Source organism: Marmota marmota, unplaced genomic scaffold, assembly GCF_001458135.2.
Source record: "Marmota marmota marmota unplaced genomic scaffold, marMar, whole genome shotgun sequence".
Classification (NCBI taxonomy): Eukaryota; Metazoa; Chordata; class Mammalia; order Rodentia; family Sciuridae; genus Marmota; species Marmota marmota.
This window is the reverse complement of record NW_026000016.1, coordinates 2,070,327-2,136,012: the sequence shown is the minus strand read 5'-3', so window position 1 is coordinate 2,136,012 and position 65,686 is coordinate 2,070,327. Positions and strand designations below refer to the sequence as shown.

The 65,686-nt window shown below is 34.0% G+C and overlaps 1 protein-coding gene across 7 annotated transcripts; it reads right to left on the bottom strand.

Annotated features, from left to right (window-relative positions):
* Positions 1-4,974: 4,974 nt before the first annotated feature.
* Trdmt1 (tRNA aspartic acid methyltransferase 1) lies at positions 4,975-62,803 on the bottom strand. 7 transcript variants are annotated; one of them, XM_048809046.1, is made up of 14 exons: positions 62,475-62,803; positions 60,982-61,089; positions 60,491-60,623; positions 28,029-28,138; positions 24,092-24,168; positions 21,299-21,370; positions 20,617-20,682; positions 19,740-19,809; positions 18,570-18,653; positions 16,948-17,291; positions 15,924-15,989; positions 14,729-14,786; positions 12,976-13,105; positions 4,975-7,759 (listed from the first exon to the last, which is right to left on the bottom strand). In XM_048809046.1, the coding sequence occupies exons 5-14, from the start codon at positions 24,127-24,129 to the stop codon at positions 7,659-7,661; spliced, it is 1,029 nt and encodes a 342-aa protein (XP_048665003.1). In that variant the 5' UTR covers positions 24,130-24,168; positions 28,029-28,138; positions 60,491-60,623; positions 60,982-61,089; positions 62,475-62,803; the 3' UTR covers positions 4,975-7,658. The 7 variants fall into 7 exon arrangements, with proteins under 7 accessions (XP_048665003.1, XP_048665004.1, XP_048665005.1 ...); XM_048809047.1 differs by lacking the exon at positions 62,475-62,803 and adding an exon at positions 59,981-60,178 and having other exon boundaries at positions 60,982-61,148; XM_048809048.1 differs by lacking the exons at positions 60,491-60,623; positions 62,475-62,803 and having other exon boundaries at positions 60,982-61,148.
* Positions 62,804-65,686: the final 2,883 nt, after the last annotated feature.

Here is a 65,686-nt window from a genome sequence, read left to right as displayed (position 1 = left end):
AAGGGGGGAGAGGGGGAGATGGGGAGGGGAGGAGAGGAGAGGAGAGTTGAGTTTAGCTATATATCTGTATCACTTCTCTCTGGCTATTTTTTATTTTACTTATGGAGCTTTGACAAACCTGGGATGTTCTCAGTAATTATGGTTGTTTTTGAATACTCTTTCAGCTCCATGCTTTTTTCTTTTCTAATACTCCAAATAAATGAATGGTAGCTCTCATTCCTGCCTCACAGATCCCTAAGGCTCTGGATTATTTTTAATTCTTTTAATTTTTATTTCTTTATGAGCCTGTTTTCTGTTGTTTGCATTGACAGATCTTTCCTCAAGTTTACAGATTGTCTTCTGTCATTTTTACTCTACTATTGATCCTAAATTGGAAAAAGATATGTGTGAATTAAAGAAGCTGAGTGAATAGGAAACAAGCTCAGAAAAATCCACGCCCAGGCACATCATTAATTTCTGATAATGAAGACTTAATAGACAAAATATCCAGGATACAATCTAAGACCACTTGTCACCAGAGAGGTTTTTCCTTCTGGGTTTTGTTGTTATTTTATTCTTCAGGTATGTAATTGCATTTAATTATTTTTTAAAAGTTGGATATTTATTAATATTTACTTAACAACGTCTGTTAATTGTTAAATATAATTGATCAACATTTTATTGGATTTTCATTAATTTCTATGTTAGGCTGCTTTTCTATTTCTGTGCCAAAAGAACTTGTAATTGCTTGTTGAAGCATTTTTAAGATGGTTGCTTTAAAATCCTTGTTAGAGGATTTTGACATCTGATTCACTTTGGTATTGTCATTAGTTAACTGTTCTTTCTTATTCAAGTTGTGATTTTCCAAGTTCTTGGTATGACAGGTGATTGTTTCCTGGATATCTTGTCCTAGCAGGGACACTCATTAAGTGCTGTTTTAATCTTCTATTTTAGTGGACAGTCACTGTTTAGCATGCGGGTTCTGGCTTACATTTGTGGACTGTGATTCCAATGGCAGTTTAGTTTTTAGAGGCTTTGCCCTATTATTTTGGTTTGCTTGGTTTATCTGGTGCTATGGAGGCTCTCCGTGGTCCTCGATAATGCTACATTAAGAGAAAAGAAGCTATTTCCCAGGCCAAGTCAGGTACCAGGTGCTTCTGGGAGAAGGAAGTCTATGGCTTACAGTGAAAAGACTTTCTGGGTGAGGTGTTTTTGTGGTGGGATACCCCTTGCCAGCATCCTCTGGATGCTCACTCTTTAGCAGGTGAGAGAAGTCTCAGGTCTGGCAGGAAAGTGGAGTGCTACACCTGGGTGTTTGCCAGGGGTTCCTCTGATACATTGTCGTGGTTGATGGAGCCAGACTCTCTTGGTGTTACCTTCAAGATTCAGTTCTATTTAGGTTAAGAATGGGCCTCCATGGTCTGCCTTTTTTGGCTAGGGTATGGGTTGGTAAACACTAAGCCTGTGGTTACCTTCCTTTGTTGGGTGGAACAGCAGGAAAATGTCTTGAAACTATGCTGGTCCCTCAATCTCATGGTCCCTAGCCAGTTTGTTTCTCTTCCCATCTTGCAGAGTTTTTCTGAAGTGCTATTGCATAATTATGCTTACCCAGAGCTTGCAATTTTACTTTAGAGATAAGTCCATGATCTCTTGTCAAGACTAGAAATTAGAATACAGTATTTTAAAAAAAAATGTGTCTGCATCACTTCCCTAAAAGCCAAAAGTCTATCCTAGAATTATTTTTAAAATGTGTCCCAGATTTGAGTAAATTTGACTATTTCTCTGAGTATGGAAGAAATGGTAGTAGTAAACAAATTCAGTAGTTTTCAGGAGAGTGACTTCTAGTCGCCATTTAAATTCCACATTGTGATACCCTCATTAAAATTTTGATACCAATTCCAGTATGGTTACTATATTCATTCATTCAACAAGTATTTAAACTGAGTGCTTACTATGTGCCAAGAACTAATATGGCTAGGAACACAGCAGTGAAAAAAAATGTTAAAAATCTTTGGAAGTTTACATGCTCTAGAACAAAACATTTTTCACTAAAACCAACTGAGATCATAGCAACTCCTCAGCTTATTGTTCATTCATTCATAGAATCAGCTCCCAAGTATCAAATTCAACTTGTATCTCCTACACAAGGAGTATCATATTTCAGTATGTTTTTGGTCATTTTTTATATGTGCAATTTAACTGTATTTGTGTAAGTAAACTAGCTAAGTGAGCAAAGTAACACTATTTTAGTAAAAATGACATCCATCTAGATTAAATTCAGAAGGCTAAAATCTAGTAAATGTCTATACATTTAGCTAAGCACACAAATTTGGCAGCAAATATGTATGTTTTCAGATTTAAAGGTGACATCAGTTTTTCCAAAAATAAGTTACCATCTATCAGAGAAAGTTTTCCTTGGGAAACCTACTTTTGTTGATAAACAGAATGCAGAGTGGGAAAGACCAGGCGAAGATGATCTTGGGTTACAGGGTTTGAATTGGGAGACTGGGAGAGTAGGAGTTACCATAAAGAGAATTAGTAAGTCATGAGTGGAAAAGTGATTTTAGAATATAGGATGTTTAATTTTTCAACATGTTTAATTTGATGTGACTGCAAGCTATCCCAGTTGAAAATGATCCAGCATGAAGATTCTACAATAGGACTTTGAGAAAATTATCAGATCTAGGTCATCTGAGTATCAGCAGGAAAAGGGTAGAAGTTATAAGAAGAGGGAAAAATATCTGAGAAACTGGTTCAGACAGTGAAGGGTAAAGAGATCCAAAAACGGAATCTTCAGGAACATTAAGAGTTCAGCTCCAGCCTCCCTCCACCTTTCTCTTTCCCCTTTCTAGGTGATCTCATCTGATTATAGAGCCAACTTGGCTAAACAACCACGTACACTCATAATTTCAATCTTCCTTGTTATGAATAGACATAGAAATGCAAACAAAATGCAAATACTTAAGGAAACAATGAAAGCATCCTATGTACAAGCAGAGAAATAAAAACAACATAAAGCTATAAGGAACAGATTTATATGGGAAAATTAACTTCCAATTTTTAGTATTTGTGAAAATACTGTGTCTTATTTATAGGAAAAAGGAGATAGATTTTTGGAAGCTTTAGGAATCAACCATGTTGTACATGAGAGTCCTTGAAGTGTTAAACATCATTGAAAAAAGACTCAGAACCTATGGTAAATATAAAATGAATTTATTTTAGAACCTGGGAATCAAGAAGTCGAAAGAGTCTTTTATATGTTTATATTTTTTTTGAGCAAATACATTTAAAAATAAACTCACAAATGAAGACAAATAATGGTGATGTAGTTTAAATCATGGTTGTGTAAGATTTTGAAGACCATAAGAATAAAATGTTCCCAGAGATCTCAAAAAAAAGAAACAGGGGAAAAAATTTTTAATGTAAACTTTTAAAAATTTCAGTAGCAAAGAAACGGAATGACAAGAGGGAAAACGTGCAGACAGGCTGAATGGTGTAGTCTGAACTGGAGAACATATGCGAGATTCTTAACTGCTGTTTCATACAACATGCAGAAGGATACTCCCAAATATAATATCGGTGTGAGTAGACATCTTGGGTGTGACAAATGAGGAAAGAGAACCAGAAAAGACACGTGCCAAAAGTTGACATGATAGCTGTATGCACTACACTTGGACAGGAAACATTGAGAGGAAAAAAATTAACCAGCAGAGAGGTCCAAAGGCTGTATCTAAAAAATTATATAATCTTGAGTTCAACCACAGGCTTTGAGAAAACTGCTGAGTCCATATGACCCTCACTCAGTTTCAAAGTCCAAAGCTAGTAGTCAGTCAGGAGATTAACTGGTGGCTTTCAAATTATCAGCAAAATAATAAGATCAAATTAGAAGTTAAATTCTTAGTTGTTGCTGCTGGGGATGGAACCCAGGGTCCTGAGCATGCTGAACATGTGCTCCATAACTGAGCTCTATGCCCAGCCCAAGTTATACTTCTCTTAAACACCATAACCAACTCAGAAAAGCAAACTTCAACCACTTTGTATATATGGGCTTAAAATAAGTTCCTCATTGTTGACCTGGACTTATTTAAGAACTTCTCTTGACTCTAAATTATAAAGTTATCAAAACAAGGGTAACCAGAGTGACTTTAGTCACTCTGTTTAGTTCGAGATACAGTAACCAGCCCACAGAATGCATCCTTTAGTGCATGCTTAATGTTGTATGAATGTAGTTGCACCTTATTCTGTACTCTTATGGCTAGGATTAAACCAGTTTAATTTGTCCTTAGCTTTATTTGTCTCTCCTCAGAAGTCTGATTTAATAATTTTGGATTAAGTAGGTTGAAATTTAAACCAAAGTCAGAAGACTTTTTTTTTTTTTTTTAAAGAATCCTACTCCCTACCTAGGCACTGAAGTGGCTGCCCTGCCTCTAACACCATCCACCTTTACATTCAACATGCAGTGATGCAGCTCGCAAGGAAACTGAAGAGCTTCTCTACCAAATAAGTTTACCTCTAAAAGATCATTTCAAGGAATATATTAGTCTCATACTTTTAAAAAAGGTACTGGGTAGCTTGTCATTGTTTATAATGTGAACTCCTAGTTTTGCCGCTTTAAAAGACTCCAGAGCAAGTGGCTGATGGTGGTAGGTATTTTCTTACCTTTCAATGCACAGCCCACCCCAGTGAAAGGTGACCTACACCCTCCGTCATTCAACTTTACAGCCTACACTAAGGATGGTCAGGCTCAGACTTCTGAGATGATTACCCATCTCCTCCTCACAATCAATTTCCAATATAAATAATTTTGCTTGTATTAATTTGTGTAACCATCTATAAATCATTTTTGTATTGATTCATTTAACCATGTTTTGTCACTGGTTTTAGGTCCTTAAAAATACTAAAATTATGAGGCAAGATAATAAATACCTTAGAATTACCTAACAAGCTTTTATAAAGACCAGAGTGATGCAAAAAGGAGAATGAAGAAACAGTTCATTGTGAAGAACAGCAAGGGTTTAATTACATATAGTTCTCTTGAAAAATAGAAGCTATTATACCAAACAAATTATAAGAAATATCAGAAAACAGAATTTCCGGTGCAAATTTTATGCATATTTATTACCAATATGTAGCATTCAATGAAATGACTTTTCCAAATTAGTTGTGTGTATATATATATATATATATATATATATATATATATATATACACACACACACACACACACATACACTTTTGTGTATATATGTGTGTGTGTGTATGATTAAATGACACTGGTAAATATATCTTCATTAAGGTGTAAAATTTATGCTTGCTAGTGTATATTTTCAATTATGAGTTAAGGGCAAAATTATCATCTGCCTTTGAATACATACTTCAATACATACTTAAAAATTTCATAAAGCTTATTCTGTCTTCTAGTTCACAAGCAAATGTCTCCACAGACCTTTCATGTGTTTATAGTTGGCACACTGTAACTTAATATGTATTTTAAATAATATTGCTCAATGGGATGTCAGATACTATAATTACATAATTATAATCACTGTATAACTATGGTTAAACTATAAACCATTTTATTGATAAAGAATTTTTCATCGAAGAAAACTACACAAAAGTGTGCCAAAATGATTTTAGATTGTATAATAAAATTTATGAGACTTGCAATAAAGTTTATCTTTAAACACAAATATAAAAAGTCGATAGTGATTGTTGATACATGTGTTGGCTTACAACCTCCCTAAATATATCTATTTATGTGTTCTGAAAATATGGTAATAAAATATAATTTTCTTAAATTGCAGCAAAATACATATAATTTAAAATTTCACCATTGCAACTATTTTTAAGTGTGCAGTTCAGTGGCATTGAGTACCTTTGCACTATTATGAAACGATCACCACCAACCATTTCCTAGAACTTCATTAGCCCTCATGCCGAAACTGTATCTATTAAACACTAACCCCTCATTCTCCCTCCCACTATCCCTGACAACCACCATTCTACTTATAGTCTCTGGGAATCTGACTGTTTTAGGTACCTCATATAAGTGGAATTATAATATTTGTCCTTTTGTGACTGGTTTGTTTCACTTACTAGAATGTCTTAAGGCTCATTCTGTTCACAGCATGTATCATAATCTCATTCTTTTTTAAGGATGAATACTAGTCCATTGTATGTATTTATATACATATACATTTTATTTATCCATCTATCTATTGATGGATGGACACCTAGGCGGCTTCCACCTTTTGGATGCTATTATAATCACAGCATTTGTTCAAGTTCTTGCTTTCACTTCTTCTGGGTATATACCCAGAAATGGAATTTGTAGATCATATGGTAATTCTATCTTTAACTTTTTGAGGAACCTCCACACGGTTTTCCACAGCAGCTCTACTATTTTATGCTTTCACCCGCAATGAACAAGGGTTCAAATTTCTCTATATAGGAATGATTTTTTTGTTTTTGTTTTTGTACTGAGGATTGACCCAGAGGCACTCTACAACTGAGCTATATCCCCACCTCAACCCCCATTACCCCCCGCCTTTTTATCTGAGAAAAGTTCTTCCTCAGTTGTGGAGGCTGGCCTCAAACTTGCAATCCTCCTGCATCAGCCTTCCAAGTAGCACAGGTGTGTGTCACCACACCTGGCTTAGATTATGCTTAAAAAATAAAAAATATGAATTAATATTTTGTGATATAATTTCTGGTCTTGTTTCTTTTCATTTCTCTGTATCACTTGCTTTTATTACTAAAATCAAAACTGCAAGATTTATGATGCAAGATTCAGGCTGATGAGAAACCTGACTTCCAAAAAGTCTCTGGCAAGGAGAAACAACAAAGTTAAAAGTTATAAAAGTTAAATCAGAGGCATGTCACAACAATTAAAAAAAAAAAAATGAGGTGGGGGGAACTAGCACCATATATAATGGGGTCAGAGTAGAATTTCCTCCCTAAATTCCTAATGCTACATTACATTCCTTAGACTGCAGGCAAATTTAACTCACAAGCTGAGAAGGGAGGCAAAAACAAACTCTAATAATAGCAAACTAAAGCGAAGTCCATACTGAGTTTGACCCTTCGGAGAGAGATGAAAGATAAAGATAATTAGATAATAAACACCTAAGTTTGCTAAGGCCTCCTGATGAAGAAGTAATCATGAATTTAATTTTTCTATTATATTCTTCAGACTGCTGTATAAGTTGATTAATGACAATTTGGTTTCAAATATCATAAGTATCTGTTTACAATAAATTAAGAAACATTTAAAGGATGGGATTTAAGTAAAATATCCAAAAGATGGGAATTAAGTAAAACATCCAATATTTCAAACATGCTAGCATTAGAATCACCATTCTAAGTTTAGGAGTAATAATATTGTAAAGATAATAATAACATATTATATATAACATATAATATACATATTATAAAGATATATATTACTTTCAAATGAAAATATATTCTCTATAAAGCAAAACTTATAAAATACAGTAATATAAATTTAAGAAAACAAATTTATTTTTGTGAGAAATTCTAAATTTTGAGATGAATTCTAAAATTTTTAAAGATTAAAATAACTTAGTTAAATTTAATCAACATTACTTCAAAATAGAATTTAAGAATTACAATCTGGGCATGAAAGAATATCATGTTCCTTTTCCAGAGTTATTTCAAAGTTATTTACAAAGGATTTTGATCAGCTTAGCTACTACATGCACATTGAGACTATTTCCAAGTAGACGGTAACACTGTTTCACTGTTATCTTCTCAGGAAATCCTAAAAAAGAGAGATAAAAATTGATCATTTGTAATAGTAATTTCTATAGCTAAAAGGATGCATCCTTTAACAAAGATACAGGGATAATTTCATAACACCATTTCAGTCAACAAGCACATATGATGGTAGTCTCATAAATTGATATCACCTAGTGACACTATAATTGTCTTAGTTTGTGTAAGTACACTATTATGTTTACACAATTATGAAGTTGCCTGAGGATACATTTCTCAGAATGCATCCTCATTGTTCAACAACATATAACTGTAAATCACTAAAGTCTCTGTTAAGTTTTACTGATAAATGAAGAGTCTGGATCCAAAAATATTATGTAGCATTTTATTATACTGTCCACATGATGAGATATTATCATATCCCAGTATATTATATAGCATCAAGTTATGGGTGATGCATACATGCACATATGTACACATAGCTGTTCACAGAAATTGAATTCATAAAAATTCATGTATTAATGAACTTTAGATAAAGTACTGGCTATCATTTTTTTCTAAGTTGTTTCTTTTATCTTGTAACATTTTTATAGAGATAAAATTCACCCTTTTACTGATGAATTTTAGAATTCACCTGTAAAATTTCAGTGGTTTTAGAGTAGTTTATTTTTTAAACATCTCTACTAATTCTAGAACATTTTCATTACTTCAAAAAAGAAAACTCATACCTATTAACGGTCTTTTGCTACTTCCCCTTCATGTCCCCCAACCACTAATTTAATTTCTCTATCTATAGATTTTTCTATTCTGAACACTTCACATAAATGGAACCATAAAATATGTTCTTTTGTGTTAAAACATTCTCTTGCTTGGCATAATGTTTTCCAGGTTCATTCACACCGTTGTGTGTTTCAATACTTACTCCTTTTTATGGATGAGGAAAATTTTATTGCCTGAATATACCACATTTTATTTATCCATTCATTCATTGGCAAGACATTTGGGCTACTGTGAATAATGTTATTATGAACATTGATGTATAAATTTTTGTGTGAAAATGTTTTCAGTTCTCTTGTACATATAACTAGTGGTGAAGCTCTTGAGTCATACAAAAATGCTATGTTTAATGTCTGCAGTACTGTGCTTTCTGAAGCAGGAGACACCATTACATTTCCACCAGCAGCCAATGAGAGTTCCAGTTTCTTCACATCTTTGCCAATACTAGTACCATCTTTTATTTTAGCCATCCTAATGAGTATGATCTGGTTTGATTTGCAATTCCCTAATAATTAAACATATTAAACACCTTTTTCATGTGCTTATTAGCCACTTGTCTATCTTGTTTAAAGAAATGCTTTGCACATTTTTGAGCTGGACTATCTTTTCTTTTTATTGTTAACTTGTAAGTTTCTTTACATATTCTAGCTACAAATTCATCAGTTGTTTTTTCATACATTGTTAACACATACTGATTTTTCTCATGATGGACTTCTATTCACACTCAGGATTCTTGGCATAACAATAAATTAAAGGAAATTTAAATTAGATAATAAAATGAAGGACATAATTAAAAAGCATTAAAAATAGTAAAATTTCATTATATTTGTAAGAATCAGGGGTAGAGTTAGTTATTCTAAAGATGCTTCATTAATTCTTGACATATTAATAGCAATAAAATAAACAGTAATTACTATTAAAAAACCATTATTTGCAATTGATCATGATTATAAATTTCATATCCTAAAGATAATATATCACAGGCAAAGAATGCTAAAGAAAGAAATTAAAGAAAACCTTAGAACATAGAAAAATTTGCCTTTTGGATAGGCAGAATTAATATTGTCAAAATGACCATACTACCAAAAGCACTATACAGATTTAATGCAATTCCAATCAAAACCCCAATCACATTCCTCATAGAAATAGAAAAAACATCCCAAAATTGCCAAAAAAAAAAAAAAAAAAGAAAGAAAGAAAGAAGTAGAAAAACCAGTCATGAAATTCATCTGGAAAAATAAGAGACCCAGGATAGCTAAAGCAACCCCTAGCAAGAAGAGTGAAGCAGGTGTCATCACTATACCAGACCTTAAACTATACTACAAAGCTATAGTAACAAAAACAGCATGGTATGGGCACCAAAATAGACTGGTAGACCAATGGCACAGAATAGAAGACACAGAGACAATCCCACATAATTATATTAGACAAAGGCACCAAAAACATACATTGGAGAAAAGATAGCCTCTTCAAAAAATGATGCTGGGAAAACTGGAAATCTATATGCAACAAAATGAAATTAAACCCCTATCTCTCACCATGCACAAAAGTCAACTCAAAGTGGATCAAGGACCTAGGAATTAAACCAGACACACTGCGCCTAATAGAAAAAAATCGCCATCATGTTGGATTAGGCCCTGACTTCCTTTTAATAAGACTCCTATAATGCAAGAATTAAAATCAAGAATCAATAAATGGGATAGATTCAAACTAAAAAGCTTCTTCTTAACAAAAGAAACAATAAATGAGGTGAATAGAGAGCATACCATACGTTTTGGGTGCAAATTTTTACTCATCTCAAAAACTAGATCAAAGTAGCCAGAGGTACAAGTGTTATCTACAAATAAGCCTTTAGAATATCCCAAGCCTTTAGAATATCTTTTGCCATATTAAGATTACAACAAAGAGGGGAAAAGGTCTGGAAAAAAGTCAAATTCCTAAAAATTGTGTGTGTATGTGTGTATGTATGGGTATGTGTCTGTGTCTCCATGTGTATTTTATGTACAGATGTTAAGTCTAAACTTACAGGAAAAGCTACATAATTGATTAAAAGGTGACCTTTTAAAAACTTAGAAACATTAAAGTAATAATAATCCTTAGAAGAAATGGAAATTAACAAGGTCAAATAGTAGCTTTCATCTAGTTAGAGTCCCTCTCTTCCAAAGTCTGCTACCTCAGGAATGTGTGCTGCCAATCACAAAGAACCAGAACAAAATGTACAGAAGGATCAATGCAAACCTATCACTGCCAGTGGACAAAAAGCTCAAACAGTCACCATTTTTGGACTCAGAGTCAATAAAGTTGGAAACACATGTGAAGGACAGTGTGTCATGGTGCTGCTCAGTGGTAACATAAGGGCAAGCTTCTCTATACAAATATACCACATAAAAGAAGATTCGGCAATTTAAAAGACACTTTTTGCATGAATATTTTATATATATATATATATTTATTTTTAAAGAACTTTGAAAAAAATCTATTTATATACCTAAAATTTTTAAATAGAAAAAATATGAAATAAAGCTACAAAAGTAAATAAATGACTGCCATTTTAAAATAAAAGCAAACAAATTTTATATTGTCCCAGATATTATGTAGGCATTTTAAACACACTAACTCACTTAACTGTCCCAGGAACCCTACGAAATAGGTGCTATAATTACCCTCGTTTTACAAACAAGGAAACTGTAATCTAAGAGAGGGGTTAAAATGAGGCTAGTATTCAAACTCAGTCTGACTCTGGGCTCTGTCTGTATCCCTCACCAAGTTTGAATTTTATCAGAGTGACTACTACACTTCTAGAATAAAAAAAAATACTGTAATAAAATGTAGGTATTCATTTTTATTTGATAGTCAATTGCTTGTCTCTCTTTAGTGGTCTGTAAAATATATCTGATTGTTCAAAAAAATAAAAAAATAGTAACTAGAAAAGCAAATTCAAAATTGGAATTCTTCAGTCCAATTCTCAGGTCTTCATTTGTTCTGTGATATTGTTTCACTCACCTTGTGACATAAACTAAGACAAGGAAAGTATGTTTTTCTTAATAACACTCCCCAGGATATTTGGAACTGAATGTATCAGCAAAAATGACTGACTGACTGACTGAATGAATGAATGACTGAATGAATGAATGAATAAATAAATAAATGCAGGTAGTAGAAAATAAACTTGGTTGCTGTGCTCAGACAACTCACTACATTGCCAGTTTGTTCCCAATGTACAAAGAAGTCTATGTTTAAAACATCATCTGCAAATTCATTATTTAGAATCTGAAACATGATTTATTTTACCCATTATTTATTTCAATAATAGTAGTGTTATTAATATTACAATAATATTAGATTTAACAGTTTCACTTTTCTACATTCAAATTTCTACTCAGAGTTGTCAAACGCACATTTCCTCCTTCTGTAGACCTTGGAAGTTGGTTAGGGAGGTCTATGTTTCTCTCTGCCCATTAGCCAGGTACTGGAGCACACCCACTGCCAGGCCTAAAAAAGCCATCTGAGAGCACTGGCCCACAATGAGATCAGAAAGGGGTTACCACTGCTTTCAGCAAGCAAGAGTATCCGATCTCTTTACAGCAACAATTCCCAGAGATCCTGGACTGCCAATGGAGTTAGAAATCTGGGTTTCTCACTCTATACCCCCATCTTCACTTTTGTCCTTGAGATGCCCTGGTACAGATCTCCTAATCTTTGTAAAGTCTGGCATCTGTGTTCCTTTCTTTCCTTTGGAAAGTTCTTTCCTAGACTACCTCTCCATCTTCCCTGTTCTCCATTAATTAACCCTTGTAGAGAAGGACAAAGACACACAACAGATGAAAATGTATTGTGGAGGAGAATAAATACAAATAAATTCCCCCAAATCCTCAACTAAACTGCCTGTTAATTTCTTCATTCAAAAAGCTAATCATAGGCATTCTTTCATAAGACCTAGTGTACGGTTTACTAAAATTAAACCTCTGCAGTGAAACTCCATATAATGTACAACCACAAGAATGGGATTCTAATTAGAATAAGTTATAGTCTTTGTATGTATAATATGTCAAAATAAACTCTACTGTCATGTATATTTAAAAAAAAAACAATTAAAAAATATGAAAGTTAAGAAAAAACAGACATCTGGAAGCAAGAAGATAAGCTGAAAAGAAGATGCTTTAACAATCATCAGTGGGAGAATAAAAAATTGTTGATTTGCCCATTTTTGCCAATGAACTCTGACCCATTACTAAAATTAAAGGAGAGAGCAAACTGAGTAGGAAGAGAATAGACTGAGAGGCAGATTATTAGGGAAAGGGTAAAGAGGACAGGAAAATGCCCCCAAAGGCACAATCAGGAAAGGAAGTTTCTTGAAACTACCTGTGTGGGCAAGGGCTTACTCATTATTTATATTTATATATATATATATATATATATATATATAAATAAAAATTCTCTAATGAATTTTGAGAATTTCAATAAATGAAAGATGATCCCACATACCAAACTCTGGAGGAAATCCAAGGAGATTTGCTATTTCTTTAGGAGTAAAATATCGCAGCTTAAGCATTGACAACTTTGTTATCTTTTCTTCTTGTGGCAAATTGCTAAGGGATCTGTAGATACTCTCAATCTGTAAGAAAACATCCAAGATAACTGAAAAAGTAGTGTGGAACCATATTTGTTAAGATTTCCAATAGTGAGACAGCTTTAAGAAGATGGACATAAATGGGAAAGAAAGTAGAATGAATCAGACATAACTTTCCTTTGTTCATACATAAATATATAACCAGTGTAACTACACATCATGTATAATCACAAGAATGGGAAGTTAAACTCCATATATATGTGATATGTCAAAATAAATTCTACTGTCATGTATAACTAAAAAGAACAAATTTTAAAAAAGAAAAAAAGAAGGTGGACATATAGTCTGAACTAATACATGGTAGCAAAATGCATGGGCAAAAAAGTGTCTGTGTAATAAAGTAGATAATTGTCTCAACAATGGCAATCTAAACTGTGAAAAAGAAGAAAAGGCTAACATTGATCAGAATACTTTCCAGTATATCTGTAATTTTTGGTATCTTAAAATTAATCATAATATAAATAATCATTGACAATATTACAAAACAGAAATATACTAAAAGATATAAAGGAAACTAGGTCAACCAACAAAGCCAATTTTACAATGTTAACAAGATCATTGAAAATATTTGTTGTTGACCATCAATTTGATCCAATTAAGAAACTTTATTAAAATGGCAAAATGTATTAAATGATTTCTCAAATCCAGACTTTCATTTGCATATGACAGTACTTTTATCCTGAGTAAATTTTATTAATAGTTAAGAGTTTGAATCAGCATAAAAGAAGATAATATGGACTTAAAATTATTTAAAAAATATAAAACTTACTACTAGGCATATATTCAACCGGAACACCATGAAGAGTTTACAACTAAAGAATTTAAAAAGTATATTGCTAAAACAGATTTTGTTTTCCTTAAAAGGAAGTTTTATAGTATGTGCTACAAAAGAGGACTCCAATATTAACATGCCTATGGAAATTTTAGAGCATTCACTAGTGTAGGCTAAATTTCAACTTACTATTTATGGCAAAAAAAGAAATGCAGAATATAAGAAAAACAAAAGTAAGAATAAAAACAAAACCTTCCTTATGCATAAGCACATACATAGCAATAAGACTTATCTTATACCAAAGAAATTATATGAATATATATGTACATAAATGAATAACATATTTATTCCTGGCTGAACATGTAAAGTATTCATTCCCAATTGAACATGTAAAATTGTTTTGACAATCTCAAATTAAGTATTAAATGTAAATTTTTTTTTTTTTAAATGTGTCTGACAACATTACCCAGGCTGGCCTTGATCAAGATTCTCATTCCTCAGCCTCTCAAGTAGCTGGGATTACAAGCAAGTACTACTAATGATGAGCATAATAATAATATTTTTGTTTCAGTGCTGGGTATTGAACCCAGGGCCTTGTGCATGCTAAGCAAGCACTCTACTACTGAGCTATACCACCAGCTGATGTAACATTATTGAAAGTTTTAAAATATTTCAGTTTTAGGGCTGGGGATGTGGCTCAAGTGGTGGCGTGCTTGCCTGGCATGCAGGGGGCGCTGGGTTCGATCCTCAGCATCGCATAAAATAAAGATGTTGTGTCCACCGAAAACTGAAAAATAAATTTAAAAAAAAATTCAGTTTTAAAACATCCATGGTACCTGCACATCCTCTGCAGTCTGTAACACAGATCCTGTCCCTTCTATGTAGCTTCCATAACTGAAAAATTAACATGAATATTATGCAGTACCTAATGCACTTGTTAATGCTTAATTTCTTATTTCTTGAATGATGTAATCTACATGGTTCTGAAATATCTGGAATGATATCACATTCATTACAGATGATATAATATGCTTTGAAAAATTATTAGGTAAAAAAATCACAAGATAACTCTACTTAAAATTTTCAAAACCCAAACATGAAACAGTTTTTTAAGTTGCTTAAACACCATTAAATTATGTATTATTGTCATTTTTTAATTCTCGCATCTATAATGTTCACCACTAGCAACTATGAAGTTTATATTAAAAGACAATTCAATACTGGCATCCTGCCACATTACACCAAATGTTAAATACATGAAAGTAAATTGTGGCCATTTTTTTAAAATGCCTGAACCATTTATCCTTTCATGATGTCCAAGCCCTGCTTTCTAATATCATATAAATACAGTCCCTCTAAGCCTGGGTTTGCCCTTCATTTAACCCAGTATGTCTTTACAATCATTTTCATATAACAATTAGACCATAACCATTAAGCTCTAAAACAAAAAGAAAAAAATTACAAAAAATAAAAAGAATTAGAACATCAAGTAAAAAACATAAAAAGTATAAAATTCTTCAGAAATGAAAGGTATTTGTATTATTTCTTTCTCTAATACCATTATCAAGCTAGCTGTTCAACATATTAACATTATTTTTTGCAAAGAGAAAATTTTAATATATAAATTGAAAAAAAATCACACAAAGGAAAAATAATTTTTTGAAATTGTTTTTTCACATATACTGTGCATATAAATTTGTATTTACATATATTATCTATAATAAAAAAGACATTAAAGTTTCTTTTATACCATCTCAAGAATTTCAAGGTTGCTTTTTATCACAGAATTGATAAGTCTTACTTTATGAGAGTCCTAAACAGAACCTATTGGACTTGGTAATAGACAACAGCTGAGTGAAGTCTTTTACGGTACTGTAAAGTAATAAACCCTTTCCCCTAAAAGTACAAGGGCAGAGTATGATAAAGTTAGAATAAGTTTGCCAGGATTGTACCAGGGGCACAGTGTCTTATACAACGTATCTAGTGAGAAGGTAAGAAGAAAATGCTTGAATTGTCAAATCATACAACTATCTGTCAAATGAGGCTGAGTGGTAGGGATCTTTGGCAAAAAATTTCTGAAAAGGCCTAATGTTCTTTCTAGGTTTAAAAACATTGATGAAAAATGTTTTAAACATTCAAAAGAAGCCCCCTAAATGTTAGTCAGTAACTAATGAGTAAAACAAATAATGATATACCCATACCAGGAAAATAAAAAATACTTTTATGCACTGATGTGAAATAATATCCAATTTATACTGGGCAGTGAAAAAAAGGCATATAATAATGTACTTAAACACATCCTTACAAATAATACCTCAGAAAGGTTACACAGTACATTGATATATTGGTTTGCTTGCAAGAAGGGATACTGAATGGCCAAGAAATAGAAGTAGAAGGGAATCTTAAACAATCTTAGTACCTTGAGAGCCAGGGCTCTGAATCAGTGGTAGAGCATTTGCGTCACATGCTCAAAGACCCTGGGTTCAATTCCCAGCACCGCAAAAAAACAAAAACAAACAAAAAAATTTAGTGACTTTCGAATTTTGAACCATGGAAATATACTACTCCCTCAAAAAACTGAGTAAAATTTAAATTAAAAATTAATTGAATGTGCTTCAGCTGACTCAATTTTATTTATTTAGATTAAAATATAACTTCTTCTTATACAATGATCACAGAGTGGACATAACTCTTAGAAGTTTGACGTGTCATAGAAAGAAAGGTGCTAAAACACTGGAAATTGATGAGCTACAAAAACCATGTTTACACCCTGAGTATTTAAGCTCCTATGAAGGTCATGAAACAAATGGCTTTGTCTCTTCTGAACACTTTTGTGGGTGGTGTACATAATGTTCTGCCAGAAGGAATTTTCACTTGTGTTCTACTGGAACATGAAGCAGGCAATTAGGGGCAAAAATAATAACAATACAAGTAATAATGCTATCAGAAACATTTTATAAAATTCTCCTTGTTTTGAGAAGAACTAAAGGAAATAACAGCTATAAAAACCTGGTTATTTTGAATATAACATGAATAAGGTCTCTTTCAAACTTACCCTTTGGTAAAGCACGTGGACCTTCTGCAAGTGGGCTTAACAATATCTAATAAAAGAGCATATCGCAGCAAAGACTTCGGTGGTAAAATGTACTTATTGGTGTCAATATCATCTTCAAGAAAATCTTTTAACATTTGAACAGAGAGATTACTGTTCTGTTGATGTTTTCTTTTAATTTCTTCTACAGTTTCAAGCTTAAAAAGAATGGCATCTTTTCCAGAACATTCCATACTGCTATCAAAGCAAATATTGGGTTCTGTTTCCTTTATTTTAATTTTATTTTCTGCATCCACTGCACATTTTTGTGGATACTCATAGTCAGTTTTGGGAAACTCCATCAGTACCTGGCATTAAGTAAAAAAAAAAAATAGAAACTGTCAAAAGACTTATTAAAAATAAAAGACAAATTAGTAATGTTCAGTAAACATTATGTAAATACCTCTTTAATGTTTATGGTGTTGTTATTAGAAAGGAACTGTGGCTATCTTGTGTTTGTACCAGTTATTTCAAGTTATTAATCATATAGCTATAGTGTCATCAGGCTACAGATGATTTATTTCATGGAATTACTGTTTTCTGTATTTATTAACAAAACATTCAACAAAGTAATAGGAAGTATATTAAATATGGGTACAGTATAATATTTGAAAAAGTTTAGAAAGCAACATTACATTTCAAAAAATATATATTTTCCATATTCTTTATTTAAAAGGAAAAACTGGAACACAATCATAATCTAAAAGAAAACTAGTGATTAAAAAAAATGCTTTTCACCATGAAAGGTTATTTCTACTTGAGTCCCACAAGAAAAACCTGTTTCTTCAAAACTCATAACCATGTATAAAGTCCCATTTTATAAAAGAAAAATCACTCCAGGCATTTTCAAGGATTAAGTCTTTGATAATATACTTCACACTTTGTTTTTGGAACTGTCCACTATAGAAAGGGAAATATATTAGTAGTATGTCTCAAAGAAAAGAAATAACAAAACTGATTCCCTATTAGTAGGATTTGGCATTTTAATACTTAATAGTGATGGTTACAGAGAGCCAATTGAACCACTGAAACTGTTATCCACCCCCATTTTTTAATCAAAGTACATAAAATTGGCCCCATAATTAGAGTCCTATCTACAGCAATTAATCATTTTATTCTAGCTTGTACTAATTAATACATTATTTTAATTAACTAAGTGAAATAGTACTAGTTTTAAAGAAAATGCAACCATTGTGTTAAAAATTTTTAAGACAGTATATTATATTTTATCAAAAGTAACCAATCTTCATTTGGGGAGAGAAAACGATAAATGCAAATAGTCAATGGTCAGAAGAAAAACTGTAGGCAGAGATGGGGGAATAACAACACCAAGGGTAATTTTTTTCTTTTCACTTTTTTTCCCCCTAATGAAAAAAGAAAATTGAGTGCTTCATTTTGATTTTGTTTAGTTTAAACCAATAAAACTGACATTCAGAGAGGACAAAGATCTTGGAGATGGACATAGGGTATGGTCTATACGTATATACACATTCTATAGGACAGATATAAATCCACACAAAGTAGTTCTTGAAAATAAGTTAGCAGACTGGGATATATTTATAACAAATGAACCATAATAACAATACCTGACCAGGGGCTTGAAAAGGTAATGGCTCTGACTGAAGCTTTGCAATAAGGAAATACCTTAGCCTTGAATTTGGAATACCAAGCTGCAAACAAAGCAGAGCAATTAATTACTATACAAAAAGAAATCTGTACTAACTTTAGCACCTAGTAAAACAACTCATACAGGTATACATCTAGCTTCTGCTAACGCAAACTATGTTACTGATTTTTGGAAAACTTCTTTGTAACAAATTTGAAACTTGTTAAATTCTAGTAATTTCTAAACCCGAACTGCTATTCTGTATCTTTACTAAAATGAAATAATGAGTCTGGTAAGTCATTATTTCTATGAATAATTTTTATTTTATACTTTCTAAGTAAGAAGAAATAGATATTTTTTACACTTATTATGCTAATTCAGTAATCACTTAAAATAAAATCAAATATAGCTATTCTTGGCTATTACTTTATTAATAAAGGAAGATTCATTATTTTAGAAGATAAAAGGGAAAACTAGGAAATAAATTTAGAGATTAAATATATGACCAATCTCTACAGCTTGTTTACCTAATTTTTTAAGTGGGTTTTCTTTTCATTTCTGGACAAAGAACTATATAATACAGAAAAGATTATGAAAAACAAAACAAAAAAATGTCAAACAACAGTGATACCTGCAAAATCAAAATTTGACAAATAGCTTATCTTACAACCAGTTACCTTAATTTCTTAACCATAAATGTTTGTGACTGAATGCTATGTCATAAAAAGTATAATTGGAAAATTATCATATGGTTCATTTCCTTTTCTATTTTGGATTACTTTCAGGCATTATCTAGATAACACACCTAGTTTGTAAATGCCACATTTATATATTTCCAAAATGTGCTATCCTTTATTTTTCAAAAGAATAATACATTGCTTCAGTGATAGAACATTTACCTAGCATGTACAAGGTCCTGGGTTCAATTCCCAGTGCAGGAAAAATAAAATAAAAACATATTCTTTCTGAGCTCCAATACATATCTGTATGTATGTACTACAGTGTTTAGAAAGTAAGATCCCTGTCTGACATAATTTCAGAATTTGCATAAAATATTATAAAGCTATTCTGTTTATTGAATAAAATTTACATTGGGGTAAAAAGCCTTTAAATTATAATTTATATAATGGATTATAATTGTTGTACCTACAGAGGTTGGAGACAACAGAAATTCTTGGTACTGAAAGCCACAATTTTCTATTGTTTTTATCAACATGTCTCTGAAAAGAGAAAAGAAAGAGTAGAATTTTCACCCTTTTCTTGCAAGTGGGGTTCTTATATAAAATAGTGTATAGAAAGCTTCATTGTAAGTGAAAATTGTAACTGCACTCAAGCTGTTTAGAAAGATAATTATCTTAATTTCAGTTCCAGTATCTGAAAATTTATATTTTAATAAAAAGACACAGATAATTCTCTTATAAGTAAAAGATGCCAGATAATGTATCTAAATTGATGAAAAGTTTGAATTGCTAATCTATTGATGATGGATTTTCCATGGGTACTAAAACTATATCTTCCTGGTAGCAGATCAGATGAGAACACTGGTATGATGGACAGCAGGTGAATCAAGGACTCGGACGGATGACTTCTGCCCACCTGGGCTACCATCTGACAAAATCCTGATGCAAGGCTTCTTCTAATGTCTAACTGTAGAGCAGGAAATGCCCATCAACAGGACTAGTTCTTGATAAAAAACACTTCTGTTTCAAAATCAACAGTCACCAATATAAATGACTAATATTGAGAAAAATCATTCCCATGAAATTCAATGCTCATTCTGGAAAAATTCAAACATATCAAAATGGAGGACAATCAGTAGAACAAAACTTTGTAAGTCTCTAGCACAGCCTTCTAGAAAATCCTCTGTAATACCTTTTATATTATTAGTCACAAGCAATACTAATAAATAAAATATTTAGTACATATAAAATGCCAGATTGTATGTGTTTATCTTTGAGTTCTTTATTTCACAATAGTTCCTACTATAAAATACACCAAGATGTAGAAAAGACGAATACATTTTTTACCTGGTAGAAGATACTTCAAAACCTTTAACATTTTCTAAAAGAATATACTTTGGTAATTTTTGTAATCTAAAAAAAAGAAAACAAATGGAATATTAAATATTTAACTACTAAGAATTAAAAAGTAAAGAAAATCATTATTTGTGGGAACTATAAGGTTAAATAATTTTCTGAACTTTTTATAAAAATGTATATGATGGAAACAACTCAATTTTTTTTTTTGGTTTTTCTCCATAAACATGGCATGCTTGATAAAGTTTACACTTTAAATGTTAATTTCCACTGAAGCTCATCTCAAAATATGGGTTTGTGCAAAGCCTTTGCATTATACAATTCAAAGGACTGCCACTCACATGGCATGAGAATGTCTAGGGTTAACACAAATTTCTAGGCCATGGGCAACAGTATTCACTAACAAAAGCATCATTTGCATTACCATTATGAACAGAGGCAATAGAATTAGCTAGTTAAGTTGTAACTCCCTGTCACTCACTGTCATGGCAAGTGTGAAATCAAAAAACATTTGTAGTTATTCTATTAGTCATGGCATAAGACAATAAATGGTATGCATAGTATCTAAAGGGAATATTTATAAACTACTAATTTCTACGAAATGAAACCTACATTCTTCTAGACCCATAGTCTTCAGTATAAGATAAATTTGGACAAGAATGTAAGTTTTTACCTTGGGAGAATATCTAGAATGTATAAGAAGCTATTTGTCCTTGGATCAATCATATCACCCTGTAAGCCAATTCTAAAGGAACAAAGAAAACAAAAAAAAATTATGAAGAATTTTATATAAATATATCAAATCACTTCTAAAAGGTCAAAACTGAGAATTAAAGCTGGTCCTCTCACAGACAAAAAATGATCATTTCTGTTGCTGTCATAAACAAAATGCATTTATTCATTTAATTTAATTAAAAAGAAAAAAGCCTTACAGATCTAATAAACAAATCTAAAATTTATTTTTACAAAGCAATATGTCAAAGTAATTCACACAAAGCAAAGAATAATAATAATAAGTCAATGAGTAATAAAACCAATTATTCTCTTAAAATCACTTTGTTTAGGAAAAATACACATATACAATTGCTGGTGACATCTTGCTCAGTTCCAAAAGAGACAATAAGAATTCAGATAAGCTGTTTGCTTAGGGTGGTAACTTGGAGTTGATGGCACAGTGATAATCATCATTTAAGCAGATTAAATAATAAGATGACTAGACAATCTTGTCCAATGTAAATACAGACTTAAGCTGAAAACTATTCTATAAGCAGGAGTTGCAACATGGTTAAACCAACTAGGGTCAGGACGGGTTATATCAACAGGCATTATCTGGGCTAGCAATTACACTTCATAAAATTCAAAATATGATCAAGGGTCAAGTAGAAAGGAAGACTTGGATTGGGCCTGCAAATTAGGAATAGAGGATCAGGGTTTAAAACCTTGCTACTTATTAGCCTCTTAGTATTAGATAAGTTACTTGACATCACTTAGTTTGTTCATTCCTGAGAGGAGGGCCAAAACCATCAGTGGACTGAAGATTTGCAAAGGGATTAGAGTGGATTTGAACAGATTTCTCAGAAATGTTTGTTTCTTCACATTCTGTCCCTTTCCTCTGTGTTCCAAATGATAACTACAGAATCAGTTACTGCTGCCCTCAGCAGCCAGAGCTGAGCTAATGCAGTCATGGTATGTGGGGTAGCAGGAAAGATACTGGGGGCCCACTGCAGTAATACACGAATGCTTCATTGTGCTGGGGCTGCATTCTGTTCTGTATATCCTACCTAATTCATATATACCTAGAACCACCTTTATATGGAATATCTTCTGCCTTCTCAGGTAAACTCCTCATTGTCTTTCAGATACAGCTCAGACATCACCTCTGTAATAATGTCTAGTATACAAAAATGTTACCTAGTACACAATGAGCCATTTTATGCTCTAGGCTTACTCTCTCAGGGCTTCCAATATTTTTTTAGTATATGATTTACATCACATTATAAGATGATTATTTGCCAGTAATTCACATTAAACTATAAGCTCCCTAAGGACAGGAACTCCAGCATCAAAAACAATGTATGGCATTTAGGTACACAATAAATCCTTGGGGAATTAGTTTCCTAGTGAGCTACTAAAATATAAGAATATTCATTTGAGTCCGAATATTTACTGGATGTTCTTCCACTTAAAAAGTAAACATATTAAAACAGGAATGTATAAAACGATTAATAAACCCCGACTCTGATATTCACTAATTTTGTTGTTGTAGGAAAGTGACTTAACCTTTCTATAGCTCAGTTTCTCACTTATAAAATGTAACAATAATGCCTATCCCATAAGCTTATTAAATGATATGCTCTATGTAATGCACTTAGGTGATTATTACTATTTAAAATAACTTAAATTACTAGTATTAAAAATATTTAAGCAAAGATGAATTAGTCAAGATTTCATTTGAGGACTGTGGTTGTAACTTGGTGGTAGAGCACTTGCCTATCATATGCAAAATCCTGAATTCAATCCCCAGCATGCAAAAAAAGGGGGAAAGATATTTCATTTATACTATAATTCCTTGAAACATATAATCAAATAAATATTATTTAATTCCTTAATGAAATTATAATGTAGCTGTGAAAAATTCACAATATTAAATGCAGATATCAATTTTAAGAAATATAAAATACACAAATGCATGCTAGACTAGCTTTTGAATTTTACATTAAGTAATTATGACTTGACTGTATATTATGATAATTCACTTTCATTAACCAGTATTAGAAAGATATTCTGAATGCTCAATAGTTTAAATAAGTTAAGATTGTTTGGGCCATGTTATGGTTTGGATATAAGGTATCCCCCAAAAGTTCCTGTATTAGTGCAGGGACATTCAGAGATAAAATTATTATGAGAATTGTCACCTCATCAATACAACCTATTTTGAGTAGATTAACTGGGTGTCAAATGGGGTGGCTGGAGGAGGTGTGTCACTGGGGCTATATGTCTTGGAAGGGTACATCTTCCCTGCAGCCTCTTCCCCTTTCTCTGCTTCCTGGCCACTATGTTCTGAGCTGCCACATTCTTTTGCCATGATGCTCTGCCTTACCTCAGGCCTAAAGCAATGAGTTGGCCAACCATGAACTGAACCTCTGAAACTATGAGCCCCAAATAAACTTCTCCTACTCCATGTTGTTCTTGTGGAAAATTTTGGTAACAGTGACAGAATGCTCACTAACATGGGCCAGAAATAAATGTTGCAGGTTAGGCAGATATAAAGCAGTCATGCATATCTACTGTTGATAAAAGCATTTTGATCATCTGACTGTAATAGTCATTTACTTTATGATTAATGCTGAATTATAAATATGAATAGATGAAATAAATTATTTATAAAAAATTTCAAAGCTATGAAATACAGCTGACGGTCTTCCGGAACAGAGAAATTATACAGACTACTATGCATTATACATACCTTGTGAATGGCTGACATGGTGGGCTCATTAAAATCATATTGAAAGATAATTTGTCAAACTCTTCCAGTGTAATGCCCTAAGGAATGCACATTTAGCCAAAAAAAAAAAAAAAAAACCAAACAAACAAAAAAAAAATCAGAAAAACACAGAATGAGGAAGAATGAAAAATGCTAACCAATTCTGACTAAATATATCAAAAATCATAACCGTTTATATAACATAATACTTTTCAAATCAACTCCAGTAAAACTAACTTCCCAAAGCAATCTTATGAGGAAGTAAGGTAGTAAACTAAAGCTGTGAGAAATTAGGTGACCTCTCACAAGGTCCTGAGACATCCAAGACAGAGGTGGAAAAAAAATTTACTTCATCTTAAGTACCTGTTTCCTCTGTGATGTCTCATGTATAACACTGATTTGTTTTCTGAGTTAAACATGGAGAACTTTATTTTACAATTAATGATGATCACTAGCATAGAATCTAAGAAGTTTTTAGGTACCTATCTATCAGTAATAGTTTTTAATTAGCTAATGTGAAAGATACACTGATCAGTGTCCATCCCTAACATGGAAGCCTCTGTTAATATACCACCATATATAAAATGGGCTCATTTTCAGAATCTACAATTATTTCATTGTTTTGCAGCTGTGTGCAGTCAAAACATTTCAAAAGATTATAGATAAGAGTAATTAGAATGATCCTAAATTTGCTCATTTTTTATATATCAGAAGATAAAGAAGCACAAGTCAAGTGTTCGCCAACTCTCATTAAATACTCTTCATATACATCTTTATAAATTTAAAGAGATCAGCCCAGAACCATAACCTTCCTAATTATAACTCACTTCTGAGAAGTTCAAGTACATGGATGAAGCAGGATAATCTTTACACTGAGTTCTTTGAAGAGTTAACTTGGGAATTGTCAGCTGTCTCCATTGTATTCAAGGTCAATAACACATATAGAAGGCAATAAGTGACATGTATCTTGAGGCAGTACTCATTTTTTCCCCTAATTTTATTAGGAGAAATTTAAAACATTTAGAAAAAGAAAATGAATTCTGTCAAATGTTTTCTGATAGTTTTGTTCTTTCCAATTATTACTATGCTGAATAATATTAATAGAATTCCTAATTTTAACCTACCACATTCCCAAAACATAATCCCCTTTGGTCATGTTATATTATTCCTTTAATGAGCTTCTGATCTCTTTGTTCATATTTTATTTAGGACTAAGTTAATATTCATAAGACAATGGTTTTCTTATTTTGCAGCATATCATACTGATTCAATAAAAATTTATTGAGGAGTATTTGTTATCATGTCCTGCCCTACCAACTCTGATGCTATTTTACCCACATATACTCACAACAATTAAACCTTTCTTGAGGATTGTACCAAATATAATTATAAAGTAACTTTCTAAGACTCTAAAATGTTTTTGGCCTTGAAATCCATCTTATCTAATACTAATTTTGAAACACCTTTTATCTTTTATTATCATTTTTCTGTTATGTCTTTGTTCATTTTTTAGATACAATATTTGTTCATATCACAAAGATATAGGGTCGATCAACAGAGTAGGAGGAGGAGAGCAAGGGGGAGGGTGAGAGTTGGAAAGAAGGGAAAGGGGAAGAAATATGGAATGAATTTAACAATATAATGTTACATACACATATAAACATACCAAAAAGAATTTCACTTTATTATGTGTAGAAAATACTAATCAAAAATAAATAAATAAATGAATGAAAGGAAGATCAATATAGGAGAGGAGAAAGAATAAAGGGAGGGAGGAGGGGCGGGAAAGTGAGAAGAAAGGGAATTGAAATCAAATTCCTTGCATGTTTTATTTTGTCAAACTTAACCAAAATATTAAGTATAATTATAAAGGTCTAATAAAAAGCAATGTTCATAAATTAGTTCATCAATATTTCTAGTACCTATTATATGCCAGGCATTGTGCTAGGTCTAGGAATACAACAATGAACACAGCAGAAGAGGCTTCTGCTTAAATAAACTTTGGACACGATTGACTAGTAATTTCCCACTTGCTGTCTAGACAACTTATTGATTTTAGCTTTATCACCAGTTATATTTTAGACTGAGACATTCTATCCTTGGGTAAAAACCTATGTGTGCTCTTTCAGGCCTAACCATAGGCAATTAATTACAAAGGCTTTCCTAGGCAGCCTCCCAGGGAAGACCTGTTTTCCTCACCCCAGAGCTGGCACAGTCAATACTGCATGGCAGTTTCTCAAAGGAGTCACAGTTCTGATCTCTGATAGTTCAGAGCCCTCCTGAACTATCATGCTCTTCACACCTTGCATTCCTAATTCCAGAACTTCCATTTCTAATTCTCTTTGATTGAGACCTTGGGTAGAAATGCCCTACCAAAGAACTCCTTCCAGGGAAAGGGAAAGGAAAAGGAAACCTTGAAGACAGTTCTCCCCAAATTCAGGGCTCAGCACTTTTCTACTCCTCACACTCCTCACTCACTCTCCCCTTAATGCAGGGGCTTCTCATCATTGAGATGGCCTGACATTTACACTGACCCACAGGGACACAGGGAATACAGGGAATAGGCATTTTCTCTAGTTTTGGAGTCTCACTCACACCATAATGTTAAGGAGGCAAAGGCTCAGCTTTCTCTTTCTCAGCTCTGCTGAGTTCCTGACAAAAACATTAAATAATGTCTTAAAATATTGATAGCTTCATTTATCTGCTATAAACATATTTGTTGAGTCTTAGTGCCCCTTCTCACTCCAATTACAGACATTATCATCACGACACTGCAAAGCTTTACAACATTCTTATCCTTTTTCTAATCATCATTTCTTTCTAATGTGGTGGCTTCATGCTTGGATTATCTATTTTGATTCAGCTCTTGCTTAGCTAGAGTAAGTAATAAATCTGTGAATTCTTGGATGTTTTATTTTATAAATTTTTCATCTGCTTCTATAAAATATTTTTGTTCCATTTAATTTACTATCTTCATCAGAAGCACTGATTATATTTATCATGGATCATTTTTGTCTTCAGTAGGTATCATTTACTTTTCAACATTCTGATCTGTCTTCATTTTATTTTGCTTTATTTTTCTCAAGCTCCATTCTTTAAGAGTCTATTTAGAGTATGGTCTACTTTGCTTTTTGCTACTCTGGCAAGACTTTCATTTCTATAATGGTTTTATTTTGCTCCTCTTTCTTTCCAGACCTTTTATACTTTTCAAACCTTATCATTGCTCTTTGCATATATTTATCTGATATCTTAAGATAGGTTTTATTTAGTGATTGAAGATCATGGAGACTTGTTTGAAATTTTCTTCTGCTTCTTACCATCATTTTTCTATTGCATATTCTGCTTGTTTGTTTACATATCTTATTTCCTTTAAAAATAAGTATAGCCTCAAATTGGTTCCTTTCCAATTATTATTCATTTTTTTTTTTTATTAGAGGCCACTTGAATGCAGGAATTTGCTAAAAGATGGGGAGAAGCAGTGGCAGCTTCCATTCAGGTACTTGCTGCCATAGTGTTGTTGGTAAAAAGCCGCTGGACCATTTAACCTTAGAGCAGGCCTCTGTCCCTTATCCACACTCTCACCTTCAGGGTGAGCAGGATGCATACACAGGTTTCAATGGAGCTTTCAGCCTAGTGACTTGGGGTTTTCATGTCTCCTCTCCTGACCAAACATTATGGGGTATATTTTTCTCACTTGCCATTTTTTTCCTTGTTGATTACACATAAGATACACAGTGGTTTGCATGAAATTTTGTGGTCTATCATCTGACAGAATATAATATAGTAATTTCTTTCTCGTAATTTCTTTTAAATTTAGATGACTTACCTTCCAATTAAGCTACCAGAAACCAATATTTGACAGTATTTTTAAGCATGTTTTCCTTGCTATAAACATAATGAAATAAGAATAATAACTCACTTCAATTGTCTTTGCCAGTAACTGTGTGTGAGGAAAATTATACTTGTATACTTCATTAGCAACTGTATTTACATCAACGGCAGCCACCACTTGTGCAGGTATACAGCTTTCTGTAACGATAAATGGAATATCTTAAAAGAAAAGATCTTAATCTCATTTGCTCATCAGAGAAAAGTCAAAACAGCCGAATTTAGTATAGTATATTTCCTTACTTACTCAATTAGTTAGCCAGATTTCAGACCTCAATGGAAAACTAGGAAAGGAGGAACCAGGCATGAAGTAGAATATTTGAGTATGTACTCTGATTCATCTCTGTAACAGCATTCCAATGCTAAAAATAAGATTCAAATTTTAGTCATTACCTCATATTTACTTTCTCTGTCATTAAGATATATGATTATGAGTCAAATAGGAAGTCTTCCTATGTTAAAACAGATCAAAAAAGAAAAGTATAGAATGTTCTAAAAGTCACAATATTTGGAACTTTATATAAATAAATTACCATGTGTTCTTCACCTTCTCACATTAAAACAAAGCTGCTTCATAATACTACTGAAAATGCTTTTAGGTGTTTCTAATAGCTTGGGATATAATTTACATACTACAAAATTTACCTGCTTGAAGTTCTGAGAAGTTTTTACAAGTGAACAATTAATTGGTGTCCAAATGTAAAAGATTCACAGACAAAAACTCATGAAAGACCAGGACAGAATATAAGAACAAGGGACGCAATTAAAAGGCATGTTTTCACTGTCCATCTGTCTTCTGCTGAAGAAAAGCATTTTCAAAATGATTTCGGATACAGAGAATTTTAACATATTCTTTAATGACAGTCAAAATTTGAACTGTGTAATTGTAGCTGCTGCTATATTTTGAAATTATGATCCTTAGCCCTAAAATATGTATAAACCCAATTATGTGCAGATCCTGTCCCAAAACAGGACAAAATGTGAAGAGTTTTAAAAATAAAAGTATTTGAGACAACAAAATCATCACAGAGAACATAACATTATTATAATAACAGATCCAAATAGTTATTTCTTTAATAACCATTTTCTGATAAATGGTTAGCTTAGTTTAGCCCAAACATTAAAAAGTGGAAAAAAATTAAGGTCTAAGGAGCTACCTCACACTGAGGCCTAAAAGAGATGAGGCCATAGAGAAAAACAGGTGGGGTGGGGCATAAATGTCTCCAAATAAGTATTTACCAAGCACTTTCTAGGCTTAAGTCACTTAGGTAGGTATAAAATTCAGCTAGGTATCCTGCTGAAAAGTCTCTGTGCCTTATTTATAGGTCTCTATGCCTTATTTATAGGTCTTTAAAGGTCTCTGTGCCTTATTTATAGGTCACTGGAAACTTTGAGGTCTAGTTTATACCATAGACAGCTGCCTCCAATTGAATTTAAATTCAATAACTAGTTTTCTACCTTAGTTCAAGTTAGTGTTATACATTCTATCTTTTTTAAAGGCATCAGAGAGATCTTAAAACATAAATAAGACTTCTGAACAAAAACATATTAGTATCCAAGAATTAATTTGTAAAATCACAAAATTGTTGTAATTCAGGTCAAGAAATAAGTTACTAATCACTATAAGAGAGCACAGAATTAAGTGAACTTATTGTAGTTTTTTATTGTTTTGCTAACTAAGATTCATTATGATGTAGTCTGCTTGCATTTCCACAATATATGCAGCAAACAGTGATTGCCTAGAGTTGGTTAACATGACTTTCATCTTTTCAGAGACTGAAAATCCAGAGTGTTGTGCTGAATCTATACCATACTCAATAATCAATTTTATGTTCTTGTATTATGTGCCTGGAGGTCATAAAACCTGACAAAAAGCAACTGCCAAATGAATGTTTCATATGGAGTTCCAAAAACTGATGAGCTAAAAATTCTTTCTCAGGAAAGAATGGATTTTTAAAGCCAATAAGCAAGTATACTTTTTCAGTGAATTGATGCACAGATTTTAGACTGTTATAAAATTAGAATCTACTGCATAAGCTAAAAAGTCATTTCCATTAGAAAAAAATGAATATAAGGTTAAGTATTCCTTATTCTACATGTGTGGAACCAAAAATGTTCTGGATTTCAGAATATTTGCATGTGCTTAATAAAACAGCTTGGGGATAATAAGCAAGTCTAAACACAAATGTTTCACTTATGTTTCATATACACCTCATACACAAATTTCATACAGAACGTTTAGTGCATCTGCATTTTGACTGTACAATCACATAGGGTCAGGTGTGGGATTTTCCACTTGTGGTGATATGTTGGTAGTTAAAAAGTTTTGGATTTTGGAGCACTGTGGATTTTGGATTAGAGATGCTCATCCTATAGTACTCAGACATCACTGACATTAATTCAACTTGCCCTTCAGAACAGAACTGTTTTGGAGTATGGGTGTGTTTCTAAGAAAAAAATTAAACTTATAAAAACAGTGGGAAACAGAAAGAAAGTTTATCATTTTGTAAAAATCTAAACTGTGCTCGAAAAATAAGTTATTCTCATATTTTCTAGCATGCAGTTTAAATCTACAGTCTCTGAAAATCTGTGATTTTGAAATGTATTTTAAAATATCAAAGTTGATATAATCCTATACACTATTGTCTACGTGAGTTCTCTCACTTAAATGACTCAAGAGTAGTTATTCTCAAAGGAGAAAGAGAACTAGGAAAAGAGACCCACTAGGATTTTTTGGTAATACAGTAGAAGGAGGGATATACAGTACTGTGATCTATTACTTTGCCCGGATTTTACTCATGACATTTCAGTTATTATTCTGGATTTCATATTTATCAACAGAAGGCATAGGTTAAAAAGAAAAGGTAGGCCATCCTAATTACAGAAACACAAGACACATTATTTTAAAAAGATTGTCAGATTGGATCTATAAGGAAAGGATAAAGATACCATACTTCAATTTAGGAGGACTGAATTTTAAAAGGCAAATTTACATGTAAAGAACAATAATTTTCCTTCTTACTGATTACCATTTCTGGGAAAGCTGCAGGGAAGAACTTCTGGTTGGCAGAGTAAAAAGACACAAATTCATACTCTACCTGGCTTTCCTAATCAACTAGATGAAAAATTTTAATTGTTCATGTGGGAGAAATTTTAAAATATAAATGCAGAATTAATCATTCCACTTTGAAATAAGTAGTCTTTAAAAATTATTTTCCTTTTTTATCATTTATTTTCTGATCTATATCTTGTATAGGTTGAGTAAATATTTAGATTACCCCATTATGATCACATCTAACATAATTAATCAGGTATGTTGACACTGACATCTAGTTGTGAAATGAGAGATCAGTTGAATATATCAAATGTCTATTTATTGTCATCCAAAGTGACAGCTTACTTTGGAATAAAAGCACTAAGTACAAATAGACCTATAAGAATTCTGACTTTAAAATCATTGTCATATTTTTATCACTGTTAGCAAAGTATATTTCTCAGTTCTTAAAAAGGGGTTTGCATTTCAAAATCACTAATAATTATATTTATGAATAAAATAAAAATACTTTAATACATTTTTCAAAGATCTATTTAATTTCCTTAGAAAACCTCCTTAGAAGTTTAGCTAATAGTCAACCAAAAAACAATTATTTGAGGTCAAGACATGTTTTAATTACTAACATCAGACTAAATAAAAGAAACCATCAGCCAGAATGCAGATAGGAAATGTTTGAGATCTGTTAACTGATGATGTCCTTGGTACTGCATCTTACGAAAATGGAAACATTATATTTCAACAAAAGATAGCACAGAGCTGGAGAAATGGTACAGGAAAGAAGATACTAAATAATGTGAAAAAAAAGAAGCACACTGAGGGATTTTACATGGAATGAAAAATAAAGATATTATATCAGATAATATGGTGAAATTCAGGCAAAAGGAGGCAATGAATTTTGAAGAGGATCCTGAGAAAGGAAATTAAGACACGTTTCCAATAAGTGTCTAAGAAAGTCCCCTTTCTTTTCACTCATCCTCCCAACCCCCTACCCCCAACCTGAAGCTTCCTTGGAAAAATACAAAGAGTAAAGACAATTCAATAAGACACTTTTGTCAGAGACCACAGAACACTGCATGACACTGCTATACCTTCTATCCTGAGTATGTAGAAGTCTCAATTTCAAGGGGCATACAGGTTTCTAAAAAGATGTGTTTCTAAATATAGGTATTCAAATTAGAATTAACTCAAAACTCTAGTAGAACAGCTCTATCCAGTAGAACTTTCTATGATGATGGAAATGTTCTGCATCTGCCCTGACCAGCATGGTAGCTGCTACCCACATGTGGACAGAGATGAAGCATTTTCATGTGACCGATGTAACTGAGGAACTGATTCTCTAATTTAATTTCATCTTAATTAACTTAATTGCTACATATGGCTAGTAGGTTCACCACAATTAAAGTCCTGTACAAATCAGCACTCTATAGTGCAAAAGCAGGGAGTCAGAAAAATTCAAGTTCAAATTCTGGATCTGACATTCACCAGTCATGCAGTCTTGGAAAATTTACTTATCCTCTCTAAGTTGCAGTTTCTTCATCAATGAAATGCACATAAAAACAGTTTCCATAAGCCATAAAAAAAGTAAATGAAATAAAGTCTATAAAATACTAGCAATAGGAGATGCTTAGTAATTATTAAAATTTCTGTTCACTGCCTACCTTTTATCCTAAATATTATAAATTAAATAGAAAAATACTAATAATGATTGTTATTTTGTGATTGCTAAAGCAAAGAAATTTGGCCTGTGAGAAAATTTTGAGCTATTACAATTCATCTGAGGAATTAATTTAAGAAGAAGTTTTAAAGATTCAGAGTAACATAAGAAGGAGATATCTTCACAAATGACAACAACTATATGGCTTATCCTCTACTATAAAAAAATTAAGTGAAAACTAAAATGAAATCCCAAGAGATGAGCATTGATGAAGGGAAAAACTTTCCAGACCTTGCTATCAAACCTTGGGATGAAAGAGAGAAATAGAGGGATACGGGATAGAATTGCTTCCTTCCAGGATATTTATTACTTGTTTTGTCTAATATGAAAGAAGATAATCCAAACAAATTCAAAAGATACTTCCCGTCTTTAACACTCTAAGAGCATTTGGAGAAAAGGATAGGTCTTTCACTATTTGCCATTTTTTGACACAGATTTTGGTCTCCTCTCTCTAATTCACTGGTTAGAAGCTGGAAAACTAATGCAAGAGAAATGCTACTTTATGGTTGTTTGTCTAACAATTTGTTTTTTTATTTTTTAATATTTTGTTTTTTGTTGTGGTTGGACACAATACCTATTTTTTATTAATTAATTTTTATGTGGTGCTGAGAATTGAAACCAAGGCCTCACACGTGCTAGGCGAGCACTCTACCGCTGAGCCACAACCCCAGCCCCTAACAATTCGCTTTTTCTAAAAAACACATTTTAAAAACTATGAGGAGATAAAAATAGTAAATCTATAATAATTACATTATGAGAATATAAAGTTTGTTTCCATATTACCTGACAAAGCAGATAAAAACTAATTTATAGTTATTAAAATATAGTAACTGCATAAAGGCTTAAATTTTTCCTTCTAATTATAATCGTCTATTAGAAGACAAACTGATACCACTCCACAAAGTTGTACCACAGGTGAAATACTACTGTCATACTTTTTGATGGCATCAGCCTTCCATGGCCTTGTCTCTCTTGTCCTTTCAAACTACCTAAGCAATATTCATCTATATGCCAAACTCAATACTAAGTACACTGAATATTTTTTAAAAATACTGTGGAAAGTAGATAGCAGGCATCATCTTCTTCCTATTACAGAATTTTAAAACTTCCCAATTTTTCCATAGTGCTCAGTCTCTCTAAATTCTACTTTTGTATTAATGACTCAAAAATATGATTTCTACCACATTATCTCTGCAAAAACTGTTTGCATATACCAACATTAGTACCCCTTCTCTTCAATAACCAACAACAAATTTATTCACTGTGGCAATGTACCAGATAAAAGGACACCATGCCACTCTCTCTGTAACTAGATGTGGCCATGTGACTAAGTTCAGACTAATAACACACACACACACACACACACACACACACACACACACACACACACATATATATATATCGCAGTCTCGCACGTGATTGGGCACCTCCCGAATTGGGTGTGAAGTGCTCTGGCTAAACTGTGTCAGAGCTTTCCCCACCCTCTCCAGGTGCGAGAGCCTGTCTGTGTGGGGGTGTGACTGACCACTGACCCTGAGGCCAATCACTGACCCTGACCTTGGAATGCTGCCCCCCTCGACCTTCATTGGATGGAATTTTCCCCTGAATTTCTTGTTCCCCAATAAAAGGCCACTTCCTGGCGCGCGCTCTCTCTCTCTCTCTCTCTCTCTCTCTCTCTCTCTCTCTCTCTCTCCTGCTAGCCCTGAGTAAGCCTTGCTGCCCTACTGGGTGGTTCGAGGTATGAGCCAGAGAGGTGAGAGCCGACTTGGACCTGGTCATAGAAAAAGGTAATTGAGTCTGTGTGTTTTATTTTGATCTCACTAGTTAACTTTTATGCCACGAACCTCTTTAATGAAACCAGTGTGCTGGTTGCCTGGTGGAAAAAAAAAATTATATATATATATATCACAATTTGGGAGGTCTTCTAAAAAGGAAGAGTGCTTTCTGAACTTTCTACTGTATGTTTAGAAAACAGACATATGGCTGTAGCTCTAGTCACCTTGCAACCATGCAGATGAGGCCCATTCTGTAGTGCTGGTGAAGCAGAAAATTGGAAGGAGCTAATGCCCTACGTGATATAATGGCATCACAACAACAGCCCCTGATTACCACATCTAGGCATATTTTATGTGAGAAAGAAATAAATTTCTACTTTATTTTTTAAGTCATTATTTTGGAAGTTTCCTATTCTGACATTCAAATTTAATCCCAATAGATGCTTCAGTTGTTTAGATGTGGCATATGTGTGTAATAAGAAAAGAACTTCAGATCCACTTTATTTTTAGACTGGGTCAATTTAATTCAACAAATGCCGACTACTGTGTGCAAAGCATTTTTTTTTTTTTTTTTTTTTTTAGAACCTACAGGGATTGATAGGCAGGGGTTAAATTTATAGAGTTCCAGGAGTTTTAAAAGTAAAACAATATTGTTTATCCCTAAAGTACAAGAATTCTTTCACACTTTAGAAACTTCATGAAAGGATACTGTCAAGGTTCAAAGACTTTAAATGGTTATATTTATTTTTAAACTACACATATCAATATGTATAACACTTAATATCAAATTTTAAAATTATAGTATCAATTGCTCTTTTTTCTGAACTCACATCAGTAAATATGTATTGGTTCTTTCCAGGGTTCTTGCTTCGTTGTGATCAAATCCTTCCACTGCTTAACAGTCTTTTGGTAATTCACTACTGTCTTCCTGATAAAATCCAAACTCCTTGGCATGATCTGTACATGACCAGCCTACTTTCTTGACATTGTCCATTGAACCCATGCTCTTCCAGTTCACACACTCCACAAACATACACTGCCCCAGACAATACCAAACTACATACAGTACTCTGTGGGGGCATTACTTCTCAATCCTGGTGCCTATGTATATAGTTTAAAGACCTGTTCCACACTGCTCAACCCCTGGCACTACCTCTTCTGTTCTAGTTCATTCTTATTTGTCCCTCAGAGCAAGCATGAAGTCTTCCAGGGGCCCTTCACTAATGCCACCAGTGCAAAACAGAATCTGGAATATGTTCTTCACATTCTGTAGTTCACATTTTCCCCAGGATGCATCTTCTCAATAGACACCATATACATCTGACAGAGCCCAGGCCATGTCATGCATCTAGGTACTCAACACCAAGATGCTGCCATAACTGGCACACAACAGGCCCTCAATAAATGCGTCTTAGCTGAACATATGCATAAAAATGAGCTCCTGATTACTGCTGGCTACACTGTTATCCCGCTCCTGAGAGTATCACTGGCTTGAAAAGTATTAAGAAAGCCTGTATTTATGTGTTAATGTCTATCTCAAAGTTCACTTTAAAGTAGATGGTTTAATATTTTGGTCAAATTTTCACCTAGGAAGTATCTACAATAAAGTTCCCAGGCTGAACTACAAAATTCCATTTAACTTACAACATCTTAAATATAGCACCAACAGTGTTATTTATTTATTGTCAGGCAGTCAGTAAAAATTCATCAGAGCAGCTATCATGCACTGGGCACTCTACTGAGATACAAGATAAGTGGATAATTATATGTAATACCAGCATCCAGACCCCTTTTTTTCTACCAATAGTCCTAGGTTTTCTTTTAGGGATCTTATCTCATTCACTGTCAAAAGTGATTCAGATGGCCTCAAACTCCCCACACAATAGCTCACAGGAGAGCAGAGATCAAGTTCCTAAGCCAAGTATCCAGACAGATCTCAGAATGGTCATACAATTCAAAACAAGCCAAACAGACACAATAAGAAGGAACACCCAGCTTTTTCTTGTGCAACTAGCAAGAGTGCGCAATCTTTCTTCCTAGCTCTGGAAGGATATAGGTTCAGGGGCAACTACAGCCATATTGATGCAGTAAGCGAAAGTAAAAAGTACTCAGTCCAGGGCTGGGGTTGTGGCTCAATGGTACAGCACTTGCCTCATATGTGTGAGGCACTGGGATCGATTCTCAGCACCACATATAAATAAATGAATAAAATAAGGCCAATCAACAACCCCCCCCCAATTTTTTTTTTAAAAAGTACTCAATCCAGTGGAACAAAATTGAGATAGATAAACTGATTCCTAACTACATGATTTGAGCTTCTGCTCAAGCTCTACACTAAACCAAGCCTACACTGGACTTGGTCATTAAATAAGTACATATTTACAACTATTAAATAAACCAGTTTGGCCTGAGTTTTATAACCTAAAAAACAAACAAACAAACAAAACAACCAACAGTTCTAATAGCATTCAAGTGAAAACACACTGATATATCATTTACTTCTATGTGAAAATACATTTGAATTCCAGCTTGGCAACCAGAGCAATATAAATGAAAGAACTTATGAATAAGTAATTAACCATATATCTGCAAAATAGAAGTACTTCTCTTGATCAATGCTCCCCAAGTGTCTTAAATTGAGGTAAGAGAGGCAGGAATCTTCAATCTCTGCAGCAAAAATTTCACTATGGGTCTACTCAACCACCTATTACTATACACAGATACTAAATGCAGCAACATAAACAGTATCATGAATGTCTTTTAAGGAGCACATAATATTTTCAGGTATACAGTCTTATAGTTTTTAAACCTGGCTATTACACATTTGAAAATGCACACTAATGAAACATCTGGACAAGTATGTAAAAATACAAGACTACATCTGTATGTATATGGGAATAGACATGTTAAAAAATATTTACTGACACAAAATAATGAGACCCATACAATTCACTAATATAAAGCAAGTTACAGAATATCCTGTGGGTAATGATCCAGGTTTTGTAAAGTATGTGTGTATATGATGTATGTACATTAAGTTAGTGAAAAAAACAGCAAAATGCTAACAGAGGCTATCAGTGATAAAATGTGGAGGAAGCAGTAAATTTTTTATTTTTTCCTTTCAACTCTTTCAGATTATTTGATTTTTTTAAAATAACAAAGATATACTATTTTTACAGTACAAAGAACTATTTTTATCTTGGAACAAAAGAATTCAATACTCCTCTTGGTTATGACCCTGAGAAATAACGAAAGTATCAAAATAAGTATCAAAACAGACAAGAAAGGTGTGTATACATTCTAAAAACATGACAATCGGGCAATGCACATAAAGGCATGCACACCAGTAAATAATTATAACTCGCTACATTATTTTATCTCACCAACTCTACAACAATCAAAAGAAAAGATAAGGATTAAGCTACTTTGTAGTAGTGTCTTAAAGATCAGCATGTTGTTAGCATCTGGCCAAAAATGTGATGTTGAAAGCTACCTATTTATATATTTATAGAATTCAAAGGATGGAAGCTATTTAAATAGTTAAGTAATACAAACACACGTGATCCAGCCAAGTACAGATTTGAACAACAAAGATTGTGAATGTGTTTTACATAAATCTGCTGAGTGAATGATCATTCATAAATGTTCCATCACTATAAAATGTTTACAATGTTCTCTACTGATGCTTTCTTATAATTTATAAAATGACAAATGTCTGATATATTCGGAGAAAACTCAACAAAAAATGAGAAGTGACATAAGCATTGTTAACTACTCTGTATCTAGTTAACTGCAAATTTTAAAAAATGATTTGTTGAAAAACATAGTTATTACTCATAGAGAGCCACAAAATTAACCTAAGAAAATTCTCTTTAACTTTGCCCTCTTTGCTTTATAGATATTGCCTCTTGAGAGCTTATAATTTTCACAATTATTGACTTACTTATTTACTATGGGTGTAATGCCTGCTACAAGTAGCCCTTGGGGGGAAAAAAAAAAAAAGGAGCTAAGTCTTCGAATTCTATGCTACGTTACAAGACCAGTGTACTTTAAAGTCTTCCTTCCTCATTTCCCGCTTCCAAGTCTCCTCCTAACTGTATAATTCCATGAGTCTGTTCCCACTAAGCCACATAGTATCATTAGGTATTCCTATTTTATTTAAATGAAGGTTTTCTTTGGCATATCCTTATATGGAGCTATTTATTTTGTGCATGAGTATTCATAAACTCTGAGGAAGATTTAGGATATGGATATATTTTTCTCTGTATTTCCATTCTAGCTCTATCATTTCCAGTTCTGTGACTTAGTCAAGTTGTTTAGACTCCAAGGGTTCAGCATCTTCATCTGTAAGAGATGAATAGTAAAGCATAAGGCTCTGGATTTTCTGAGGGTTAAATGAATTAATACCTATAAAATGTTTTAATTAGTGTCTAATGATAATACTTGATAAATATTTGTTATTGCTATCATCAAAAGTGCAAAAACATTTTAAAGATGCACGAAATGACCACAGGTGATACAAATTCTCACTGCAGATGTGAGCATCAATTAAGGTTAAATATTTCAGTGAATATTTGGCAGTATGTCTCTAAGGCCTTTAAAATTATTTGAATTATCAGCACACATCTTCCAGTATGGTAAGCAAAGTAATGGTCCCCCCAAAATGTCCACATACTAATCACTGAAGCCTATAAAACATGTTACCTTATATGGCAATAGGGACTTTGCAGATGTGTTTAAGATAAGCATCTTGAGATGAGGAGACTATCCAGGATTGATTATGCAGATGGGTCCAATGCAATCAAGACAGAGGTAGGTCAGAATCAGAGAAGGGGAAGCAATGAGGGATGCAGAAGTCTGAGAGAAGGAATTGAAGATGCTACACTTCTGGCTTTGACGATAGGAAAAGGGGTCACAAGTCAAGCGATGAAGGTAGCCTCTAGAAGCTAGAAAAGCTAAGGAAATAAAGTCTGTCCTCAAACCTCCAGAAGGAGCATAGTTCTGCCCAACACCCTGATTTTAAGACTTCTGATCTCCAGAATTGTAAGGTAATAAATTTGTATTGCTTTAAAGCTACTAAGTTTGAGGTAGTTACAGCAGCAATAGGAAATTATTACTTAGTACAATAATTAGAGATGGGAAGAGAAGATTAAATATATAGAATAAATTATGCTTTTTATTTACAATAGTAAAAAATTATAAGTTTACAAACATTTAATGAAAAGGAAAAATAAAGTTAAATAAAGTTAAAAAAAGAAAAGCTTTAATTTATTTTTAAAGTTCATGAAACCATTAGAATAAAAATTTTAAAAATACAATCAAAACCCTCACCATTTTTTATCACTGCATTGGTGTCATGGGTGATTTTTAAAAAACATGTATTCCCTTTTTGTGTAACATAATTACTTCCCCATAGAACATAATTTCTGGAGGAAAAACAAAGATGCTGCATCCCTGATGCACAATACAATAACTGAAACACAAAGCCACTCCATAATTATGTACTAAATAAATAAATGTTTTCAGTATGTTCAGACTTTTCAACAAAGGCATTATTGATATAGTTGTCAAACAATAAATGCAAATAGTGAAACTTTTAAAATTTCAACTTCACTAATAATAAGAAATCAAGGTAACATTTTCACCTAGTAAATTACATAGTTTAAAGTTCTATATAGACATCTTATGGTTATGCACAGACACTACTGAATATAAACTGGTATGTCCTTTTAAAATATTGGCAACATCATCAGGAACCTTTACAATGTTCCCACACTGTCACTTACTCATTCAACAAATATTTACTCAGTATCCACTATGTGACAGGCACTATTATAGGCACCAAAGATAATGCAATTAACAAGTAGAACCAAACAAACAATATAACCCCACATGTATGGAGCTCATATTTTAGAAGAGAAGGCAGTTAGTTAGAAAGATAAAGAAGTATAATATACAGTATAAAGACAGTAGTGAGTACTAAAGAGAAAAAGAAAACAGGAAAGGACATAGGAAGGCAGGGTAGAAGATATATAGATTTTGTATGAATAACAGTACAATATACATCCCTTCAGGCCTTTTTCTATGTTCAAACACATACATATTACATACACACACACAAAGTATGTGTCCAAACAGAAATCAATTGTCCATTGCCCCCTTGAGAATATCCGAAGTTAGATGTATGGCCATTTTCATTACATAAAAATTGTAAGGATATAGCAGAAATAGTCAAATGGCTTCATGTAACATAATTAAAATTTTGCTAAGCAAACATTTTAAATAACAATCAGTATGTTCACTTAGAAATAGTGTCTTCTCAAAATTTAAGAAAGAATTTGATTCTACTTTCTCATATACATCTTTGAAATCAAGGTCTTTTATCATCAATACAGTCACTTTTTAAGTTATCTGACATAGTATAGTTCAAGGGTACATCAATTTCTCTTCAGTAAAAGTTACTTGAGATCAAGTCCTTTTTGAGTTTATGTATGATGTTGTTACTGGAAATTTTATGCCAACCACAAATAACCATTAGCTATTTGTGATCTCCACAAGCATCTATTATACTGCTTTGTCATTTTCAAAAGACTTAAATATAATGATATCTAACACTTATCATTTGTAAGTTATCCCTCTGAAAATTATTAATAAATTTTAAATTTGTCTTTATGAATCAAGACTTATTGAGACTATTTTAAGTGTCCTATCATGTAATAGAAAAATCTATAATAAGTATTAAAATTTTACAACCATCTATACAAAATTCTTCAATTTAGAGGACACACAGGAACTAAAAAATCTGTAAAACATTGAGTTATTTGGATGTTAAATATGCATTTCTGTCTTGTGTGATTTATTTGATGCTATAGTTAAAGGTCATGATGGGAGAGGTGAGGAGAAATTATGGGTTTTGCTTTGGGGTTAGTTTGAACTGTCCGTGAGACCCGTGGAAATATCCAGTAGGCTCCGACTAGTGCATTTTGGACAGAGGAGAAGTAAGGCAGGAGATAAATACTTGTTTATACATAGAGTCAGAGACAGACTATAGAGAAGAGGACCTACAAGATGGAGCAGTGAAGACAGTGGCATTTCATGTATAGGTAGAAGAGACCTTGAGGACGGACACTGAGCTGGAAAGGTTAGAGAGTGAGGTAGAGGACCTAAGAACATTGTACTATGAAAGTAAAGGAAGGGGAGCATTTTAAACAAAGGCGACTATACTGCAAATCAAATGAAGCAAGGATTAAAAAGTTTACATTAGTTGCCATTTCCTAGCTGGTGTCCTATGCAGCAGTCTTCTGAGAGCTTGTAATCAGTGTGCCTTAACGGTCAAATACGTTTATAAACTCTTCACATTTTTCCTTGAGACATTTTCCGGACACATCAAATGTCACAGAGGTATTGAGAAACCCTAAAGTAATAACACTTTCTGATTTTAAACAGCACTTTCCATGTGTAATTGAGCAAGGGCCCCCCCCCAATCCTTTTTTTTTTACATGGTAGAAGGAGTGGGGAAGACTCATTAGCATCTAGAAAATAGTGTTCCTTAGTACATGTCTCAGGAAATATCTGATAAACAACAGGGCATTGATGGAGTTGAGAGGAGGTGCCAGGATCATACGCATTAACTAATAAGTGTTTTGATTCTGCTCACAAATTGGGCTAACTTTGAAGCTTTTTGTAGTTTTTCCATTAGGCAAGATTCACTGTTATTCCCACACTCTCTTTTTTCTCTAAACGTATCCAAAAATTGAATTCTGGTCTCTGTCCTACCTTTAAAACTTCCTCACAATGTATTTGTCCTCGTCCCAATAACAGGTATGTCCATTCTTCTAGTTGTCTCATCTAAGCCTTGGAATCATCCTTGTTTTCCTTTTTCATTCAAATCAGCAAATTCTATAGGCTCTATCTTCAAACTATGTTTATAATAATATTGTTTCTCTCCATTTTCATCTTCGCCACATGACAGAGAAGGCACTCCAATACTAAACTGGTCACAGTTTCACAAGGACATCGCCATACTATAGCATGAAGGACCTGACAGGGCAGGCTGTATGGGACCATCACATCCCACAGCTATTGGGAGGAGATAATGTAAAGTCCTATACAGAGACATTGTTGAATCTAAAATAGCAGTTTCCATATTTCCATATGTATTTGAGCAAGAACACTGCAGGGGAAAGAAAGGAGAGGGACCTATTTGCTGGAGTCTATCCGATTCGGTCTCTCACTGTCAAGTCACCTATTGCATGACATCACCCTTCATCCCTAACCTCCCATTGCACTTCCTGTCTGTTCAAGTTATGTTATGTATTCCCTCCAGAAGGCAGCTGGAGCAGCTAGATCCCACACCTTCACTTCATTTAGGTCCAGATACCAGGGGCAGGCAGAACATTCTGAGGGACTACTGCCAGGCCTCCAACCCCTCACAGCATTAGACAATAACTATGATAAGTTCACTATCCTTCACTAACTAACTGGACTACAGGATAAAAATGTAAGCACCTTTATAAGGTTGTAAATTGCATTACATAATTTGGTACCTTTTAAACTTTGCCTTCTTTCTTAACATTTCTTACTTAGAACATATGTTACACACATACAGTGTGACAGCATCTCAGTATTTACACATTGCCACACAGACCATGTGTGCTTATTCATGTCTCTATGAGTCTGGACAGTGTGACATACCCTTCCCCTCTTGAGTATCTGGAAAACTCCCAATCAACCTTAAAAAGTGTACATGGAAAATTATAACAAGAGTGAAGGAGAAATAATGCACAGATAAGTAAAATAAGTTAAAAGAGGGACATTCAATGGATGTCCTAGATATAGAAAGAGCTCTTAAAAAAGCAATAAGAAAGATTAAATTAATAGCAACATGAACAAGTTACAATTACATACAAATCATAAGCATATGAAAATGGTCAATTTTCTAAGTGACATCACTATGTATTACTACATATTATATATCAGGAACTAATGTGTACAGAACTTTAAGCACATCTTGCTTCACTACACCATATAAAGTTAGGATTATTATCCTAATTTTAACAATGAGGAAACCTAACAATGAAGCCAGTCACAAAACAATGTAGAAAATAGAAAAGAACTAACATTTGCTTGTAATTTATTTGTAATAAAATGTTACATTTTATTTAACTCCTACAGCACATATCCATCTCACAGATAAGGTACTTAGGCTGAGAAAGGTTAAAGAATGTCCCAGGAGTCACACAATTACCATGTGGCAAATCATTCTGATTCCTAAATAATGGCAAGATTTTTTATCACTCAGAGAAACATATGGAGTAATTCAGAAAGCTCTGGAAGGGAGGCCAGGGAAATAAACAGGAAGTAGACATAGGTGAGAACTTTCACATAGCAGAAAAGTAAGCTTTTTAGAGAATCAAGAGGGTAAAACAAAACAGTCTGCTCTCCTCACTGCTGTCTCTTTTACCTGTTCACATTCATTTTTTATCATCATTTATGGTTATAAATAATTCTTTCCCTGACCAATCTATTCCTATGTAATTAAAATTTAGCCTGAACAGTCTTCAACAACTTCAAATATTAAATAGTTTCTTCTAGAGGCAATTTTAAATAATACATATCAACTTTCTATAACTTTAACATATTGAGTCCTTACTACATTCTAAGCACTATTCCAGGGCTTTTTTAAAACATTAATTTATAATCACATAACTCCCCCTTGAGATACATATTATCATGCTCCCATTTTTTAGAAGAAGAAACTGCACTATGTGTAATAGCTAATAAGTGCGGACATACAGGTATCAAAGTCTTCTGACTACAGAACTGTGCTCTTAAACTGGCAGACTTACTAAATTACCTCTGTCACAAAGTATCTTACATAAATACTGTACAAAATTGTTTTCAATTATTTGGCACTATAAATGATTGTCAGAGATCGTTTAAGTACCAGATACTAAAAAGAATGGTAGAATTTGTTAAATAGAAATCCCTAACACCTGAAGGATTCCTAGAAGCATTTGGCAAAGATAAAGTAAAATGTGGAGGTAGAGTTCTTCTCCCATTCCCTCTTGGGAATAAGATATCCACAGGAAACATGGGATCTGATTGGACCTTTCAGTTGTGCCTAGTGCTGCTTAACTATTAGTTCGATATTAGATGACCCATTTGGTTACTAAGCTACATCTTCTAATTCAACATTTATTAGTAATAAAAATAACATGAGTTTAATTTCCTATTTGCCTTAGTCTTATTTCTCAACTTATTCATAACCAAGAAGAGGGGCACTAATTATTGAGACCCCTAAAAAACTTAACACTAGATAGGCCCTAAAATAAATTAAATGTTGTTATCTATTTGTCAGCACTGAGGGAGTAACTATATTTATGAACTACAAATGATAAATATTTTTAAATGGACCAGTTATATTTTGCTTCGCTTTAAATCTGACAAGTAATATAACAGCAACAATGGGAAAATAGACATAAAAAGAAAAAATTTACAATCCCAAAGGCAAATATAATTTAAAATCAAGCAATTCAAACTCCTTAACAAACTATGTTTCAATAATATCATTAGGTGACACACAGATCTACACAGAAAAACACTTCACAACAATGCACTTGCCTGAATCACTTATAAATATACCTAATCACAGAGTGGGTGATGGGAATCTCCAGTATATAAGGCATTAAGAAACAAAGAAAAAAGAGATTTGGAAGTTTAGCAACTAATGAATGGCAAGTGAGAGGCTTAGCACTTTATCATACCATATAAAGGCTGAGCAGTTCTTGCTAAAGATGATATTACATGACTAAAACTCAAAACCAATACCATGGAAAATCTTCAGAAATTATTTGAGGGAGCTGAACTTCTTTGTGTTTTAAGAGTGTTTCCAGTGTTTGACTATATAACTGTCCAGCTAGAGCTTGCCTTTATTAGCCACCTTAAACTGTATCTTACTCTTCTCCTGCCACTAATTTTAAAATGAGAAAACTATAGAATCTTATTTGCATATATTTATAGGTATCCTTGCATTCTCCACTGATATATATTCCATGATACTATTTCTTACACTGTTCTATAAAGAGATATTTTCAAACAAATGATTCTCATTAATCAAGATTTTTTCACTTTTTTTTCCCCATACTGAGGATTGAACCCAGGGTTGCTTTATCACTGAGCTACATCTCCAGCTCCTTTTGTTTTATATTTTGAGACAGGATTTCACTAAGTTTTCAAGGCTAGCATTAAACTTTTGATCATCCTGCCTCAGCCTCCTGAGTCTCTGCATTACAGGAATGCACCACCACACCCAGCTCACTAACCAAAATTTCATAGATTATACGGGTATAATATCTAAGAGTGGCCAGGCATGGTGGCTAATGCCTGTAATCCCAGCAGCTTGGGAGGCTGAGGCAGGAGAATAGCAAGTTCAAAGTCGGCCTCAGCAACTTAGTGAAGCCCTGAGCAACTTAAGTGAGACACTGTCTCTACATAAAATATTTAAAAGGGCTGGGGATGTGGTTCAGTGGTTAAGCACCCCTGGGTTCATTCTTCTATAGAAGGAAGGAAGGGAGGAGGGAGGGAGGGAGGAAGGAAAGATCTAAGAGCATACTAAGTATCCCTATAAATGAGTATTATGTATATAAGAATGTAGTAGATGAGTTATGCTTGTTGCACTCTAGAATCTATGCCTATGTTTGAAAATTTTTCCCCATATGGGTCCTTGCTTCTCAAAACAGAAGACAGAATTCACATTCCCAGCTTTGTGTGGCAGAGGGATCTAGTACCCACAAACCACTTGCAATCCTGTAAGACCTCCCTTTGAAAGTAGCAATGTGAGGAAGTAAATGAGAAAATCCATCTTTTTGGTGAAGAAGATGGTAGAAATATCCACTTTTAAGGACAAAAGTTCATTGGCATTTATGGCATCCAGTCTCCAGAATTGCTGATGCAAAGTGCGATGTAAGTATAGAGCTTTACTAGGGCAATCCCCAGAGTGTGGTTTGAGCAGTGCTCCTGATGATCTAACCTGTTTGTAACGTGTGTGTCCTGTAAATTCTGTGAGCTTCCCAGTGTCCTTTAATTATGTTTCTGCTTATGTTAAACAGACAGTGACTTCTATGGTTTGCTACTAAGAACTGTGTATGATATAAAATAATGATGATGACTATAGTTTTATCAAAATAATGTCAGAATGATTATCTATTCAATAATAAACTTGATAGTCATATAAGGAGAACCTGTCACAGTACAGTACTGTGTAACAGGCTACACAAGAACAGAGAGGAATAGCACATGTGGACATGTAAATACATGGGCATGCAGATATATAATAAAGTAAAATGAAATTTAGAAAATACAAAGCACTATATAGTGACTACAACAATATAACAGCATTTTGCATACACTAATAAGGATGAAATTTTTACTGTTATTAAAATGTTCACTGGGTTAGAAGAAAATCAGTGTTGTTAAAGAAATTAAACATACTCTATTAAGATTCAGTAATATAAGAAAATGTGAATTATATATTTGACAAGGGATTAATATCTAAAATATATAAAGAACTTCTACATACAACTAAAAAAAAAAATACAACATGGGCCAAAGACTTTAGTATATATTTCCCAAAGGAGGATATGCAAATTTCCAATAAGCACATGAAAGAATCCTAACATTTTTAGTTATTAAGAAAATACAAATCAAAATCATAATGAAATATCAATGCATATGCATTATTATGGATAGTATTTAAAAGAATGTAAAACAAATAGATGTCAGGATAAAATGGAACCCTCATGAATTGTTGTTGGAAATGTAAAATTATGCAGCTGCTGTGGAAAAATCTGGTGGTTCCTCAAAGAACTAAAAAGAAGATATGATTTAGCAATTCCATTCTTAGGTTATAACCCAAAAGAACTGAGAGTCAAAGGATTCAAAAGGATACTTATACACCAATATTCCAAGCAGCATTATTCACACAGTTAACGGGTTGAAACAACTCAACTTTCCATCAATCTGATTGAATGGATAAACAAAATTGTATATACCTACAATGGAATATCTTTCAGCTTCTGTTTGGGACCATGAAAAAGTTTTGGAAACTGATAATTGGTAATGGTTGCACAACATTTGAGTCACTTAATACAACTTAATTGTACATTTTAAAAATATTTATAATAATATATTTTGCACTATATATACTTTACCACAATAAAAAAAATCCATTAAAAACATTACCTACAAATCAGCCCAAACTGTTGCTCAATATTATTCCCATTTTGCTGCTTTTTACTATTATTCAAAGTATAGAACAAAGATAGTGGATCAAACCAGAACAATGGCAACACAGCATGTTATAAAGGTCTGAGAGACATAGGTTAAAATACTGGTTTTACCACTAACTAGCATTATTACATACTTAGACCAGGTTGTGACATTTAGAAATCATTAATAAAAGTTAAAGTTAGCTGCCATTGCTATAGTTTTCATTATTATTTATAAATCACTTGGAAGGGAGCAATGTATTTTATTACAGATAAATTTAAAACTTTGGTACATTAAATAAGTGCACATTGGAAGACAAACAAATGCTAGGAAAACATTTGCATCAATAGGATTGAGTAGATATCCTTCATATGTAAACCTCAAACCAAAGTCCTGGAGAGCAAAGAAGTAGGGAGGGCAGGAAGACTACTTTGAATCACAGGGTCACAGAGTAGGCCTCTCTGAAAAGGCCCCGGATTAATTCAGATATGGCAGATGAAAAGAAGATGGAGTGAGAAACTCTGAGGTGAGTCTAGACTCAAAACTCATATCTGGGCTGAGGTTGTGTTTCAGTAGTAGAGTGCTTGCCTACATGTGTGAGGCACTGGGTTTCATCTTCAGCATCACATAAAAATAAATAAATAAAAATAAAGTACTAAAACTCAATATCTGCTCAGAAAATCTATATACTCCATCCATTAAACACTGTCAGTTAAAGCGTCTCATTACCCTTGATACTGCAAAGGGAAACAGGGAAGCTTCAGTTTTGTGGTTGCCTTAGTAAGGTAAGAATAAACATGCATTGCAAGAGGCCTTGGGTTCAATTCCCAGCACCGCAAAAAATAAACAAACATGCAGGTTCGAAGTTTGTCACTCCATATCCCAGTGTCCACCCTACAGTACTTACCACAAAATAGGCACTCAATCAATTTTAAGTGAATATTATCAAAAGTAAATCTAGCACCAAAGAAATTAAACGACTCAAAAGGAAAGAGGTAAGTAGAATGACAATAGTTTGAGAGGCTACAAGGTACCCTACGCTAATAAGCACTTGACACATTTTATCTTTAATCCTCACAATTCCTCTCTGAAAGAACAGTTTCACACTTTTAAAAACCAGGAAACGGGTTCCAAAACATTTAAGAAAGGAACCCAGTGCAACAAAATTTGAACTCTACTTTGAACTCAGATCTCTGGCATCTAAATGTAGGGCTGGAGAAGATTCCACAGACTCACCAGGTTTCCCCTCTGGGTTTCCCCACAGTCCTAGTTAGTATGCGCCAACTTTTACCTTGAATCCTAGCTAGCATCCTGCTCGACCCCGCCCCTCCCACTTGGACTTCCCCCCAAGATAAAAGACCATGCAAGGCGACAGCACGTGTAGAAGTGGGGCAGGCACCAGGGAAAGGGCTCGCCCCTCCCCCGACCTTGGTCGGCTCCATTTTAATTCGACTTAACAGCCTAGCGAAAGCGACCTCACAAACTTGGGTCCCTGGGGGCTCAGGGCCTGCCCTAGCGACCAACGTGGGGCCCTGGAAAAGGGAGTCTCCGCCTGGAGGGGCGGGCGGGGGCGTCGCAGCCGCCGGTTTCCTGGGCAACCAAGCGCCGCCTCAACTCCGTCTCCGCCCCGTCCCGCCTCGGCGCCGAGGCACCAACAAGCGTCCTAGATTCATTCCAGAAAGCATTCGGCCTTTCTCACCTCTCAGTGCGTGGTGCATGCCACCAATGCCACTGTACAGCTCAAGAACCCGCAAGGGCTCCATTCCCCCAGCCGCCGCCGCCGCGTGGGAGCTAGGCCTGCCGGTCCTTCCACTCCTGCTCCCGCCGCCCCCACCGCTCCTTCTGCCTCTGGTTCCGCGGTTTTTCGGTTCCCCCGAGGCTGTCGCTGGGCTCAGAACTTTACTGGGCAGAGCGGGGCCTGGGGACTTGGCAGAGGTCAGGAGGGGGAAACAAAGCACGGAAAACTATAAGGCTTCCAAGCGAATAGCAGCCATTCCGGAGCCTGACTGACGCTCAGTCTTCACTGATTGTTTTCCGTGGCCTTGAGTGGGAAAGAAACCCGGAGCTCAGTAGAGGAGTGAAAAACTGCCTTGCCTTCAGAGTGAATCCAGAACAAATTGTTTTTCAGGCGGGCTATTTTTCTGCCCCTTGGAAGTCTGAAGTGTCCAAACATTCCTTCTACTAATTTTGAGCAGTACCACCTACTCAGTGGTGTGGCTGCAACTGCCTGCTGGGATGATGCAGATAAATCAGACCAGCCTCTTGTCTAGAGAAGCTTCCAGAATGAGAAGCAGAACACTGAATGTGTGACCATAACTCCAAAGATGTTTATTGTCGTCATTAATAGCGTTAATTCTATTTCAGCTTGGGAAATAAGCCCATATAGGATACATTGTTCTTAATAGTTCTCTGCACTATGAGCTTCCAGGAACTAGGGCCTTGACTCTCCAGGATGGTCCTTGTGATCAAGTGGTAGAGGTTCTATTATAAACTAAGATAAGTAGCCAGGAAAGAGGAAGAGGAAACATTCTCATGGTGAAGAGAATGTCCTTCTGTTTGTTCTCCAAACTGCCACAGGTTAACCTTTGTTAAGATAAATTTAGAGGTACTACTTGTAGAGAAAATGATTTGTTAGAAACTTTGCATGCCTGCTAATATAATATTAACAAAAATATTACTACTATATATGAATTATAAAACTGACTCATCCATTTTGATGTGATCTATGAAATTAACTTTTTAAATTGCAAATGTATGTTAGCCTTTAAATGTTTTGGTTTTATTGGTCACTTATTTCAGATAAGAAGTGTTTGTATGGTAGAAAGATACCAGAAAACTGAATTTTAGCCTTGGCATTGCCAGTAACTGATTGTGAGTTTGAGATAAGTGGTGTTGTCTCATCTGTGAAATAAAGGGGAAGGAAGGAAAAGATGAGTGCTGAGCGTATTGCAGATCCAAGATTCCATGGTAGGTTTAGTATTTGAAAAAATAAGTTCTTTTTTTGGCCCCATGATAAGTGTCTGTTCAAATTAAATATCTAGAAAGATTTTTTATCTGCCTTAAACAAATATAGTTTTTAAAAAATTCAAAAAACTATACATATATACACAAATATATATACAACATACATATAATGCATGAAACAAACTGTTATGATATTTATTATATGATATTAACACCATAAACAATTATCAGCACATAAAGTATAAAGGGGGCTTGATAGTGCCAGAGATTTATATATAGTCAACAACCAGTATATTAAATAAACCTAGAATTTGTTCAGCATTGCATTATAAATCAAAACATACAATGGAGAGCCTTCCCTTGTAGGAGGGAACAGTACATACATATGTGGCACAGCTGATGAAAAATACCAACCTCCTAAAAGAAAGGGGGCTAAACCACCATCCCTGCACAGGCTAGTATTTAAGTATTAAATCTGATACTTGAGGGTCTTTGCAATGTAGCCTGGAACTTACTTTTCTTCCTTTGATTTCTCCCTTTCTTGAACTCTGTTGTAAACTAAGTTGATCAGCATTCCCTAGACACACCTGTCACTTCTCTGCCTCTTTCCTTGCTGATATTCGTTACCTTACCTAGAAATCTCCTAACCTTCTTTAACACCTACACTTCAGGTGGAGCCTTCCTTTTAGATTCCCAGGCTTGACACCTTAACTCATTCAGTTTTCTCAATCTCCCTCCTTTGCTGAAAACACGGGTTCCTCCCTGTTCCTATACTAAATTCTTTCAGTTCCTTCTAAACCTGTTTACAGCTCCGATGAGCCACATCATCTCTTATTGTGATATATTCTCTCTAAAGTTCTTCATATGTGATAAAATTTTCAAGAAAAAGCTTTCTGCATAATCATAATTTATAACTATCTCCATGAAAGTATCTGTACAAGTTAGGATTCCTTGGATTACATGCACTCTCTTCCAATTACTGATACAAACTGTGTGATTTAGGAAGAGAACCAGGAGGGTTGGCACAATGGGGAGCAGCTGAGAAGAAAGATAAGATGAACAAATAGAGGGGGGGAAAAGAGAACATATATTGACTTATTTTTCTTCCCAAACTGAATCTAGAATGTTCATAGGGGAGAAAAAAACTATCTAACCCCCTTGTTTCCCATAAAGTTATCCTTAACAGCATTTCCAATAGTGCTTATTTCTAATAAGAGAAAGTCAACACATTTTCGAAAATACAACTATCAAAATTAGATTTTAGCATATTCAGTGTATTTTCTCTTAAAACATAAAATGCATTTTTAAGAAATAAAAATGTTAGTGAATCCATAGAAAATGAAGGCACATATAAAGCAAGCATATCAGAACTCACCAAGAGCACTTCGTAATACCAAGATGAATATTGAAATAATAGCAGCACTCTCAGTTATAGAAGGACACATCCTGCAACTTGGAATCCAGTGTCATTTCCTTCTTCCTCTCCTGCCTGTCATTATTATCTTAACAAAATTAAATAGATCTGTTTAAAATACTTTTGGCAATCACCTTAGGGTTTCCATGATCCCAGGTCATTTTTTATTCCTCAGTGAAATATGAATTGGATTCCTCTACAAGTTCACCTACAGTGAGAGAGAGTACCCTCCTTCTGCCAGTTTAGGTAATAAATTCCATTCTGGTTTTACATAGAAAAAAAGAATCATCTTTATGAATTTCATGGAAAATGAAAGCTCATCATATGGAATAAATTGATAATAAATGTCCTTGAGAGACAAATTATAATCAGAAGAAATTAGAATTGAAAAGGTCCCTAGCACGCATGTGCCATTCATGAGCTCCTGAATATGTATTTAAGAACTCTTTCTACCATGTTACTGATATGTGAGCATTAAAAACACAGGCATTCAAGTAGCTAATGAGGGTACTACCCAGAGTGAGCAATTTTATGGTGAAGACCTTGAGTTATTAGAAAACTGTTCTTTATAATCAATAAACTCAATTCCTTTTAGTCTTGCACTCTGTACTGACTTTTAAAACTCTATTTTATAATGCATTATGTTATAACTAAATGCACAAGCTCAAGAGCCAGAATGTAGATATGAATCACAGGTCTCTACTTCTTACCTGGGTGACTTGCGTTAAGTCACTTAGCCTCTCTGAGCCTGAGCATAACTCTAAAATACACAAATAAATAGGGCATGAGATTGCTGAAAAGATTAAATGAGGATCAAAAGCACTTTGCCTGGTGCATACCAGAATATAAATAGCTGTATGCTTATTGAATAGTTTCTATATACAGTAGCCCCTCCTTATCTGCTGTTTTACTTTCTGCAGTTTCAGTTACCTCCAGTCAGCTGGGGTCCAAAAATATTAAATGGAATTCTCCAAAAACAGTGTTTTAAATTATGTATTATTCTGAGTAACAACATGAAATCTTGTGCAGTCCCATTCCATCCTGCCCTCGACATCAATCAGTCCTTTGTCTGGTATATCCATGTTTGACATGCTACCTGCCATTGACATCTTGATTATCAGATAGACTGTTAAAATATTGCCATGCTTGTGTTCAGTAACCTTTATTTTACTTCACTGCAGCCCCAAAGCACAAAAATAGTGATGCTGACAATTTTATTACAGCATATCATTATAATTGTTCTATTTTGTTATTATTGTTATTAATCTTTATCTGTTCTTAACTTTTAACTTTATCACAGGTGTGTATATATGAAAAAAATACATTATATTTTTTAGAAAGAGAGAGGGAATTTTTTAATATTTATTTTTTAGTTTTTGGTGGCCACAACGTCTTTATTTTATTTTTATGTGGTGCTGAGGATCGAACCCAGTGCCCTGCGCATGCCAGGCAAGCGCGTTACCACTTGAGCCACATCCCCAGCCCCCACATTATATTTTGAGTTCAGTACTACCCATGATTTTAGGCATCCACTGGGAGTCTTGGAGCATATCTCCCAAGGATAAAGGAGGACTAATGTAATGGTCCCTTCAACTCTGATGTGACATGAATCCAATCTTTTATGTTAGTTATACTCCAGTTCGGTGATGCTCATTTTAGGAGCCAAAACTGAACATTGGGCCCTGAACAAGATCAAATCGTCAGTCTATAGAATGGTCCAGTTAGCGACAGTCTAAGGGCTCTAGGAAAGGGTGGGCCTTGTTGTGGGTGTTCAGGAGTAGCCTGGGCTTGGGCCAGGGTGGAGTAAAACTGGAAACTGGAATCCACAGACCTTGCTGAGAAGATGCTGAGTGTGAAAACACAGGAAGTCAAAGACAGACTGTTCCATAGGTAGTAAGAGACACCTCCTAATTGAAATTAAGCTGACCTGGCGTGGAGGTGGAGGATACTACTAAAAGCATAGTCATTTGTTAACTGTTTTATGTGCCAGGCACTGAAGAAATATTCAATCAAAATTAAAAAAAAAATTAAATCTATTTCAAACCATAAATTGTCAATAGTATTTTAAAAGTGGGGGATGTCTTTTATTTCCTAAGCATAGGACTTTTTACTAATTTCACCGATTGTTGATCAAAATTTTCATTGATTCTCTAGAGCTAACCTTTACAATAGAAGAGCCACTACCCACATCTGATGACTTAATTTAATTAACAAAAAATTTAGTTCAGCAGTCATACTGGGTAGATTCAAGTGCTCAACAGTCACAAGTGGCTACTGGCTACCCTGTTACTTAACACAGAGAGTATTTCCATATCACAGAATGTTCTCCTGGGCAAAACCACTCTAGAATGATGGTCTCCAAGTTACCACCTTTATGTCTCGGACTTCCATAAAGAAACTGTGCCAAAATGTCTACAAACAGCTTAATAATTCATTTTGAACACTGATTTAAAATAAGAACCCCAAAATAGGAGTAAAAGGAACTCAAATAAAGCAAATTTTGCATCAAAACTCCTTCCCTTTCTCTAGCATCTAGTTACCTTTTTGATCGACTGTCACAACAGGAAAGAAACAGGAAAGAGCAGATGTGTTTTGTCAGCGGCATGATAAACTTTCAAGAGAAAGAGAACAGATGGAAAGTAAACTTTCTGGTTTCTTCAAGGAGTAGTACTTTTCTATTGAAAAAGAATATTCTAGTGACCTCCAACTGGGACTAATGTTATCTCATACTTACCCCAGAAGAAAAAGAATGCTTTTAACAGAAACAAGAGGAACTTTTATTTTAATTTCTACTGAAACACATAAATACCATGCAGCCTGCCTGATATCTTGCCATGATTTTGCTCTTTGAGATTATTTTTTAAATTTCTCATTCAAAACTGTTTTGCAGCAATCTTAAAGATTATATTTTACTCAAATTAAAGATAGTGGGGTCTTTTGGGGCTGGGGTTACAGCTCAGTGGTTGAGAGCCTGCCTAGCACATGTGAGACACTGGGTTCAATCCTCAGCACCCTGTAAAAATTAATTAATTAATTAATTAAAGGCATTTTATCCATCTACAACTAAAAAATATTTTTAAAAAATATAGTGAGGGTCTTTATTTAAAACTGCTTTCACAATGAACCTTAAGAACTATTTGGTCCAGTGTTTTCCCAACTCTTTTTTTCCCAAAACTTTTGTTCAAACACAACCTCATCTAGAATCAGAGCCAAGAAAGATGGAGACATAGAACAAGTGCAAGGTCCCATGCACACAAATACTAACTGCTTTGTTGTTTAAGCATGGATGGTAGTGGGCCCAGAATAATGCTAGATTACCTCCTATTCCCCATCAATCCCTATGGCTTTCTCCCCAAAAGACCTATATCATAAATCACTGATTTCATGTAATCTGTTTTAAAGATGAAGACCTGGAGATCCAGAAAGTTTTAATATTTTGTCTGGTGTCACAGCTAGGTGGAAGAAGTCAGCTCAGTTCCCTCTAGAGGTCTGTCAATTGCTGGCTTTGCCATAACATAATACAAAACATGCTGAGTAGGCTCAGTGGACCCAGGCCTGCTGGGCCCCTTGACACAGAAGCAAAGCCAGGAATCTAAAGTAGCTCTAGGATGGAGATCACATTGCTTCCTGATAACAGGCTGACCTGAGAACTGAGGGCAACTTTTGAGATCTATTAAGCAAACCAACGCCAACAAAGCAATGCATGTTATAGAGGTCAGACAAAAAAAGGTTAACATTGCATAGTAAAAGAGGAACAATCCCACAGACTAATTAGCAGCATGTGTGATAGCTCTTCTGCCAATCACTCTAGCAAAGACAGCCTAATACAGTGCAATGAACATGGCCCTTAGAATCAGATGGGTTAATATGAATCTTGCTTCTTGCTTCAAATACTCAGTTCTCCTACGAATAGATAATATTTGCTAAAAAGGTAGCTGCTTGTACTCAATTTTATACATATGTAATTCATAGATATGGATGATAAATACATAGATATGATCAATAATATGCCTAAAACACTAAATAATTTTTTCTTCCAATTTTCTGAACAACTTTGTCAAAACATAAGATACAACCCATTCTTTTCTAATAGAGGAAAGTCTAGTATGCTTTCAAAAGGAGTATATTAACATGAGATCAGTTTGCATATTACACAACAAGATTTATTTCTTCATCGATTTCTATCACAGCTTTCATTCTTCCATGTGGGCAAACATAGCCCATGCTGGGACAATAGGAGAGCTGTTGTTACTTTGCTACTTTTGTCTAGTAATTCACCCACTCAGAACTGCTGGAGGGAACCAAAACATACAATCCAGAACTATCAATATTAAGAAAAGGAAATAAATATTCAAACTCCATGAACTCCTTATTCTTCTTCATAGTCTGATTCTGTTTTTAATTGCTACATCATTAGAATGATAAACTACAATACAAAAATAAAGGACATACATACAAGATTTTTTCTAGCCCTGTTTATTTAGGACTAGATTAGTTGCATGAGAGTATCACTTAGAATCATCTGCATATGATCCAATCATGATTAAAATAACTAAAATGTAATAATAGTTCCCTGGAACTACAATCAATCTATTCTGTCTACATAAGAAAAAAACCCCTATACTTATTCTAAATTGTTAAGGTAACTTATCAGCTTTCAAAGTCAGTTTTAGAGTCTAATACAAGCACACCGATTCCCCAAACTCTCACTTCATACTTGGAATGCAGAATCTATCAACCCTTATTTTACAGAGCTAAACTTTTTCCTGCAGACAGACCATGAGTGTTTCATTTCCATGTAGGGTAACTATTGCTAAGCTAAAATATCTAAATTCCCCAAAGGAACTTGTTCTATGTTTAGTCTCTCAAAAAAATACTGAGTGGCTAAAATAGGCTATATTTCAATTGATGGCAAAAGTACATTTTACTAGTAGGGTGGTATCACTAATAAGACAATCTAGGCTTTTAAGTTTCAAAGAATTATAAATAATTAAAATGTTTATTAATCAGTTTTAGACCTATCAGCTTTTCTTTTTGGATATTCAGTTTTTTTAATGAAGAAAAAAAGAAAAACTTCATGTTTATAAATTAACATATATTTGCAAATCACATAATCACATGTATAAAAAAAGAAAATAAAAAGATAGCACCAGCTTTATTTTTAAAAAACCTACAAGTTATCAAATAAAAAAAAAGAAAAAAGAGTTGGCAAATACTTGAAGGAAGAATTCCACATTAGGAGTTTTAAAAATGATTCCGGTTAGGAAAGAATGTCAGGAATCCACATATCACATTCTCTTTTATTCCTTTCATTTTAGGACTACATTCTAAAGTAGGGTGGAAAAAGAAGCAACAAAGACCATATTGTATAAATCCTTGTAGTTTATAGTTTTAAAATCCAAAACTTAACATCGCAGTTGAATCATATCATTTGTCCCTTCTAGGGCAAGACATTACTATTTGGAAAACAATTTTTAAAATATTACCAGAAGTGAGAGGGTCCTGATAAGCAGTAAAGTAATAATAATCAGTAAAGCTCAGAATATTGGGAGCCCAATCCAATTGTAAGAATCTTCTGACCATTGTTTCTCAATTTTTCTAATAAGAAAATGTTTACCAAGAACACATAATTTAGAAAATGAAGAAATATATAAACAAAGAAAATTAGAACTACATTAGATACCCATGGCTGAATTTTCATGTTTTTCCCTTTAATATTTGCACTAATTGTCTTTTACCAGACCTATTTACCACTAATTATCTTTTAATCAGAACATTATTGCAGATCCATCCTATATAAATATGAGTCCTCTCATCTAGTATTTTAACATTATCAGTTCTGTTTTTCATTAGACATACCAAAGAGACCTGTGACTTTTAAATTTATTTTTATTTTTTCTGAATTTTAAAGAGAATACATGCTGATGGTGAGGGGTAAAACAAATGACACAAATTTAACATTCAAAGCTGCTAATATGTTCTTCAGATAGAGTCTACAAGTGGGGTTCCTAGGTAAAGACTTATAATTATAACCTGAGTTCTTGAAACTGGTTTCCAGAAAGACCAGAGCCCAAAATCCCATCAGCAGTGCCAGAGAATGCTCACCCTCTGCACTGTCATGAGCAGTGAGCCAAAAACAGTGTATTATTTTTTATTTACCATTACTGATTAGTATTGAGGGTTAATTATTGTCACCTGAATTTTTTTCTTTTGTCAATTACTTGTGATATACATCCTTTTGTGATGAAGTAATAATGTGTTTCTTATGAATAATCATAATTTAATTTTTGTCATTTATTTTTTAAATGAGCCAAATTTGCCTACATGTTCTTATTTTTAAAATTTATTTTCATGTAGGATGTAAAATGAGGTTTTAAGACTGAACTTTTCTCCAAATATCCAGTCTTTCCATTCATATTGTTTTTTGACACTTTTTAAAAACACATTATAGTTTTATTTATTATGATCTGTACTCCTATCATGTGTCTGCTATTTTTGCTGAAAATTTAACCCAGTAGTCCCCCCATTTTCCCTGAAAGAATGAAATATAGTCTTTCAATTCAAAGGATACAAAATATCAGACTTGCTTTCTTTAATAAAAACGTGTGGATTTCCCCCATTTCATGAGAAAATGGAAACATTCCTTCAGTGGAGCATTAGAAGACAAATAAACATAACTATTTTTTTGTAACCTTAAAATCTGCTGATGTGCATACTTATTCTACACTCCCAGGTGATGTCATCATGTCAACAATCATGAAATTTTCTCAACCCAGACACAAAATAACAACAATCACAACAACAATACTTAAAAATGGTATGTTCGATTTTTAAAAGCTGCATTTTCATACTAACCTAACGTTATTTTCACAATAATCCTGTAAGTAGGCATTATCAACATGATGCTTTAGATGAAGAAAGTGAAAAAGCTCTTAAAAATTGTGATTTGTTGGGGTGGGGGTTGTGGCTCAGTGGTAGAGTGCTTGCCTTGCATGTGTGAGGCAGTAGGTTCCATCCTCAGTACCACATATAAAAAAACAAAGGTACTGCTACAACTAAAAAAAATTTTTTTAAATTGTGATTTGTCTAAAATCAAACAGCTCGTATATGACTGAGTCAGCACCAAAAGGCACATCTATCAAAGAGAAATTAAAATAAACAACTAATTTTTGTATCAAATCTACACAATTTTTGTATCAAATCTACTTCTTTATCATCAGTGTTTATGTTAATCACTTTTGATCCTTATGCTCTGCATTTCTCAGTAATCAAAATGCTTCAAAATTCTCTTACTTCCTTCACACAGATGAGATAATCCATGGAGAGTGGCAACACATATGGTTTTCAGATGTCTGAAATGGGTCTCAAGAGACAAATGAGTCAGCCAAGTCAACAGAATACAAGAATCCTATAGGATTTTATAAATCTGAGTTGAATTTATGTCCTAAAAAGGAAAAGTATGCATTTACTCACAAAAGAGATTCTTCTACAATTTCAGAATGAAGCCAATATATTTCATAATATCCTAGTCATCTGGATTGCCCCTCTCTAAGAAAGCAAAGATTCGTGCAAGCACTTAGTACTGTAAATTAAATTCCAGGCTTTTAAGACATTTTTTTTCTTTTTTGAATTAAAAAATGCCTAAGTGTTCTTTTCTATCATCTCATCAATTTCCCCCATTCTCCAACCACAGCACTGTTCATACTCTGCATGGCCAATATACTCAGGATTCCCCCTAGCACAGTGGGTCTCTTAATCACCTCTTGTTAAAACACAGGTGGCTAGACCTCACCTGATCCTGGAGTTTCTGATTCAGTTGGTTTAGGGTGAGGACCCAGTATTGGAATTCCTAACAAATTCCCAGATGATGCCGATCAGGGTACCATAATTCGAGAAATGGTTCGGATGACAAGTTCCAAGCATCCATTGTACACATGGTACTCAGAGCCTTGGCCTCAGGTTTACCATTACTCATTGACTTTTTCAAACTCTTCCAGAAACAAAAATAAAAACAGAAAAGGAGTAAATTGAAAACACAATGGAAACAGCTGACGTAACACTGTCTAAATTTCAAGATTTGTGGCATGATTTCTGGAATCAGGACAAAAGATCTAATGGCGATTCAGGTGAGTCCCCCTGACCACACTGAGAGCTGGCACCACTGAGATTCCAGCAAGACCTGGAGCCCAAGCCAGGAAATTTTGAGAATAATCCCAAAATCCAACGCATACTCTCAGTTTCTGGTTTGCTTAATCTGTCAATAGTAAGTTCTTCCATGCAATTCTCCAAATATATTATTTACCTGTAATTCTTTTATGTGACTGACTTTTTCTATGACTTCTTGACTGCTTTTTCTACTCTTTGTTAGTGCAGAAAAAAATATCAACTGTCAATCAGCAAATGCTTTTGGAACCACAAGTTGATAGACTGAAAATCTGAAGGGAGAAGACGACAAAGGAATTTCCTTAAGGTTTCTTCATTTTTGTAGCTATCATTTCTAGATAACTCTCAGAGGAAATTTTAATTCCATTGCTCATTTATTTGGTGGTGGGGATAAGGATTTTTATGTAATAGTATAAAATACTTCAGTATTTTATTATTATTTATTATTATTATTAGTTATTCAGTATTCCACTTTAATTACCAAAAGTGTGCTAGTATTTTAAATGGCACTATTACATTCAATACAAAATAATTGACAAGAAGCGTTGTTATGAGATACAACATTTCTGCCTAAAAAAGAAACTGTTAGTTCTACCGTTAACATATCAATATATTGCAGGAACTACTGACCTTTAACTCTGATCACCAGGAGTCCAGTACATTTCAAATTATGAGCTGGTCAATAAATAATATGCTTTCAAGTAGTAAACTTATTCCATCCAAATGTAGGTTTTCTAGCTTAGTCCAAAGAAGAGAAAACAGAACATAATGATAAAGTTACTGAACACTCAGATTTTGAAATAAGTCATTCTGTATGAAGATGAGTCACCAAAACTACTTCCTTAGTGACAAAAGTTGCCTAAGTAACATAGATGCCTTACCATGCAAAGAAATACATGGGCAGTGTGTTGGGCTTCAAACCCACTAGTCATTTCCTTATTTAATTGCTAACTGCTCCCAGCGGCAGTCCGGGGGCCTGTGTTTTATGTAGTAACCCAGCAACCAGGTATTATGCTATATTTCATCAAGGAGAACAAAACAGTAAACTCTATGTCTGTGGATTTCAGAGAAAAGTGTTATTGCCCCCAAACCCTTTGACTTTGGGAGATATTACGAAGCTTATTCATCTACATCTTAATGTGACCACACCATTATGCAAGACGTAGAGACAAAATTATTTAGCAGAGAAGAGAGAAGTAGATGAGGCACCCTCTAAGAGCAAGAAAGGGGTTTTATTCATTTTTATGTTCTTAGCACCTAGCAGAGAGCCTGGAAAATTAAATAACTCAAAATACATCAACTGAGTGGCGTTGCTGATTCTTTTCAGAATCATCTCATCTACAAGGTAACAATGTAACCGGTTACCATTTAACCAGGCTTTTTAACATTTATATATGTGCTTTTCCCCTTACACCCACGATGTAACTGTGATATGTGCTGCTGTTGCCTTCACATGTAAAGTACTATAAACATGCTCTATTTAAAAACAAAACTGGTGTTGATAAGCATTACTTAGAAAAATCAAATTAGTCAAAAGCAATGAGATTAGAACTGCACAAAAATTTTTAAAAACTGGGTAGGAAGCTCATATGTATTATCAGTAATGCTGCTTTGGTGTGGCCTTGAAAGATCTTGGTTGTCCTTGTAATTCCCTGAACACCCTCTCTTTTCACACGACTCTTCCACTATTAGATTGTACAGTATTAGCATCCTGGAATTAAATATCAACATATCTCCTTAAAACTCACACTAATGAAGAGTGAGTATGGGGAGTCGTTCTTACTTATGAAATTAATGTGTTCCAAAAAAGTAGTCAGTTTCTTTCTTTTCCACTGGCAAATGTGGCTAAGCATTTTATTCATTTAGTTATGTGGGAGTTGAATACCATAAATATTAATTCATTCTGGCAGGTTGAGTCAAGAATTAAAAAATGAGATCTCCACAGAAAATCCCCCAAAACGTCCACAAAAATTCATGATGATTCATCGCAGGCACCATATTCTCTGAATCAAAATGAATCCTATTGCTGCATCAGAACAGGAACAAAGAAAAATCCAGAGACAGACACCAGGGTATAAATGGGAAAGAGACTTGGAGCATCACCAACAGGAGTGCAAATTTACCATGGTAGGTGAGGTGCAGTGAAATTTAGAGTGGGAGCCTGGAGTTAGAAGCCCTGGGTTCAGGTCCCAGATCTGCCATATTCTGACTGGGTAAGCTTGAGTAAGCTTCTTCAGACATCTCATAGACAGCTGTAAAGATTAAAAAAGTTAACATGTGCAAAGTATTGGTTGCATGGCAGGTCCTAATCTCCATAAGCAATCATCATGATTACTGTTAGAGTTCCATTCTGGTTATCACTGTTTAGAGTTCATTAATCAAAGGCTTTGAAAGCCAGCCCAAAGTGAGTAAAAGAATAACATTGATCCAGACATACAAACATCTCTGCACTGTCTCACGTGTCTAACTTTCTAAAGTTCCAGAAAGAATGCATGAGTAAATTATAATATGGTATCAGAAAAATTTTTGTAATTTCTTTTATGAATAGCATGTACTTAATCTATATTAAGCTCAAATTTCTGTAAGTTTTTGGTCCTTATTCCACATATCCACATGAGTCACATGAGAGAGCCTTATTAGTACTTAGTTAATTAGAAATACAAAACTTTGCTCTGTATTTTAGAAACCATTGTAGTAGAATTATGGACAGGGCCACTGATCCCTTTATTCTGCTAGGGTTAACTCAGAATGGTCTTTCTTTACTAATATCCTGCTGTAATTTTAATGAATTTTTTAAAACTTTCTTGCCTTGCATAGTTTTAACATTATGTCATTTTATATTTTTTTACATTTGCCACATTATTTCACTTAGGGATATTTGTTTTATAGTGTTTATTTTTTTTTCTATTATTTGTCTTTTGATTGGAATTTTTAACCTCTACAAATCAGATTGATCTTTGTCACTGTACCCAGAAACCAAAGCTTGGTAGGGTATATTTTAAACATCAAGCTTATCAAACATATTCACAAGTAAGTGTCATGTTTAATATTCTGAAAACAATCACTTCATTGGCTCAATGAACGAGATATGCCAGAATTAAAGCATCTCCTAGCTGTCCATTTGTTGAAAAACTGGTTAATTCATTAGTCAGTTTTGACATAAGGAGAATAGAGTTCTTTGCTTTTTCCCCAAAATACAGAAAACAGCTTATGCCTACATAGATAATTGATGTTCTTTCTGCAAGTCCACAGGTTACCATAAAGACAAATCAGAAATTATTTAATTTTTTTTTCAGTTCTTTAAAAGAAAACTGTGATATTAAATAAGGATCTTATTATAATTTAAATCTTTACATAAATATTTCCAGAATAAAATGCATACCACTTGGGAACTACATGATAGCCTCAGAATAGGCAGAGTAAATTCCCAGGATAATAATACACTAGGCAAATTTTCTAGCAGTAACATGACCTTTCCCTTGATTCTAAAAAAAAAAAAAAAGAAAAGAAAAGAAAAAAAGTGGTGAAAGGAACATTAAAATCTACTGGGTAAATACCTGCTAGTTTTCTTGTAGTTGTCTCGCTCAATAACTGTACTGTGGCAATATTTTTTAGGGCTCTTTCAAATAATGTCTTGTTTTTATAACCAGGCTGGAGATTGTTTACCTCCTTCCCCCCACCTTTTTTCTTTATTTCTGTTTTTAATCAACTGAACCAATTCTGAAAATGTACCTTCACTTCTTTGTCTAATATTAGCTGTTTTAGAGAATACAAAAAAAATCCTTATTTTATTATAGCTGTGGAAAACAAATCAATACACCCAAAGCAGCTAAAGAACAATAAAAGACCATTAACTATTCCTTTAAGTTAACAGGTTAGAAATGCTATAGAATGTAAAACCACATGATCCAGTTATACTTCAGCTTTTGAGATTTTACTTTATATAGATGAGAGAAGGGAAGACACCTTCAGGTCAGGAGATCTGAACTAATCACCGTTCACCTCAAATTAATTTTTCACCTAAATATTTCTGTCTAGAATGTAGTTATTCTCTTGTTACTCAGTCCAGAAACCTCAGAACCCAGTTGACTTTGCTTGTCTTCCCCCAACCTCAATCTCTAAGAATCATCTCCACTTCAGATTCCTTTTACCAGTCCCTTGATCTACCACGAACAACTCTCAATCAGCCTCCCCAATTCTTCCTCCACAACATGCCAGAGCAACCCTCCTGAAATACAGCTACAAGTGTGTCTTTCTCCTAGTCAAAAATTGCACTGAATTTCCACTGCCCACCACATTAATTATCAACTCCTCTCCCTGGCATTTAGTCCTCCAACGCATGGTCCAATGTTATGTCTCAGCTCCCTTTCTCCCCTACAACTGCTCCACAATCCAGCAACCTTAGGATTCTTCCTATTCACTAAATGTTCCCAGCACTCTCCTTTTATGCAATTTTTACTGATTTGTTTGAGCAGTTTAGGACACCTTCTCAGGACCATGATAACCTATAAAAATCATACCCATCCCTCATCTTTTCTCAGTACATATCTGATCGCCCCCCAAATGGATATGATAATTTCTTCTAAAACCCTGAGCACTTTATTTGTATTTCCACTTTAGTTCTCTAGCTCTTTATGTGATTCTTAATCCTGACCTAGAGTCATGAAAAGTTTCTGACTTATCTAAATATACTAAGAAGCACTGCAAGCAGTACAGAAAATAAATACAGTAGTCTCCTTCAATCTGTGGGGGATATGTTCCAATAGTCACCAAAGGTATACACTGGATTTCAGGTGCCTATACTCACATATAATAAAGTTTAATTTACAAATTAGGCCCAGTAAGAGATTAACAACAATGACTATAATAAAATGGAATAATTATAACAATACACTGTAGCAAAAGTTACATGAATATGGACTCTTTCCCTCTCAAATTCTTATTACACTGTGTTATATTTTTGGACCACAGTTGGCCCTGGGTAACTGAAATTGCAGAAACAAAACTTCAAACAAGCAGGTCCTACCTGCTGAATGAAATATGAGGAAAGATATGAAAGTAGGGTCAATGTGTCATATTCATGGAACAGAGCTCAAGTCTTCATTGAAGTTTTTGCCTCCTGGGGGAGGGTGGAGAATGAGGATTCATGGGCACACTTTGCATGGTTTTTCAAAGGCCACATGTTTGTTAAGAACTTCAACCTCTTCACATGGAAATTTCTGGTTTTTTCATGGTCTTTATTACAACTTGCGTTTTTAAGTTTGTTCCTTTACTTGAGTACTGTCTCTCTGTACTTTGTATACCCTCATGCAGACTCAAATTTATGTTCAAGAGG

Coding starts and splice junctions, on each gene's coding strand:
- Trdmt1 (XM_048809045.1), bottom strand. CDS start 49,573: ATGGAGCCCTTGCGGGTTCTTGAGCTGTACAGTGGCATTGGTGGCATG. Junction 18,654..19,739: donor TTCTGTTGTCTCCAACCTCT/GTAGGTACAACA, acceptor CTTTGTTTGCAG/CTTGGTATTCCAAATTCAAG. Junction 15,990..16,947: donor TCCACGTGCTTTACCAAAGG/GTAAGTTTGAAA, acceptor TTTTAAACCTAG/AAAGAACATTAGGCCTTTTC.